Source organism: Triticum aestivum, chromosome 6D, assembly GCF_018294505.1.
Source record: "Triticum aestivum cultivar Chinese Spring chromosome 6D, IWGSC CS RefSeq v2.1, whole genome shotgun sequence".
NCBI lineage: Eukaryota > Viridiplantae > Streptophyta > Magnoliopsida > Poales > Poaceae > Triticum > Triticum aestivum.
This window is the reverse complement of record NC_057811.1, coordinates 305,069,082-305,141,170: the sequence shown is the minus strand read 5'-3', so window position 1 is coordinate 305,141,170 and position 72,089 is coordinate 305,069,082.

Sequence of the window (72,089 nt, the reverse complement as noted above, 5' to 3'; positions counted from 1 at the left end):
GGCCGAGGAAGGCCTTGGCTGAAGGCAGAAACATCAAGTGGCTTAGTGATGTAGATGAGGCCAGAACGACGCGGGCCGGCCTGAGGCCGTGATGGATCAGGTAAACAGCGAGCCATCAGGCGAGGCGACTTTCGGCACCGGCGCGTCCGAAGAGGCGGTGGTTTAAGCGGACGGCTCGGAGGAGGAGGCTCGAGGCTGAAGTGGCCGTTCGGCGCGAGGCCGCTTGGCGACCGCACGCAGTGGCAGCTCGGAGGCAGACCACGGAGGCGTCTCGGAAGCCGGCGACTCGGAAGAGCGGGCGAGGCGCGGCTCGAAGGTAGCCACTCCAAAGGCAGGCGCCACGGCAGCTCGGTGTGCCGGCGAATCTGATGCAGCTGTGGTGGAGGTGGATGGCGATGTGGAGCAAGGCCCGAGGCGGTTCGCAGGGCTCGCCGGCTCAAAGCAGACGGCGGTTTTAACGCGAGATGGAAGCTCTCTGGCGGCAGCTAGGAGTAACCCAAGACGGATTTTGAAGCGAGGCCCGGCGGCTCAGAGTTGCAGGTGTCTTCAATGGGGCGGCTCAGGGAGGCCGATCTAAGACGGCTTAGCGCGACAGGCGATTCAGCAGTGGCAAAACTCAGCAGCGGTGGAGGAATCAGGCTCGCAGTAGCGGGCGACTTACAGCACCGGGCAGCTCAATCGGGTGCCTCAAGTGGCGGCGAGGGAGGCCGACCACGGGTGGAACAACACGAGGCCTAGGCGGAGCGCGTCAGGGCAGCTTGAGGCGGCGATACCAGTGAGTCGGCGAAGCAGTTTGTTGCAGAAGCGTGCCGGCGGTTGCAGAGGTGACAGCAAGAACCGGCGGCGGGTTGGAAGAATGCCAGCATGGCGGCGCTGTGGCCGAGCAGCTGGAGTAAGGGCGCGGGTGACTCGGGGCCAAAAGGCAGAGCTCATGCCCATGTTTATCGTTTCTTCTCCGGGTCGTAATTGCTTTGACCGATTTTTTGGATTCTTTCCCTCTCACGTGGTGTGTGGATCCCAGATTGCTTGATACCCAAACGTGGTCGCAAAACTTTCTCCGGATTCCCATCTGACTCGGTGACCCGTACGCAACGGAGACTTTAACCATGCCGGTTTCAACGAGTTACGTATCCGAAATTAAGGCGCCGGTGAAACAGGCCGCAGCGGAAAACAACGTTCTCGACGACTTGTGGTTTGACTGCTCGCTCAGACCAACGGTGGTGACTTATCTTAACTCAAATATTGTACTGCTAGACCCAAAGCTGACCAGCAAATTTCATGAACTGGGTTGCGGCTCTGCCCGAGATTTTTCTGAGCCGGATTATCCCTCATGACTGTTCCATGCCAGTTCTTCTTCGTCCGGAGCATGACGAACTCCTCAATCCCTTAAGAGAGATCCCTCCAAGAACTCAACACCACCGTGCGCGAGCCCCATGGTGGGCACCAACTATCGTGGATTTGTCACGGCAGATGTCCTACTGAAAGGACTTAGTCATGAGGCCAACGCATCTATGTGGTAGCTTGAGAGGGGTTGATCGAATCGAGAGACACAACACAAGACAAGGGTTTAGGCAGCTTCGGGCCCCGAGAAACATCATCCGGTAACAACCCAACATGCTGTTTGTGGCTAGGTCTCATTATGCTCATGAGGGAGTCGCCGTATCTCCGGCTCTCCTAGTTGTGTCTAGACTTAACGATTATTCAACTCGTCCCTCTTGGGGTGCCCTGCCCCTCCTTATATAAGTTGAAGGGGCGGGTTACATGTAGAGTCCAACTCGGATTAAGACTTAAACTATTCTGACTTCTCATCACAGGCTTCTCTGGATGGGCTTCTTAACATCTTGGGCTTCTTACAATCCGGCTTACAATCTGGCTTACAGTTTGGCTTACGATCTGGCTTATGATCTGGCTTACAATCTGACTTACCATCTGGCTTAACATCTGCCGACTTAACATCTTTAAACATCTGCCGGCTTAAACATCTTAAATATCTGGCTTACAATCTGCCGGCTTACCAATGAAATACCAAGTCCTAGCCGGGTCATATCTCCGGCCGGGTCGTATCGTGGGGTATATCCCCGACAACTTCCATGACGACAAATCGCGCGTCATAGAAGTGCTTTCGTCAAGGGTGACCGACACGTGGCATCCACCGTAACGGGTCGCCGTTAAGCTATCGGGTCCGGTTTTGGATCCGATAACCCGTTAACAGCCCGGACCAATGGCGATTTTCCATGTGTAAAATTCTCTTTGGCCGAAGGAAACACGTGTTAGTTCGTCATTGGGTCAGATAGGCGCCTATGATATGTCGACACGTGCGACGGCCCACCACTGGCCCATTTAGCTTACAAAGGCCGACCCGTTTGACTTGGTCAAAAGTTAGCGCGCCGGCCCATGAAAAGCCTGTTAACGGTCTTTTCGCAAATTGCCCATTTTATGGCCCGATAACTCACGGCCCGTTAGGGCCTTCCCAAAATCGGCCCAACAACGTCATGTGGGCCGTTGAATATAACACAACCCGTTTCACTTTCGGCCCATGTATGGCCCACGACGTCTTTCGGCCCATATGAGGCCTTTCGTATCTTTAGGCCCTTTAGTGGCCCACGGTGACTCTAGCCCATAATGAACAGTAAATTTCTTTGTACCCATTAACGACCCATGATTCACATGGGCTGTTTCCAGCCCGTGTTAGCTTTCGGCCTACTGACGGCCCATACGTTCTTGGGCTCCTTTCCGGCCATCGATTACTTCCGGCCCGTTACTGGCCTGTTCCCCTAATGGGCCAAATTCGACCCGTGGCTAGAATCGGCCCGTTTGTGGCCTGTTAACCCGTTGCGCCGTTTCCAGCCTGTCCTATATTCTGGCCCATTAACGACCTGTTATGCCTATGACAGAATTAAGCCTTTGCTGTCTTCTGGCCTGTTAATGGCCCGTTACCGTACTGGCCCGATACCAATTACGCCCGTTTACGGCCCATGTGGACCCATTTATCTAACGGCCCGAGGCCCACCGATTATACGGCCCGTAGGAGGCCCATTTATCCGACGGCCCGTAGGAGGCCCATGGATCCTACGGCCTATAGCAGGGTCAAGGTTACCACAGTCCGTATGGCCCACTGGTTGTTGCGGCCACTAACAAACCAGGGAAAAAGAAGACTAGGAAATAAATAAGCCCGAAACTAACGCTAGGCTATTAAGGCGATTGCAAAGATTACATCCGTTGGGCATCAAAGTTCGCCACAAGTGCAAATATAGGGAACACCCTACACTATACAAAAATGGCTTGCTGTTTTCTTCAGCCGGTGGCTGCACGTTAAGAACAAATTTTGTATCGCAACAAAACAAATTACAACCATAAAACAAAAGGAAGGTTGGCATCAAAGTTAACAGTCTGGCAGATAAATGCACCACTAGAAGTTCAAAAGCTCAGTTCATTTGACCTGACTGTTACGTTTTCATGCTGTACTGTCCGATGGAGCACCATAACCTTCGCCTTCATATCTCCTAGGCTCCTGAACAACATAGCAAATGTCTGATAGTCTGGTTTCAAAACCATGCATATCTTGACAACATCGAACAATGGCTGTCCTTGTTTCACAAAGGGTCTCTGTTAGGGAATGGACTTGTGTCTGGAGCGCAGATATAACATTATTTTGAGCTTGCATATTTTGATTATGAGGCAGTTTGGATGAGATTGCCTTAACAACCAACCCAGTATTATGCAGGAACGTGCTTTTCGCACTGTTAGTGGACAGGTACTAACCCACTGCAGCAAGAGGTGGCATTGCGGTTATAGTTGCCTCGTCACCTTCATAAGGTGGTGGTTCCACCATTTTTTCAATAGCTTGCTGAAAAGTTGAGTTTTTTTACATTAGTAGTACCAGAACAGAAGATATTAAGGAGGCAGCAAAACCAAACAAAATAGCTTTGGTCTATATACAGAACTTATTCTGGTGAACCTGTGTAAAATATTAGTTGTATTTTACTGCAAAGTACATAATAAAACCAGGTTCCAAACATATGACCATGTACCATGGCTAAAGTTTTTGAGAAATCATTTCCTAAGGGCTTGCCAGTTTCTAGGGTCACGTCCTACAGTCAACATGTGCTCTGATACCATCTTGTAGCGACCCGACCCAAATGGATCAAGTCTCTGTGCTTAAGTGTCATCCCTGGATCAGTATGCTGACACACATAGTACTCTAGGATTTATAACAGAGGTAAATCACATGTATAAAGTAACATAAATACTATTACCTCAATCCATATAGCGAAAGTAACAACAAAGTTGTGGAGTCCCAACAACACCAAAGGCAAAGTTGAGGATAGACATCGTAACCCTAACGTATCACTTACTCGTTGTAAGATTCCTGCAACAGGAGACGTTGTAGCCATGTAGGTCAGTACATTGAATGTACTGGCAATTTCACACCATAGAATAATAAGGAGAATGTCTACCTCTACATGCATATTTGGCTGGTGGAGGCTCTAAGTTTAATTTTGCATAAAGCTAATTTTACCCTACAACAAAGGAATACATTTTTATTTACTACTAATTTAAATTACACATATTGAGAAGGTAACCCCAACTCAATCCCAAAAATCACCAAATCATTAATAACCCAACAATTTCATTAAATAGACTGATGAGATCAACCAATAATTCAAATACAAGATACTCAAAATGTCCATAACCGGGGACACAGCTAATCATGATTAGTTTGTACACTGTGCAGAGGTTTGCGCACTTTTCCCCACAAGACTCGATCTCCTCCGTTGAATTTCTCGCACTGCCTGATGTTTGAGAACCGGATGATCGAGACACAGTCTTTCTGAAGAGGTCCCCTTAACCGATAGATAGGCCGGTACACCTACAACTCCCCTACATCTGCTAGCCCATCATGGAATGGTTTCCCACAACTTACTTAACTATGCCAGAGCCCATAATGGCTTGTGGCTGTACACGGAAGTTTCCGAGCATGAATAATCTTATGACCCCTTTGAGCCTGGGTGGCATTCCATAGGATGATCACACGGGTACCCCGGGATCTGATAGGACAACACTGGATTCCCCAGGTTCTCACAACCAATCCACCCAGATGTGTATTAAAGTAGCCACCTTAAGTTTCCCTTAGTTATTATCTCTCACAACTTACATGATTCTCACATACCAATCCCCGTCTACGAGCATGGCTAAGCAATATGAGCATAACGTATATTCCCGGGGTGATCAAAGATAATAGGTTCCTACCTCATGAACTACATAGCAACAACCACATGTTCCCAATCCTACTCATACAATATTTGAGGGTGAACTAATGCAAGTAAAACTGGGTATAGGAAGAGTATGAAAGTGTGAACTTGCCTTGTACTGTTGATGAAGATTCTTCGCACTCATAATTTCTAATAGTTCTACTCGTTACACTCCGATCAATCTATCGTAAGCAATCAATTATAACTACACATAAGCAATCACTCAAAGATCCAAAAGAAAAGGCAAAGAAATATTGTAAAAACTCTAAAAGAACCAAATCAAATTATTTTGCAAGATCAATTGAAAAAGTGTGGTGATGGCTCAAGATGTTAGATTACGCCTAGGGATTCAATTTGAAAAAGGAATCAATTGAAAAAGCGCTACAGTTTACAAGCTATGATCAAGTGAAGCTTCGAGTTCAAATTTGAATCGTTCAAATTTTAAAAGATCAAAAGTTGAAACTAATGATGCTACTGGATGTAGGAAGTCAATATGAATATGTAGGAAAAAGAATTACTAGATTGGAAATAACGGATCAAAAGATACCAGTAATTCAACATAACATTGAATCTGCTTAGAATGTTGTGTGATAACTCTTTGTGGACTAGCAGAGTAATCTGACTATGATCAAAATTATATGTTGGAAAGATGACACTAATTGTGCGAACGGAAAGATTATTTCAATACAAATCCAACGCAATTGGATTCATCGCAAACGGAGTTACGGATAAAAAGATATGATCAAAAGAAGTTTGAATATGAATCTGAACAAATTTCGAAATTTGAAAGTTGCAAAAAGTTTATTTAATAGATTCACTACTATATAGGCGGAATCAAGACGAAAATGTAGGCGTTGGTTTTATCTAATTTGGATGAACGAGTAAAAAGTTATGCCTATTTAAAAAATCAGGGTCAAGCTGGTTTACCAAAAAAAATAGTTACGACTAAAAGAATTCTAGATCTAATGTATAAATACAGAGACTAGTTGATAATCTAATTATTCTACCGTTCACTAGTCTAAAATAATAAGCTATGGAACTATAAAAAATACGAAGAAAGATACCTTTATAAGATAGAGAAAAGACGACTTCGAGAGGAGAGAACTTCCAGAAATCCCGCCGGAGAGAAGAAATATATTTTTCTTTACTGAATCTAGTCAAACCAAAATATTGATTTAACCCGAATCGGTTGATTTTTGGAGGCTCTATGAGTCTATATTTATAGGTGAAAAAGAAGCTTAGGTGTTAAAGGCTAAGCAATGTGGGATTAAATATATACATACACAGATGAAATTGAAAAAGATCATGCGCATGGGCTAAGAGTTCGGCCCGGCCGCGCGCGTACACTGCGCGGCAGTTTTTTTTAAATATTTTTCTTTTCTGAAATTTTACTTTTCGTAAAAAATAAATAAAAAAATAAAATAAAATTCTAAACCTTAACGAAAATAAAAAGAGAAAAAAATACGGGCCGACCTGTCTACTATGCTGCGCATGTGGGCGACAAATAATTATGAGCCGCACATATATTTTTTAAATAGAACAGAAAGGAAAACTGAATAAAGAAAATAAAACAAAATTATATATAGGCATATTGTATATCAGAATTTTCAGAAAAATATTTCCTAAAACATGAACATATTTTGAGCGGCAAATAAGTTCCACAAAAAAATAAATAAAGCAAATAGTGATACCATTTCATTTAAAAACCAAATAAAAATATTTTAAAATACCAAAATTATTTCAAACTAATTTTTCTCCACTTTTCTACTGTAGGGAATCATTTTACCCTATTTTTCATATATTTTATTTTTGGAGAAAAATAATTTGAATAAAAACCAAATAACTCCAAATTGAACATGGTTTTCAATACCTTAAAAGGGACTTTAAATTTGATTCTTTTAAACTTTCAACTCATATTTCATATAGTTAGAAGAATTGATTTTATCTTCTCTTATGAAAATCATTGAGTTGCATAAAGTTTATGAATTTGAAATATTTCCAAATGGAACTCAAATCTTTTCGAAACCCTTTTTATTTATTTAAGTGGAAGAAATCATATCATCTTCACTCTATGGTTTTGTGATGAAATGAATTTTAATTCATGGAGATCATAAATGCAAGGTGAAAGTTTGGGAAAGTCATTTCATTCCCTCTCATTCAACTTTCACTCAATTTCACACAAGCAACCACACCACAATCAAACAAACAATCAAAACTATTTATTTAATATAACATTCCAAAATTTAGAATTTTGGGATGTTATAACAGTGTCTCGTCATAATTGGCATTTAAACAAATGTGAAGCAGTACAAGAAATAAATCATATGCAAGATGCAAACAACATCACACTACAAAGTCAAAGGTCTCTCGTCATTTGTGCCATTGCATATTCACAGCTTATGATTTGTAAACTAAGTAGAAGACATTTCAACAAATTAGAAGCAATGAAAACTAGACACCATATGAAAGATGCAACGAATATCACCCTACCAAGTTAAAATTGTCTCATCATAAGTGCCATTTCAACAAATTAGAAGTAGAACAAGCTAGAAAAGAATGCGAGATGTAAGGCAAACACATGATCCCAGGATGGAATATGTATGAAAAACAGGACGGCATGTCATAGTTACAACTATTTGTGTAAACTAAGCAGAAGCCATTTCAACAAATAAGAAGCAATGCAAGCTAGACACCGTATGCAACATGCAAGACAATATCACACTGCCAAGCTTGAGAAAGCACCTGGGATGCCGGTTTCGCCGGAAGACCGCCATCATTCCCTGCCTTATTTTTTCCTTCCTCTTTCTTAGTTGTATTGCCTTGTCAAGTCAAACCCACAAGAAAAATGAATAAAAATTCACTTTTCAGAACTCATTGATGCAGGATGCTGACGAGCACTACTTTAATGTAAGGCGACCGCATGAGAGGACAATTGAATGTGTAAGAAAAAGGACATCATTGCATATTCACAGCTATGATGTGTAAACTAAGCAGAAGGCATTTCAACAAATTAGAAGCAATGAAAGCTAGACACCATATGAAAGATGCAACGAATATCATTCTACCAAGTTAAAACTGTCTTGTCATAAGTGCCATTTCAACAAATTAGAAGTAGTACAAGCTAGAAAAGAATGCGAGATGTAACCTATATCACACTCCCAAGTCAAACGTGTCTTATGATAAGTGATTGTTGCAAGTTATACAACAATAGTACTTTGATGTAAAAACATGGTGTGATAGACAGATATTGTATGTTCTAGAAACAGGAACACATGTCTTATTCACAAGTATAATGTGTAAAGGAAGCAGATGGAATTCAAAAAATTAGAAGCAATACAAGCTAGACATCATACATAATATACAACCACATATAACAGTGGCAAGTTATAGGGAGCACCTGTGATGGTGCACTAGGGGAGACGTGCTCATCATCAACACAGCTATGTTGAGTGTCTATGCATGTGTTGTCTTGCAAATCATCTTGGGGGGGGGGGAGGAGTAGAATCTGTAGAGGCCCTCCGTTTGGAAGGAGCACCTTTATCCGCTGCCTTGCTAATTTTCTTCCGTTTTTATTGATTTTGAATTGTCAAGTAAAACCGATAAGAAAAGCAATAAAATTCACTCTTCAGAACTCATTCGTGCATGATACTGACTGTCACTACTTTGATGTAAGGCGAACACATGATACCAGGATGGAATATGTACAAAAAACAGGACGGCATGGCATATTCACAACTATTTGCGTAAACTAAGCCGAAGCCATTTCAACAAATCAGAAGCAATGCAAGCTAGACACCAGATGAAAGATGCAACCAATATGACTCTGCCAAGTTAAAAGTGTCCCATCATAAATGGCGTTTCAACAAATTAGAAGCAGCGCATGCTATAAATCATATGAAAGATACAACTAATATCGCACTGCATATACTAAAGGTGTCTTGTCATATTGATTGATGCGGGATACAAAAAAAAACAATAGTTTTATGTAAGGACATGCTTAATAGACAGATGTACTATGTACTAAAAACAGGAAGGCATGTCACATTAACAGGTATAATGTATAAACTAAGCAGAATAGCGCACGCAATTTAACCAGATTGGAAGAATTACAATCTAGACACCATATGCAACATGCAACCACATATCACGCTGCCAAGTTAGAGTAAGCACCTGCGATGCTGCTGTAGGGGAAATGCGGTAATCAACTACAGAGCTACGTTCACTACCTTCATCTAGCCTTGTTGTTTCTTGAGAATCATGTGGGGAGGCTGACGCTGCATTCTTTAAATGAGGATTTTTTCTCACAGTAGTCAACTGGCCTGACTGCCTCATCATAAGTGATTGATGAGGGATACACAAGAACATAAGTTTGATGTAAGAATATGGTTAGTAGACAGATGTACTAGTATGTACCAAAAACAGGAAGGCATGTCATATTCAAAGGTATAATGTGTAAGCTAAGCAGATGCAATTTAACCAAATTGGAAGCTATAGAAGCTAGACATCCGGCTGGAGTGGTGAGGATGATCATCTAGGACCTGAGAGACTGGTGGGAGGCGGGCTGCTTCGCCACCATCATGGCTTTTTAGTTGTCTTCCAGGTGATGCCTGTCTGTGCTGGGCTTGTCACTGGCTCGGCCAGTGCCCTGACTAGCCATTCGTCTTCTGGTGCTCCCGGGATGGTGGTTCATGTAAAAAATATCTTTCCTTATCTTAATAAAGACCAACTTTGGCCTTTCGAATATAAGATAGACACCATATGCAACATGCAACCACATATGACACCACGAAGTTAAAGCAAGCACTTGGGATGGTGGTTCATGGCGAGCGAGATCATCAACTCCAGAGCTACGTTTACTGTCTCCATCTGTTGACACTGCACCCTTTATAGCGCTGATACGTATCTTGCCTAAGCCCGAAGAAAGCTGGAGCTGCTTCTCTCTTTTATTTCGTGCTTCTATCAACCGGTTGGCAGAGTCTGAAATACCCATGCATAAAAAACAATAGTGAGAGTATATATGGGTGAAGTGTGTGCAGAACTAGTGCGCTGTAAAAGTAGCAGATAGCAGGTGGCTGAAAAATAAATGATAGGAGACATATGATAGCTCTACAACATAGCATGGCAAACAAAATTAGATTCTACTCCGTATGATTTTGTAATATATGAGCACAGGGATGGCTGGGAAATGCAGGTACTCCTCCAGCACACCGCCACATGTGGTCCTATCAAAATAACAGTCGACTGAAAATAAAAAGGTTAGTCGATTTTTTTATGAACCGTCCGATCTATAAGGAATGGGTAGATGGCGTTCGTCTACCTCCCGCCAGTCACTGTTGACGATCTTTCTCGAACTGCCAGCGACCACCGGCCCAGACCCCTGCCTCCGCTACCCCGCCCTCCCCTCGACCTCACACCACCGCCGTGCTTGGCAGCGCCCCCCGACCATCCCTTTAATCCCGGTCGGCCTCTAGATCGAGCGCCATCAGCTCCCAGGCCCCACACACCCCTAAGATAAACATCGAGGCGCTGCTTCCCCGACGTAATAGGTGGACTAGTGCCTGTTACGCTGGGGAGTGCTTCCTTTAATTGGGAATCAACTGACCAAGAATTGAAATCCAGGGGGGGCGACAGACCTCTAGCTAAGGTGAAATCGTATATGAGGAGAAACCTTGTGCATCGCGAGTTACTAGGAACATCTAGTATCAAGAAGAAGCGGTCAACTAGTGTCTTTTGTGGGATGAATACCGTGCAAGCAGACACGTAAGATTTGCATGAATAAGGGAAGAGGAGTACCATTTCCGGTTGCCAGTGCTGGGTCCTCCGGATGTCGCGGCGATTTTCTTGGTTTTACCTAGGGAACCGATATTTTGGAGGAGGGTCGAGCCTTGGACGAACCCATGGCCAAATTGTTGACTGTGTTGCGGTGGCCGTCTGTTGGCAGAGGGGAAGCAGATCCGAGGGGCGAAGGACGGTGTAGCGGGAACAACTCTGGTGCGGTGGACGGTGGCGAAGTTGGAGCAGCAGCGGTGAGGCGCAGGACGGCGTGGTTAAACTAGCTCGGGTACGGACAGCTCGGCCTCGGATTCAACTACTAGCCGTGGATGGCGTTGCAGTGGACGACGACGTCGGGGTATCGGCTCCCGCGTGATGGAGGAGGGCGGCGGTTGATGGGTGGGATGGGGTGGCGGACGGAGGACACCGAGGTTTCGCGGCTGGTGGAGAGGTAGTTTTGGCGCCCACGGAGTACTAATGGGGAATCAGATGGGGGGGGGGAAGCTAAGGGAGAACCATGTTTCGGTCCGAGACGCACTTGTTTTTGGTTTTTTTAACAGATGGTACGCACTTGTTTGAAATTTGGGGAAAGTACAAACTTTGCCCACCTCTTTAATTTCGGACCTACTGCGGGTCGGCGGTAGGATGGTAATCCCAGGTGTCCCAAATAGTGGGCGGGAGTGATTTCGGCCGCGCGCATGTGTGCTTAGGTGACCATTGTGTATGAATGTTTTTCAAAGGCGGTTGCATGGCGTCTAGATGAAGCTACAAACCTCCCCGGTTTAGACCTTTGGACGTCGGGCCGGTAGGTTTCACGGGTCGGAGTTAGAAAAGTAATTTGCTTCTACCAAACATTTGTCTCACGCGGTTTTGGGCGAATAGAGGCTCTTTTGGCGCTTTGTTCGAAATTTTGAAACAGGAGCATTCACGTTTAGAGTACTCTTGAACTTTGAGGATTGACCTAAATAGACAATGTTAAATTTGACCTTGTATGTTTGAAAACCTCATTAAATTATGCGCTTCTTTTTGAAATTTTGACGATTGAAAATCCTATAACTACGATTATTTTGGAATGGATGAGGTAAATTTGAATCGATTTTGTACACGACTATATATGCTATCATGTACAAAAGCAGAGCAAAGATTGGTGCCCCCATAATTTAGGTATGATTTAAAAATGCCATGATATCAAATTCAAATAATTGAATGGACTTCATGTTTGATTCAAATTTTTTAAACCACCTTATGTTGAATTCAAATGTATGCTAGTTCATAGCTAGCTATTTATAATGTTCATTGTGTAACTTTCATATGTATAATGTGCTTTACACACACAACATGAGCTATACTCACGTTTATATTCGATTGCTAAAGCGATGCATTGTCTGGAGTTCAAAATACTAACTATGTGGATCAATTATGTCGAATAATAACATAGACATGCTCAAATTCGATAGAATATAGATGTCTAATGGATCAATGACTGTTCCTTACGCGTATTGCAAATATCATGACCCCATCCTAATATTTGGATACAATTTATATTTTTAATCAATGTGTACATCAGTCTTTTACGTGTAGTTTCACTCTCCATCGGTGGTCTCTCACACATGCTCACACACTCTCTCCCGAGGTGTCTTTCTCGCAGACATGCTCTCGATATAACCCTCCCTCCCTCTCGTAACCATTTACCACTGTTTTCACTAACCTTTATCACAAGCACTCTTCCTCCCACAAGCACACACACGCACAATCCCCATCGACCCTTTCTATATACATAGACTTGCCTACGTGTCTGCCGTACGCACATTATCTTTAGGCCCGTCTCTCACGCTTTGTCTCCACCTCTCTTCCTAATCGACGAGTATGATTCTAGCAGAGCATTCTGTAGGATGCCCCTTAAAGTTAGGTTGGATGAATAGTAATATCAGAGATAAGGGGTTACCTTTGTCCGAGGACCTAGGGTTACAAATCCTAGCCGGCTTGTCAGTGGACACAGAGTCCTTCACGACTCTGCTATCTTTGTCTTGTACGACTAGTCCTCCATGGGTCTCCCTAAATGCGTCACGGGCCGACCAAATGTGGCGCAGGATGGAACCAAACCAAGGGCCTCACCTCGGCCCACCGGACCTCACGCGGTGACACACCCTCTGCCCCCAGGTCTCGTTATCTTCTCACACCCACACATACCAACACATACACGACACAAAAAAATTCTCCTCGTGCCTCTATCCCCTCCCCCTTGCATATACACACTCAAGGGCATCTCTCGCCGTGACATCATATTCGTCTCTCTCTCTCTCTAGACCTCTCTCATTTATCGTGCTATCTCTCCCACGTCCCCCCGCCCCGCCGGCCCCTCTATCGATGCCTCTCTCGAATATGTAATACTCACACATACCTCTCTAGGCCCTGCCAAATACATCAAGTACACATTCACACATGTTACATCACATAACCCATTGATCTAAAAAGCCCCCTCTTCACGTTTATTTCGCATACAACATTCCTTTTGAATAAAGTGTGGCCAAAAAATTATTTTAGAATTTCTACATATATACAACATTACAAAGTTATATGGAGGAGTATGAACGTTAATTTGCATTGCATAGTGCCACAATGATATATATTTTTATTCCGCACTGTGAATTTTTATATCTTTATACTATATATAAAGTTAGTCATAATAAAGAGAAACGAATAGCATCTCTCTCTATCGCATACACCCCCTCTACGCCCCTTTCACGTACGCACACAAACTATCTCCAGGTCCTCTAAAAGTACGCCCCCAGCACATTCACGCATGTTTCATCTTTCTCTCGTGATATGTACAGTGACGATCATTGTATTTGAAGCGAAAGCATGATACATACATTGGACTTCAGAATCCACTCATTACGGCCACCATTTATGTTCTGTGGTTATTATACAGTCACGGGCTCATCGTACAGCTCTCTATTTGCTCAAGACACGACTAGTTGACCAGTTAAACGCTCCATGTGGCACCTCTACTGTTGCATCACATTATCTCACTACCATTGGGCCCACCTATCGGCGTGTATCTACTCTATACTCTTATCAAAAACAGAGTTGGTGATGATGGTGTGCCTACCATCCTACAATATAGGCCGTCCGATTTATATCTGACGGATAGGAAGGAAACCATGGCATTTTGCAAAAAGGTACCCACACACCTCTCCACATTTGCAAATAAGGCCTTCCCTCGTTCATCCTTTTCTCTCACAAGATAAACTAGTCATACAAATGCATCTTGATGTTACGTGCAACGCACGGGCATCTTGCTAGTAAGAATGAAAACAAACGATAAAAAAATATTGCACGGTGGTTCGAAGTCATGACCGCGGGCACAGCGGACAAGGTGGCCTCGTATTGGAATGCCGAGCCGTCTGTTTTAACACACAAGAGCTGGTGTGGTGATTATACACACACGCGATGACCCACAAGTATAGGGGATCTATCGTAGTCCTTTCGATAAGTAAGACTGTCGAACCCAATGAGGAGCAGAAGGAAATGACAAGCGGTTTTCAGTAAGGTATTCTCTGCAAGCACTGAAATTATCGGTAACAGATAGTTTTGTGATAAGGTAATTTGTAACGGGTAACAAGTAATAAAAGTAAATAAGGTGCAGCAAGGTGGCCCAATTCTTTTTGTAGCAAAGGACAAGCCTGGCAAACTCTTATATAAAGGAAAGCGCTCCCGATGATACATGGGAATTATCGTCAAGCTAGTTTTCATCATGCTCATATGATTCACGTTCGTTACTTTGATAATTTGCTATGTGGGTGGACCGGTGCTTGGGTACTGCCCTTCCTTGGACAAGCATCCCACTTATGATTAACCCCTATTGCAAGAATCCGAAACTACAAAATAAGTATTAAGGTAAACCTAACCATAGCATGAAACATATGGATCCAAATCAACCCTTACGAAGCAACGCATAAACTAGGGTTTAAGCTTCTATCACTCTAGCAACCCATCATCTACTTATTACTTCCCAATGCCTTCCTCTAGGCCCAAACAATGGTGAAGTGTCATGTAGTCGACGTTCACATAACACCACTAGAGGAAAGACAACATACATCTCATCAAAATATCGAACGAATACCAAATTCACATTACTACTTATAGCAAGACTTCTTCCATGTCCTCAGGAAAAACGTAACTACTCACAAATCATATTCATGTTCATAATCAGAGGGGTATTAATATGCATAAGGATCTGAACATATGATCTTCCACCAAATAAACCAACTAGCATCAACTACAAGGAGTAACAACACTACTGGCAACCCACAGGTACCAATCTAAGGTTTTGAGACAAAGATTGGATACAAGAGATGAACTAGGGTTTGAGAGGAGATGGTGCTGGTGAAGATGTTGATGGAGATTGACCCCCTCCCGATGAGAGGATCGATGGTGATGATTTCCCCCTCCCGGAGGGATGTTTCCCCGGCAGAACAGCTCCGCCGGAGCCCTAGATTGGTTCCGCCAAGGTTCCACCTCGAGACAGCGGCGCTTCGTCTCGAAAGCTTCCTTCTGATTTTTTCCAGGGCGAAAGACTTCATATAGCCAAAGATGGGCACCGGAAGCCTGCCAGGGGCCCACGAGGCAGGGGGACGCGCCCAGGGGGGTAGGGCGCGCCCCACCCTCGTGGATGGTGGATGGTCCCCCTCTGGTGCTTTCTCCGCCCAATATTTTTAATATATTCCAAAACTGACTTCTGTGAAATTTCAGGACTTCTGGAGTTGTGCAGAATAGGTTTCTAATATTTGCTCCTTTTCCAGCCCAGAATTCCAGCTGTCGGCATTCTCCCTCTTCATGTAAACCTTGTAAATAAAGAGAGAATATGCATAAGTATTATGACATAATGTGTAATAATAGCCCATAATTCAATAAATATCGATATAAAAGCATGATGCAAAATGGACGTATCAACTCCCCCAAGCTTAGACCTCGCTTGTCCTCAAGCGGAAGCCGATAACGAAAAATATGTCCACATGTTTAGAGATAGAGGTGTCGATAAAATAAAATACAGACATGAGGGCATCATGATCATTCTTATAACAGCAACATATACATAGATATTGTCATATGATTTCTTATGCTAAAGTACAATCTATTCACAATGTCAAGTATGAATCATAAACTTCATTGAAAACTAACAAACTATAATCTCGGTCATTGAAGCAATTGCAATTTATCGTAACATCGGAAAGAGTCAATATAAGAGCTTTTCAGCAAGTCCACATACTCAGCTATCATTTAGTCTTTCACAATTGCTAACACTCACGCAATACTTATGGGTATGGAGTTTTAATCGGACACAGAGAAAGATAGGGGCTTATAGTGTTGCCTCCCAACCTTTTACCTCAAGGGTAATGTCAACAATAATAGTTCATGATAACTTACATCCAATTGGATATATATATCAGGATCTTTCCAACACAATGTGCTTGCCAAAGGATAAAATGTAAAAAGGAAAGGTGAAGATCACCATGACTCTTGTATAAGGTATAAGACAAGAATAAAAGATAGGCCCTTCGCAGAGGGAAGCAGAGGTTGTCGTGTGCTTTTATGGTTGGATGCACGAAATCTTAATGCAAAAGAACGTCACTTTATATTGCCACTTGTGATATGGACCTTTATTATGCAGTCCGTCGCTTTTATTGCTTCCATATCACAAGATCGTATAAAGCTTATTTTCTCCGCACTAATAGATCATACATATTTAGAGAGCAATTTTTATTGCATGCAACAATGACAACTTACTTGAAGGATCTTACTCAATCCATAGGTAGATATGGTGGACTCTCATGGCAAGACCGGGTTTAAGGATATTTGGAAGCACAAGTAGTATCTCTACTTGGTGCAAAGAATTTGGCTAGCATGAGGGGGAAAGGCAAGCTCAACATGTTGGATGATCCATGACAATATACTTTATTTCGGATATAAGAAAACATAACCCATTACGTTGTCTTCCTTGTCCAACATCAACTTTTTAACATGTCATATTTTAATGAGTGCGCACAGTCATAAAAGATGTCCAAGATAGTATATTTATATGTGAAAACCTCTCTTTCTTTATTACTTCCTATTAATTGCAACGATGATCAAAACTATGTTTGTCAACTCTCAACAACTTTTATTCATCATACTCTTTATATGTGAAGTCATTACTCTCCATAAGATCAACATGATCTCTTTAATTCTTTTTATTCTTTCTCTTCTCTTTTATTTTTATTCCCTCAAGATCGTAGCAAGATAATCAAGCCCTTAACTCAAAACTAATCTTTATTATATATAGCTCACGGACTCGATTACATAGAAGGATCATAAAGCAAAACTCAAAACTAGATCATACTAAAACTTTATTCTACTAGATCAAGATATTACCAAAAGGATCGAACTGAGAAAAACGGTAAAGATAGGAGTGTGATGGTGATACGATACCGGGGCACCTCCCCCAAGCTTGGCAGTTGCCAAGGGGAGTGCCCATACCCATGTGTTTATGTCTCCTTCTTCGGAGGTGGTGTTGTGATATTCTTGATGATGATGCCCCTCAGGATACAATTCTTTTCCTCGAGCTTATTGACTTGCTGCTTGAGGTCCATTATTTCCTTATGGAGCTTGCCCGTGATGGCTAAAGCTCCTTTCACCCATGGATGTTGCATAGCTGCGGGAGAACAAGTAACACTCTTTTTCATATTTTCATAAGAAAGAAATCTAACATTGGAAGGGATGACTGAGTTTGGAATAGCTGAGCTCTATAGTTCCCCCATCGTGAATCCGGCTCGGAAATGAGAAGTGACTTCTTGATCCTCTTCCATGGCATCTATCCTTTTCAAGTTGGCCTCCATCTCTTCCTCCGTTGATGGACCAAAGTGGTCAGCATCTCTGTTTGCTCCTGGTCCCGGTGTCGGATGAGACACCCGACTCTCCCCGACTGACTCTTGAGAAGACATCTTGCTCTAACCTGCGGTAGAAACAACTCGAAACAAAAATAGAGGATATTTGCGTGGTACGATGGTCAAAATCTTCGGGAGATTATATAATGAATTTTTACCGACCAAAAGAAGTATCGTGCAAGAAAACGGAGTCCGGAGGGCACACGAGATGCCCACGAGGCAGGCGGGCGCGCCCAGGGGGGTAGGGCGCGTGATACGTCTCCAACGTATCTATAATTTTTGATTGCTCCATGCTATATTATCTACTGTTTTGGACAATATTGGGCTTTATTTTCTACTTTTATATTATTTTTGGGACTAACCTATTAACCGGAGGCCCAGCCCAGAATTGCTGTTTTTTTGCCTATTTCAGAGTTTCGAAGAAACGGAATATCAAACGGAGTCCAAACGGAATGAAACCTTCGGGAACGTGATTTTCTCACCGAATATGATCTAGGAGACTTGGACCCTACGTCAAGAAAGAAAGGAGGTGGGCACGAGGTAGGGGGGCGCGCCCTCCACCCTCGTGGGCCCCACCTTGCTCCACCGACGTACTTCTTCCTCCTATATATACCTACGTACCCCCAAACGATCAGATACGGAGCCAAAAACCTAATTCCACCACCGCAACCTTCTGTACCCACGAGATCCCATCTTGGGGCCTGTTCCAGAGCTCCGCCGGAGGGGGCATCCATCACGGAGGGCTTCTACATCATCACCATAGCCTCTCCGATGAAGTGTGAGTAGTTTACCTCAGACCTTCGGGTCCATAGTTAGTAGCTAGATGGCTTCTTCTCTCTTTTTGGATCTCAATACAATGTTCTCCCCCTCTCTCGTGGAGATCTATTCGATGTAATCTTCTTTTTGCGGTGTGTTTGTTGAGACCGATGAATTGTGGGTTTATGATCAAGATTATCTATGAACAATATTTGAATCTTCTCTGAATTCTTTTATGTATGATTGGTTATCTTTGCAAGTCTCTTCGAATTATCAGTTTGGTTTGGCCTACTAGATTGATCTTTCTTGCAATGGGAGAAGTGCTTAGTTTTGGGTTCAATCTTGCGGTGTCCTTTCCCAGTGACAGCAGGGGCAGCAAGGCACGTATTGTATTGTTGCCATCGAGGATAACAAGATGGGGTTTTTATCATATTGCATGAATTTATCCCTCTACATCATGTCATCTTGCTTAAAGCGTTACTCTGTTTTTGAACTTAATACTCTAGATGCATGCTGGATAGCGGTCGATGAGTGGAGTAATAGTAGTAGATGCAGGCAGGAGTCGGTCTACTTGTCTCGGACATGATGCCTATATAGATGATCATACCTAGATATTCTCATAACTATGCTCAATTCTGTCAATTGCTCAACAGCAATTTGTTCACCCATCGTAGAATACTTATGCTCTTGAGAGAAGCCACTAGTGAAACCTATGGCCCCCGGGTCTATCTCATCATATTAATCTTCCATCACTTTATTTATTGCTTTGCTTTTTACTTTGCCTTTTACTTTTCACTTTGCATCTTTATCATAAAATACCAAAAATATTATCTATCATCTCTATCAGATCTCACTCTCGTAAGTGATCGTGAAGGGATTGACAACCCCTATCACGTTGGTTGCGTGGAGCTATTGCTTTTGTGTAGGTACGAGGGACTTGCGTGTATCCTCCTACTGGATTGATACCTTGGTTCTCAAAAACTGAAGGGAAATACTTACGCTACTTTGCTGCATCATCCTTTCCTCTTCAAGGAAATCCAACGCAGTGCTCAAGAGGTAGCAAGAAGAATTTCTAGCGCCGTTGCCGGGGAGTCTACGCAAAAGTCAACATACCAAGTACCCATCACAATCCCTTATCTCTCGCATTACATTATTTGCCATTTGCCTCTCGTTTTCCTCTCCCCCACTTCACCCTTACCGTTTTATTCGCCCTTTTTCCGTTCGTCTTTTCGTTTGCCTTGATGTATTACTTGGCTCGTTTGCTCGTTTGGTTGAAATAGTTGAGTATTTATTCCTAAACAGAGAAGCTAATATCTATGGATCCTCATCCGCTTGCCAATCTTTTTAAGAGATCCAATTATGATAAACCAATTCCTGGTGATTTGGATGCACTAGATTATCTTTATAAGGTTTTGCCTAAAATCCGTGAATCTAAAAATTGTGATGAAGTGCTTTATAAAGTGATTCACGATAGATCTTTGAATAAAAAGCATGATTGCAATGACTTTAAGATAAATTCTATTGATGTCAATTGTGCTAATAATATGCAAAACCCTAAGCTTGGGGATGCTAGTTTTGCTATGTCCACTATGTCATGATCATGATTGGGGTAGATTCTTCTTATGATCTTGAAAATTTATTTAAACCCCATGATGAATATAAGATTGCTAATAGTGTTTGCAATAATATTGAAAGTGGGTTTGGAAGAGTGTCAACTTTAGATCCCACGTATTTGGATAATATTCAATCTTATGAAATTTTTGATAAAAGTGGGCTTGGAGAAATCATGACTTTAGTCAATGATAATCCCACTATTTTGGAAGAGTGTCAACTTTGCATGCATGTGGATCGTGTTGAGAATATGTTATGTGATAGCTATTTTGTTGATTTTTCTTATGATCCTACATGTAATTATTATGAGAGAGGAAAATATGGTTATAGAAATTTTCATGTTACTAAATTACCTCTCGTTATGTTGAGATTGCTATTGTTCCTTTCTGCTTCCTTACATATGCTAGTTTTTGTTTGCTACGATAATTTGTTTGCCTATAATATGCCTATGCATAGGAAGTATGTTAGACTTAAGTGTGTTTGTCACATGTTTTATGATGCTCTCTTTATGCTTCAATTCTTGTCTTTCACGTGAGCATCATTGAAATCTTAATGCCTAGCTAAAAAGGCTTTAAAGAAAAGCGCTTGTTGGGAGACAACCAAATATTTTTCCTTGCTGCTTAGTAATAAATCTTTGTTATAGCCTCTGGTTAGATGTGATTTTATGTTTTAATTAGTGTTTGTGCCAAGTTAAACCTATAGGATCTTCTTGGATGATAGTTATTTGATCTTGCTGTAATTTCCAGAAACTTTCTATTCACGAAAACAATTGTTCAAAATCACCATAACGTGATAAAATAGTGATTCCAATTGCTGCTGATCAATAAACAAATTGCCCAGGTCGTCCTATTTTGGCTGATATTTTGGAGTTCCAGAAGTTTGTGTTAGTTACAGATTACTACAGACTGTTCTGTTTTTGACAGATTCTGTTTTTCGTGTGTTGTTTGCTTATTTTGATGAATCTATGGCTAGTAAAATAGTTTATAAACCATAGAGAAGTTGGAATACAGTAGGTTTAACACCAATATAAATAAATAATGAGTTCATTACAGTACCTTGAAGTGGTCTTTTGTTTTCTTTCGCTAACGGAGCTCACGAGATTTTCTGTTAAGTTTTGTGTTGTGAAGTTTTCAAGTTTTGGGTGAAAGATTTTTGATGGATTATGGAACAAGGAGTGGCAAGAGCCTAAGCTGGGGATGCCCATGGCACCCCCAAGATAATCTAAGGACACCAAAAAGTCAAAGCTTGGGGATGCCCCGGAAGGCATCCCCTCTTTCGTCTACTTCCATCGGTAACTTTACTTGGAGCTATTTTTTATTCACCACATGATATGTGATTTGCTTGGAGCGTCTTGTATGATTTGAGTCTTTGCTTTTTAGTTCACCACAATCATCCTTGCTGTACACACCTTTTGAGAGAGCCATACATGATTTGGAATTTGTTAGAATACTCTATGTGCTTCACTTATATCTTTTGACTTATATAGTTTTGCTCTAGTGCTTCACTTATATCTTTTAGAGCACGGTGGTGGATTTGTTTTAAAGAAATTATTGATCTCTCATGCTTCACTTAGATTATTTTGAGAGTCTTAAATAGCATGGTAATTTTCTTAAATAATCCTAATATGCTAGGTATACAAAAATAGTAAAAACTTTCTTTTGAGTGTGTTGAATACTAAGAGAAGTTTGATGCTTGATAATTGTTTTGAGATATGAAGATGGTGATATTAGAGCCATGCTAGTTGATTAGTTGTGAATTTGAGGAATACTTGTGTTAAAGTTTTTGATTCCCGTAGCATGCACGTATGGTGAACCGTTATGTGATGAAGTCAGAGCATGATTTATTTATTGATTGTCTTCCTTATGAGTGGCGGTCGGGGACGAGCGATGGTCTTTTCCTACCAATCTATCTCCCTAGGAGCATGGGCGTAATACTTTGCTTTGATAACTTGTAGATTTTTGCAATAAGTATACGGGTTCTTCATGACTAATGTTGAGTCCATGGATTATACGCACTCTCACCTTTCCACCATTGCTAGCCTCTCTAATACTGCGCACTTTTCGCCAGTATCATACACCCACCAAATACCTTCCTCAAAACAGCCACCATACCTACCTATCATGGCATTTCCATAGCCATTCCGAGATATATTGCCATGCAACTTTGCACCGTTCCGTTTATTATGACACGCTCCATCATTGTCATATTGCTTAGCATGATCATGTAGTTGACATCGTATTTGTGGCAAAGCCACCATTCATAATTCTTCCATACATGTCACTCTTGATTCATTGCATATCCCGGTACACCGCCGGAGGCATTCATATAGAGTCATATTTTGTTCTAAGTATCGAGTTGTAATTGTTGAGTTGTAAGAAAATAAAAGTGTGATGATCATCATTTTTAGATCATTGTCCCAAGTAAGGAAAAAGATGATGGAGACTATGATTCCCCCACAAGTCGGGATGAGACTCCGGACAGAAAATAAATAAAGGGGAAACGAGGCCATAAAAAAAAGAGAAAAGAAAAGGCCCAAAAAAATGAGAGAAAAAGAGAGAAGGTACAATGTTACTATCCTTTTACCACACTTGTGCTTCAAAGTAGCACCATGATCTTCATGATAGAGAGTCTCTCATTTTGTCACTTTCATATACTAGTGGGAATTTTTCATTATGGAACTTGGCTTGTATATTCCAATGATGGGCTTCCTCAAAATGCCCTAGGTCTTCGTGAGCAAGCGAGTTGGATGCACACCCACTTAGTTTCTTTTGTTGAGCTTTCATATATTTATAGCTCTAGTGCATCCGTTGCATGGCAATCCCTACTCACTCACATTGATATCTATTGATGGGAATCTCCATAGCCCGTTGATACGCCTAGTTGATGTGAGACTATCTTCTTCCTTTTTATCTTCTCCACAACCACCATTCTATTCCACATATAGTGCTATATCCATGGCTCACGCTCATGTATTGCGTGAAGATTGAAAAAGTTTTGAAAATGTCAAAAGTATGAAACAATTGCTTGGCTTGTCATCGGGATTGTGCATGATTTAAATACTTTGTGTGGTGAAGATAGAGCATAGCCAGACTATATGATTTTGTAGGGATAACTTTCTTTGGCCATGTTATTTTGAGAAGACATAATTGCTTAGTTAGTATACTTGAAGTATTATTATTTTTATGTCAATATGAACTTTTGTCTTGAATCTTTCGGATCTGAATATTCATTTCACAATTAAGAAGAATTACATTGAAATTATGCCAAGTAGCACTCCGCATCAAAAATTCTGTTTTTATCATTTACCTACTCGAGGACGAGCAGGAATTAAGCTTGGGGATGCCTGATACGTCTCCAACGTATCTATAATTTTTGATTGCTCCATGCTATATTATCTACTGTTTTGGACAATATTGGGCTTTATTTTCCACTTTTATATTATTTTTTGCCTATTTCAGAGTTTCGAAGAAATGGAATATCAAACGGAGTCCAAACGGAATGAAACCTTCGGGAACGTGATTTTCTCACCGAATATGATCTAGGAGACCTGGACCCTACGTCAAGAAAGAAAGGAGGTGGGCACGAGGTAGGGGGGCGCGCCCACCCCCCAGGCCGCGCCCTCCACCCTCGTGGGCCCCACCTTGCGCCACCGACGTACTTCTTCCTCCTATATATACCTACGTACCCCAAACGATCAGATACGGAGCCAAAAACCTAATTCCACTGCCGCGACCTTCTGTGCCCACGAGATCCCATCTTGGGGCCTGTTCCGGAGCTCCGGCGGAGGGGGCATCCATCACGGAGGGCTTCTACATCATCACCATAGCCTCTCCGATGAAGTGTGAGTAGTTTACCTCAGAACTTCGGGGTCCATAGTTAGTAGCTAGATGACTTCTTCTCTCTTTTTGGATCTCAATACAATGTTCTCCCCCTCTCTCGTGGAGATCTATTTGATGTAATCTTCTTTTTGCGGTGTGTTTGTTGAGACCGATGAATTGTGGGTTTATGATCAAGATTATATATGAACAATATTTGAATCTTCTCTGAATTCTTTTATGTATGATTGGTTATCTTTGCAAGTCTCTTCGAATTATCAGTTTGGTTTGGCCTACTAGATTGATCTTTCTTGCAATGGGAGAAGTGCTTAGCTTTGGGTTCAATCTTGCGGTGTCCTTTCCCAGTGACAGCAGGGGCAGCAAGGCACGTATTGTATTGTTGCCATCGAGGATAACAAGATGTTTTTTTATCATATTGCATGAATTTATCCCTCTACATCATGTCATCTTGCTTAAGGCGTTACTCTATTTTCTTGAACTTAATTCTCTAGATGCATGCTGGATAGCGGTCGATGAGTGGAGTAATAGTAGTAGATGCAGGCAGGAATCGGTCTACTTGTCTCGGACGTGATGCCTATATACATGATCATACCTAGATATTCTCATAACTATGCTCAATTATGTCAATTGCTCAACAGTAATTCATTCACCCACCGCAGAATACTTATGCTCTTGAGAGAAGCCACTAGTGAAACCTATGGCCCCCGGGTCTATCTCCATCATATTAATCTTCCATCACTTTATTTATTGCCTTTGCTTTTATTTTACTTTGCATATTTATCATAAAAATACCAAAAATATTATCTATCATCTCTATCAGATCTCACTCTCGTAAGTGACCGTGAAGGGATTGACAACCCTTTATCGCGTTGGTTGCGAGGAGTTAATTTCTTTGTGCAGGTACGAGGGACTCGTGTGTAGCCTCCTACTAGATTGATACCTTGGTTCTCAAAAACTGAGGGAAATACTTACGCTACTTTGCTGCATCATCCTTTCCTCTTCAAGGAAATCCAACGCAGTGCTCAAGAGGTAGCAGCGCGCCCTCCACCCTCGTGGATGCCTCGTATCCTCTTCGGACTACTTCTTATTTTCCTATTTTCCCAAATATTCCAAAACGGAGAAAAATTGTCATTATAACTGTTTTGGAGTCGGTTTACTTACCGTACCACATACCTATTCCTTTTCAGAGTCTGAAACGTTCTGGAAAGTATCCCTTATGTATTCCTCCAGGGTTGCGGTCTCAATAACATTAGTTTCAACATTTATGGGATTACCTGAGATATAATGTTTGATTCTTTGACCGTTCACCACCTTCGGATTTGTGCCTTCGAAGTTGTTAATTTTTGTGGCACCGGAACGATAGACCTCCTCGATAACGTAAGGGCCATCCCATTTAGAGAGGAGTTTTCCTGCAAAAAATCTTAAACGAGAGTTGTATAACAGAACATAATCACCTACATTAAACTCATGCTTTTGTATCCTTTTGTCATGCCATCTTTTAACCTTTTCTTTGAACAGTTTGGCATTCTCATGGGCCTGGGTTCTCCATTCATCAAGTGAGCTAATGTCAAATAGCCTCTTCTCACTGGCAAGTTTGAAATCATAATTGAGCTCTTTAATGGCCAACTATGCCTTATGTTCTAGTTCGAGAGGTAAGTGACATGCTTTTCCATAAACCATTTTATACGGAGACATACCCATAGGATTTTTATATGCAGTTCTATAGGCCCATAATGCATCATCAAGTTTCTTGGACCAATTTTTTCTAGATCTATTAACAGTCTTTTGCAAAATTAATTTAATCTCCCTATTACTTAGTTCTACTTGACCACTAGATTGTGGATGGTATGGAGATGCAATTCTATGATTAACGTCATACTTAGCAAGCATTTTACAAAAAGCACCATGAATACAATGTGAACCACCATCAGTCATTAAATATCTAGGGACTCCAAACCTCGGGAAAATAACTTCTTTAAGCATCTTAATAGAGGTGTTATTATCAGCACTACTAGTTGGAATAGCTTCTACCCACTTAGGAGCCCCCTCTAGGCCCAAACAATGGTGAAGTGTCATGTAGTCGATGTTCACATAACACCACTAGAGGAAAGACAACACACATCTCATCGAAATATCGAACGAATACCAAATTCACATGACTACTTATAGCAAGACTTCTCCCATGTCCTCAGGAACAAACGTAAGTACTCACAAATCATATTCATGTTCATAATCAGAGGGGTATTAATATGCATAAGGATCTAAACATAAGATCTTCCACCAAATAAACCAACTAGCATCAACTACAAGGAGTAATCAACACTACTAGCAACCCACAGGTACCAATCTGAGGTTCTGAGACAAAGATTGGATACAAGAGATGAACTAGTGGTTTTAGAGGAGATGGTGCTGGTGAAGATGTTGATGGATATTGACCCCCTCCTGATGAGAGGATCGATGGTGATGACGATGGTGATGATTTCCCCCTCCCGGAGGGATGTTTCCCCGGCAGAACAGCTCCGTCGGAGCCCTAGATTGGTTCCGCCAAAGTTCCGCCTCGAGACGGTGGCGTTTCGTCCCGAAATCTTCCTTCTGATTTATTCCAGGGCGAAAGACTTCATATAGACAAAGATGGGCACCGGAAGCCTGCCAGGGGGCCCAAGAGGCAGGGGGCGTGCCCAGGGGGTAGGGCGCGCCCCCACCCTCGTGGATGGTGGGTGGCCCCCCTCTGGTGCTTTCTTCTCCGAATATTTTTAATATATTCCAAAACTGACTTCCGTGAAATTCCAGGACTTTTGGAGTTGTGCAGAATAGGTTTCTAATATTTGCTCCTTTTTCAGCCCAGAATTCCAGCTGCCGACATTCTCCCTCTTCATGTAAACCTTGTAAAATAAGAGAGAATAGGCATAAGTATTATGACATAATGTGTAATAATAGCACATAATGCAATAAATATCGATATAAAAGCATGATGCAAAATGGATGTATGAACACACACGCATGCACACGAACTGCATGCATGCAACACTCACACGAACACATGTAGCCACTACAAAAAAAGACATCCGTGACATTTTGGGCCGAACGAAATTTTTTCTGTCATACTTATGACACTTCTATGACGATAATTGTGACAAAACCCGGTATCATCATAGATGTGGTGGGCTCCTACTTCTATGACAAAAAATCATGATAGAAAATGGGCTTTTCATCCTGGGCGGGCCGGAGACGCAACTGCATGACATTCTTTGGGCCGTCCATGATGGAAAAAACCGTGGTAGAAGCGAGGGCGAGGAAAATATCGGGGGAGTTCCCGGTTACGGTGGGTGGTCGGGGGCCGAGTGATGCGCGTTTCTCTCTTATGTACGCGCGTGTGTGCGAGGCGTTGTGCTCTAACTGAACCCGAGCGAGGCGTTGGGCTCTAACTGAACCCGAGCGATTGCACTAGCTACGTTACTGAACCCGAGCGATCGATCACTTGCTGTTAATTGAACTGGAGTGATTCCTTCGCTACTGCTGCTAACTGAAGCCGATCAATGCTGCCTCTTGATGAACAGTGAGCGTTGTTGGGGGTTTGGATGAACAGTTCCCGGTGGGGGGTTGGATGATGTAACGTCCCGGATGTAACATTCCATAACTGTAACTCCAACTCTTGCCATTTCCGGCTATGTCATGTGTTATATCCTCCGTGGTTGGGTTTTTGTCCTTGTTTTGCATTTTGTTCATGTCATGCATTTTATCTCATGTCATCATGTGCATCTCATTTGCATTCGTGTTCATCTCATGCATTCGATCATTTTCCCCGTTGTCCGTTTTGGAGTCCGACACTCACAAATGCACCCGTTGCACCTCTCAGATCTCGTTTCGTGAGCGGGAGAAAAACGTTCTCGGATTGGGCCAAGATTTGTCGAGTGGCTTTGGTACATCACCGGTAGGCCGCCTGTCAAATTTCGTTGCATTTGGAGGTCGTTTGATGCCCCAATGGTTAACCGTGCAACCGCCGAAACCCCTCCCTCTTTGCAGCCCACCACCCCTTCATAACAGCCCACTAGCCCATCTAAACACCCTCCATGCTCTCCTTCGTTGGATCACGATCGTGTGGGCGAAAACCGCACCTTATCTGGACTCTCCTAGCTCCCTCTACCTATAAATAGACCCTCCCCCCCCCAAATTTGCGGACGAAACCCTAGATCCACCGCTTTTTGGTGAGTGGAACAAGCTTGCAAATTTGCTATCATGAATCTGTTTCTGCCATGCCATGTTTTTCTGCCAAGTCTGAATCGGTTCATATCACTTGCCATGTTTGCATTGATGCTACCATATTTTTTGTGCATTTTTTGCTCAAGTTCATTAAGGGAGTTTTGTTCATTGCTTTTCGTACTAGCATGCCATGCCTTTTTTTGCCATAATATCTTCATGTAGCATGTAGTTTACTAGCTCTAAACATTGCTACCTGATGCTGTTTCTGTCAAGATCAGTGAAAAACTGCCTAGTCTGTAAACTGTTTGTCATTTGCATTTTTGCCATGCTGTTTTAGGCTTGTTGTAGTGAGTTCTAGCAAGATCTCATTATTCATGATTTGTATAACTTCACCTTTATTTCACTGCCATGTGATTTTTTTATGTTGGAGTGTTGTAGCATATTTTCTTGATGCATCCTAAGTGCTGTGATGCTGTTAAGTGCAGTTTTGCCTTGTTCGTGTTTTGCTCGTCATTTGCAAACCGTGCATCCGTTTCCGGTGATCTTTATATCGATATTGATTTCGACCGAAACCTCCTAACCTTTCCACTGGCATGCTTGGTTTGCCAACTTGATGCCATGATCATATTTTTCCTTCTGGAGTACCCATATGCATTGCACATCATATCTTGCATCCCATGCCATGTCTTGCTTCATGTTGCTTGTGCATTCCACCATGATTGATTGTTGTTCTGTTGCTTGTGTTCTTGCTTTGGGTAGAGCTGGGAGAAGAGTTTGTGAATGAGGATCCTGTTGAGTATGTTTACGAGGAGCAAGCTTTCGACAACCCTGAGAACTTTGCAGGCAAGATGATCATTACCCCCGATATCACTTCTATATTTGCTTGCTAGTTGTTCGTTCTATCGCTATGTCGCGCTACCTACCACTTTTTTATCATGCCTCCCATATTGCCATGTCAAGCCTCTAACCCATCTTCCTAGCAAACCGTTGTTTGGCTATGTTACCGCTTTTGCTCAGCCCCTCTTATAGCGTTGCTAGTTGCAGGTGCCTTGCAGGTTGTTCCATGTTGGAACATGGATATGTTGGGATATCACAATATCTCTTATTTAATTAATGCATCTATATACTTGGTAAAGGGTGGAAGGCTTAGCCTTTTGCTTGGTGTTTTGTTCCACTCTTGCCGCCCTAGTTTCCGTCATACCGGTGTTATGTTCCTTGATTTTGCGTCCCTAACACGGTGAGGGTTTATGGGCCCCTATTGATAGTTCGATTTGAATAAAACTCCTCCAACAAGGCCCAACATCGGTTTTACCATTTGCCTAATAACAACTAAAACTTGCATAGGGACTTTCCGGACCCCGTGGACTTAATCAACCCCCCCCCCCCCCCGGGGGGCCAATGCTCCTCATGAGTGTTGGTCCAAACCTGTCAACCGCCGGTAGCCGCCAGGGGCAACTTTGGATTGGCCTACCGGAAGTTTGGACAATCCGATCGTGGCCTGAGACGAGATACACGCGGCTACTATCAGGGTGTCGGCATGTTGTGAGGTCTTGCTGGACTAGTTTTACCATTGTCGAAATATCTTGTGCACCGGGATTCCTAGTCTGATCGGAGGGTCCCGCGATGGAGGATTGTCTCCGCGGATCGTGAGCTTGTCATGGGCTAAGTTGGGACGCCCCTGCAGGGTTAAAACTTTCGAGAGCCGTGCCCGTGGTTATGTGGCAGATGGGAATTTGTTAATATCCGGTTGTAGAGAACTTGACACTTGACTTGATTAAAATACACCAATCGCGTGTGTAACCGTGATGGTCTCTTTTCGACGAGGTTCGGGAATAGAACACGGTGGGGTTATGTTTGAATGTAAGTAGTTCAGGATCACTTCTTGATCACTTCTAATTTACAACCATTGCTAGCTTTCATCTTACTCTTATGCTCGTATGTTAGCTACCATATTTGCTTAGTGCTTGCTGCAACTCCACCTTATACCCACATCCTACCTATAAGCTTAAATAGTCTTGATCTCGCGGGTTTTGAGATTGCTGAGTCCTCGTGACTCACAAATACTACCAAAACAGTTGTAGGTGCCGATGATACCGATGCAGGTGATGCAACCGAGCTCAAGTGGGAGTTCGACGAAGACCTTGGCCGTTACTATGTTTCCTTTCCGGATGATCAGTAGCGGTGCCCAGTAGGGACGTGATCGGGATTTAGCATTTGGGTTGTCTTCTTTTCATTTGGATCCGTCCGTAGTCGGACCTTGTGTGTACTTTGTTTAATGTATGAATTATTTGATCATTATGTGACGTGGCGATTGTAAGCCAACTATTTACTTCCTTGTTCTTGTACATGGGATTGTGTGAAGATGACCCTTCTTGCGACAATACCAAAATGCGGTTATGACTCTAAGTCGTGCCTCAACACGTGGGAGATATAGCCACATCTTGGGCGTTACAAGTTGGTAATCAGAGCCCCCTGCTTGATCGAACCGCTGACGTTGTTGAGTCTAGAACAAAACTGTTTTGAGTCTTAGGATTATATATATCGGAGAGTAGGATTCTTTTTACTCCTCAGCCCCCTTCGTCGCTCTGGTCAGGTCTCCTGACGTAGATGTTTTGACTTTCCTCTCCTCATTTTCACTAATTTTTTTAGGATCACGCGGGTATCTTGGGATCGTTCCGATATTCTTGTGTCGAGAACATTGTTCCTGGTGCCTCCTGACATTTAGGGGTTGTGGCAGTGTCCTGGGGAGTTGAGCTTCGAGGTGTTGTCGTCACAATTTTATCATTGCAGTTCAGGAATACCTGAGTTCGCCGACATCGAAAATCTCTTTTATGCAGTTAGTGGTGAGATAACCTCAACACCACCCAGTACTAGGGAGGGAGTTCGGGAGTATTTCCGTAGCTTGTATAACGGATGCTTTTCGAAGGTTGAGGTACACGATTTCCGGAGTTTTCTTGGTTATGTGTTGACGGATGGATACAGTTGGAGCGTAGGGCTTGTTAGTTGTGTGATATATATTGTGCCTCCCTGTATCCCCAACACCAGATTGCATAACCAGAGAGTTTCGGGAGTTGATAGGTGGGAATTCAAGTAGCTCTTAGTTATTCTTCCGACAGATAATTGGTATGGGATTGGGCGATCCTAACCATTTATTTGTTCCAGTCGTACCTTGTTGTTTCATTCATCAATCTCTTTTTACGTGGCTTCTCACCTTAATGGTCGTGTAATGTTAACTTTGGAATTCATTCATTCAATCTTTGTTCGAATGTTTGTTGTGAAGACTGTATGTTGCACATTTCTATCCGTTGATTCAGCTTGTCTATCTGTCTATCATATTCTAACGGATGTCACCCTCTTTAGGATAGCTCCTCCAACACGTCTGAATCCGCAACGTACTCACGGAGAGCAGTCCAACCCTCCGCCACCTCCTCCGCCTCTGGAGGCGTGGCAAGCTGTGATGGCAGCCACCAACGCCAATACCCAGATGCTTTTGCAACTCTTTCAAGAGCGCAACCAAGGTCAAGGCAACCAAGGAAATCAAGGTCAAGGGCAATTCAACAATCAGCCTCGGTTTGCTACCCTCAACTAGTTTCTTGCAAATCAGCCAAAGTCTTTCAGCGCTTGTGCCGAGGCCATGGACGCCGATGATTGGCTCATGGACATCAGCAAGCATTTTGAATGCAGCAATGTCAGGCCCGAGGACTACGTCAAGTTCGCTTCTTTTCAGCTCAAGGACCAAGCAGCTGATTGGTATCAGCAATACAAAGATTCCAAAGGGGCTCGAGCTATTACCTGGACTGACTTCTGCCAAGACTTTCGAGCTCATCACATTCCAACAAGTGTTGTCGAGAGCAAGCGTGAGGAATTCCGCAATCTCAAGCAAGGAAGCATGTCCGTGTATCAATACAACATCTAGTTTCAGAAGCTTGCTCGCTTCGCAAGGCAAGACGTTCCCGATGAAAAGAGCATGATCTATCACTTCAGGGGTGGCCTCAGAGAAGATCTGCAGTTAGCTCTTGTTCTTGTTGAGACTACTCAGTTTGATTAGTTCTATAACATGGCCCTCAAGCAAGAAGCTTCTCAGCTCAAGTGTGAGGCTTCAAAGAAGAGAATCAGGGATGCAGTTCACTCGTCTTCTTCCTCTCAAGTGGCAGCTAAGCAACAGAAGTTCTGGCTTCCTCCACCTCCTCCGTTTCGTCAGCCCTAGCAGCAGAAGAACTCATGTGGCCGTGGATCCTCCCACCCACCCAACCCAGGCTATTAGAACAAGTCTCAGACTCAAGCTCAGAGGACAGGTGGTCCTCCTCCTCCTTATCATCGTCCGCTCTCAGAGGTCACTTGTCACAGGTGTGGTTTGAAAGGGCATTACTCAAACAAGTGCACCCAGAAGCGCCTTCCGCCTCCTCCTCCGGCCAGATCAGCAAGCAATGCAGTTGTCAAGCACAATCCCAAGTTTGCAAAGGTGAACATGTTGAATGCAGCTCAAGCAGAGGATTCTTTAGATGTGATCATGGGTAACCTCATAGTTTACTCTATCCCTGCTAAAGTGTTGTTTGATTCTGGTGCTTCGCGTTCTTTCATTTCAAGACCTTTTGCATCGAAGCATGAGTTTGTTTTTCAAGATTTGGCTAGGCCATTGTTTGTTGTTTCTCCGGGTAAAGTTTTGAACTCAAGCAGCTTTATTCCGAATGTCGGTATCAAGATGGGCAATTATAAATTCCTGGCTTCCCCAATTGTTCTCGGCAATTCCGATATTGATCTCATTCTCGGAATGGATTGGCTTTCTCAGCACAAGGCCTTTCTTGATTGTGCTGCCAGGGAGATTAAATTGACGCACCCTCCTGAGGATGTGATCATCTACGCCACCTGTGATGAAACCATTCAGTTGTTCTCTCTCAATGAGAAGGGCGAGTTAGACGCTATTTCTCATATTCCAGTTGTATGTGAGTATCAAGATGTTTTTCTAGAAGAGCTTCCGGGTATGCCTCCTCACCGGCCAGTCGAGTTCGTTATCGATCTTGAGCCCGGTACTGAACCCGTTTGCAAGCGCCCCTACAAGCTTGGGCCAAAAGAGCTGAAGGAATTGAAGAAACAGCTCGATGAACAAGAGCGTCTGGGTCTGATCAGATCAAGTTCATCTCCGTGGGGTTGTGGTGTTCTTTTTGTCCAGAAGAAGATGGCACGGACCGACTTTGCGTCGATTACCGCCCATTGAACAAGAAGACAATCAAGAATAAGTACCCACTTCCCAACATCAATGAGCTATTCGAGCAACTCAAAGGTGCAAAGGTGTTCTCCAAGCTTGACCTCCGTATGGGTTATCATCAGATTCACATTCATGAAGAAGATATCCCCAAGACAGCATTCAGAACAAGCTTTGGTTCTTATGAATATACTGTCATGTCTTTCGGGCTTGTCAATGCCCCTCCAACATTCTCTCGCATGATGAATTTCATCTTCAACCCCTATACAAATGAATTCGTCCTGGTGTATCTCGATGATATCTTGGTGTTCTCCAAGAATAAGAAGGATCATGCCAAACGTTTGCGATTGGTGCTCGACAAGCTCAGAGAGTATCAATTATATGCAAAATTCTCCAAATGTGAGTTTTGGCTTGATGAAGTTCTTTACCTTGGCCACATTATCTCCGCATTGCGGTTAATCCGGAAAAGGTTTCTGCAATTGTCAACTGGGAACCTCCTTAGATTGTCAAGCAGCTCCGCAGTTTCCTTGGGCTTGCAAGCTATTGCCGAAGATTTCTTGAGAATTTCTCAAAGATTGCTAAACCTCTTTCCAACCTCCTCCATAAGCATGTCAAGTATTCCTAGACTCCTGAGTGTGACGTTGCTTTCAACACTCTCAAAGAGAAACTCGTCACAGCTCCTGTCCTAACTCCTCCTGATGAGTCCAGGCCATACGAAGTTTTCTGTGATGCCTCGTTGCAAGGTCTCGGTGCCGTGTTAATGCAAGAGAAGAAAGTTTTGGCCTATACTTCTCGTCAGTTGAAGCCAAATGAAAGGAACTAACCCACTCACAATCTTGAGTTGGCGGTAGTTGTCCATGCATTAATAACATGGAGACATCTTTTGTTGGGAAGGCAAGTGGACATTTTCACCGATCACAAGAGCCTCAAATATATCTTCACTCAACCCAACCTCAACCTCCGGCAAACTCGTTGGGTCGAAATGATTCAAGAGTACAATCCAAGTATTGAATACACTCCAGGCAAGGCAAATGTGATTGCAGATGCTTTGAGAAGAAAGGCTTATTGCAACAGCTTAATTCTCAAGCCATTCCAACCAGATCTTTGTGAAGCTTTTCGCAAGCTCAACCTCCAAGTTCTTCCTCAAGGTTTTCTTGCCAACCTTCAAGTCACTCCAACTTTGGAAGACCAAATTCGTGAGGCACAACTCCTTGATACTATGGTGAAGAAGGTGAAACATGGTATTGCCAAGGGCTTATCCAAATACAAGTGCTATCACATTGATGACAAGAACACCTTATTCTTCGAGGACCGGATTGTGGTTCCTAAAGGTGATCTAAGGAAGGTCATAATGAACAAAGCGCACAATTCTCTTCTTTCCATTCATCCAGGCAGTTCGAAGATGTACAATGACCTCAAGCAGTCGTATTGGTGGACTGAAATGAAGCAAGAGATTGCTCAATTTGTGAATGAATGTGATGTTTGCCGAAGGGTGAAAGCAGAACATCAACGACCAGCTAGTCTTCTCCAACCTCTTGCTATTCCAGAATGGAAGTTTGATCATATCGAAATGGACTTTGTCACTGGCTTTCCCAAGTCCAAGCGTGGGAATGATGCTATCTTCGTTGTCATCGACAAGCTTAAAAAAGTGGCTCATTTCCTTCCAATCAAAGAATCTATCACGACAGCTCAGTTGGCAGAGCTATACACCTCCAGAATTGTCTCATTGTACGGAATTTCGCAATTGATCTCTTCAGACCGAGGAATCATTTTCTGTCATGTTCTGGGACTCCTTCCAAAAGGCCATGGGCACCAACATTTGCTTCAGCACGGCTTTCCATCCTCAAACAAGTGGCCAAGTCAAGAGAGTCAATCAAATCCTCGAAGACATGCTCAGAGCTTGTGTTATCTCTTTCGGTATGAAGTGGGAAGATTGCCTCCCATATGCCGAGTTCTCCTACAACAACGGCTTCCAAGCAAGTTTGGGCAAGGCCCCATTCAAAATTCTTTATGGCAGAAAGTGTCGTAGTCCTCTCAATTGGTCCGAGACTGGTGAACGCCAACTTCTTGGCAATGACTTGATCACAGAAGATGAAGAAATGTGTAAAGTCATCCGTGAAAATCTCAAAGCCGCGCAATCACGCCAGAAGAGTTACTATGATAGCAAGTACAGTGACTTGGCTTTCGAGATCGGAGACCATGTCTACCTCCGCGTCTCTCCAATAAAAGGCACTCAACACTTCGGTATCAAAGGGAAACTTTGAAGGAAATATGCCCTAGAGGCAATAATAAAGTTATTATTTATATTTCCTTATATCATGATAAATGTTTATTATTCATGCTAGAATTGTATTAACCGGAAACTTAGTACATGTGTGAATACATATACAAACAGAGTGTCACTAGTATGCCTCTACTTGACTAGCTCGTTAATCAAAGATGGTTAAGTTTCCTAGCCATGGACAAAGAGTTGTCATTTGATAAGCGTGATCACATCATTAGGGTATGATGTGAATTGACTTGACCCATCCGTTAGCTTAGCACGATGATTGTTACAGTTCATTGCTACTGCTTTCTTCATGACTTATACATGTTCCTCAGACTATGAGATTATGCAACTCCCGAATACCTGAGGAACACCTTGTGTGCTACCAAACGTCACAACGTAACTGGGTGATTATAAAGGTGCTCTACAGGTTTCTCCGATGGTACTTGTTGAGTTGGCATAGATCGACATTAGGATTTGTCACTCCGATTGTCGGAGAGGTATCTCTGGGCCCTCTCGGTAATGCACATCACTAGCCTTGCAAGAAATGTGACTAATGAGTTAGTTGCGGGATGATGCATTACGGAACGAGTAAAGAGACTTGCCGATAATGAGATTGAACTAGGTATTGAGATACCGACGATCGAATCTCGGGCAAGTAACATACCAATGACAAAGGGAACAACGTATGTTGTTATGCAGTCTGACCGATAAAGATCTTCGTAGAATATGCAGGAACCAATAGGAGCATCCACGTTCCTCTATTGGTTATTGACCGGAGACGTGTCTCGGTCATGTCTACATAGTTCTCGAAGTCATAGGGTCCGCACGCTTAACGTTCGGTGACGATCGATATTATGAGTTTAGGTGTTTTGATGTACCGAAGGTAGTTCGGAGTCCCGGATATGATCACGGACATGATGAGGAGTCTCGAAATGGTCGATACATAAAGATTGATATATTGGACAACTACATTCGGACACCAGAAGTGTTCTGGGTGGTTTCGGAGAAAACTGGAGTGCCGGAGGGTTACCGGAACCCCCCCGGGGAAAGATGGGCCTACATGGGCCATAGGGAAGAGGGGAGGCAGCCCACAAGGGGCAGCCGCGCCCCCTCCCTATAGGGAGTCCGAATTGGACTAGGGAGGGCCCCCTCCTTTCCTTCTCCTCTTCCTCTCCCTTCCTTCTTTCCCCTTCTCCTCCTAGTTGGACTAGGAAAGGGGGAGTCCTACTCCTACTAGGAGGAGGACTCCTCCCCTCCTTGGCGCGCCCAAGGGCCGGCCGGCCTCCCCCTTGCTCCTTTATATACGGGGGCAGGGGGCACCCTAGAACAGAACAATACAAGTTGATCATTGATCTCTTAGCCGTGTGCGGTGCCCCCCTCCACCATAATCCACCTCGGTCATATCGTTGCAGTGCTTAGGCGAAGCCCTGCGCCGGTAGCTTCATCATCACCGTCATCACGCCGTCATGCTGATGAAGCTCTCCCTCGACACTCTGCTGGATCGTGAGTTCGTGGGACGTCACCGAGCCGAACGTGTGCAGATCGCGAAGGTGCCGTACTTTCGGTGCTAGGATCGGTCAATCGTGAAGACGTACGACTACATCAACCGCATTGTCATAACGCTTTTGCTTACGGTCTACGAGGGTACGTGGACTACACTCTCCTCTCTCGTTGCTATGCATCACCATTATCTTGCGTGTGCGTAGGAATTTTTTTGAAATTACTACGTTCCCCAACAGTGGCATCCGAGCCAGGTTTATGCGTAGATGTTATATGCACGAGTAGAACAGAAGTGAGTTGTGGGCGATAATAGTCATACTGCTTACCAGCATGTCATACTTTGATTCAGCGGTATTGTTGGATGAAGCGGCCCGGACCGACATTACGCGTACGCTTACACGAGACTGGTTCTACCGATGTGCTTCGCACACAGGTGGCTGGCGGGTGTCAGTTTCTCCAACTTTAGTTGAATCGAGTGTGGCTACGCCCGGTCCTTGTTGAAGGTTAAAACATCACAGAGTTGATGAAAAATCGTTGTGGTTTTGATGCGTAGGTAAGAATGGTTCTTGCTCAGCCCGTAGCAGCCACGTAAAACTTGCAACAACAAAGTAGAGGACGTCTAACTTATTTTTGCAGGGCATGTTGTGATGTGATATGGTCAAGACATGATGCTAAATTTAATTGTATGAGATGATCATGTTTTGTAACGGAGTTATCGGCAACTGGCAGGAGCCATATGGTTGTCGCTTTATTGTATGAAATGAAATCGCCATGTAATTTCTTTACTTTATCACTAAGCGGTAGCGATAGTCGTAGAAGCAATAGTTGGCGAGACGACAACAATGCTATGACAGAGATCAAGGCGTCGCGCCGGTGACGATGGTGATCATGACGGTGCTTTGGAGATGGAGATCAAAGGCACAAGATGATGATGGCCATATCATATCACTTATATTGATTGCATGTGATGTTTATCCTTGATGCATCTTATTTTGCTTAGTTCGACGATAGCATTATAAGATGATCTCTCACTAAATTTCAAGGTACAAGTGTTCTCCTTGAGTATGCACCGTTGCGAAAGTTCGTCGTGCCGGGACACCACGTGATGATCGGGTGTGATATGCTCTACGTTCACATACAACGGGTGCAAGCCAGTTTTGCACACGCAGAATACTCGGGTTAAACTTGACGAGTCTAGCATATGTAGATATGGCCTCGGAACATTGAGACCAAAAGGTCGAGCGTGAATCATATAGTAGATATGATCAACATAGTGATGTTCACCATTGAAAACTACTCCATCTCACGTGATGATCGGACATGGTTTAGTTGATTTGGATCACGTGATCACTTAGATGATTAGAGGGATGTCTATCTAAGTGGGAGTTCTTAAGTAATATGATTAATTAAACTTTAATTTATCATGAACTTAGTCCTGATAGTATTTGCATAACTATGTTGTAGATCAATAGCTCGCGATGTAGCTCCCCGTTTATTTTTTGATATGTTCCTAGAGAAAAACTATGTTGAAAGATGATAGTAGCAATGATGCGGACTAGGTCCATGATCTGAGGATTATCCTTGTTGCTGCACAGAAGAATTATGTCCTTGATGCACCGCTAGGTGACGGACCTATTGCAGGAGCAGATGCGGACGTTATGAACGTTTGACAAAGCTCGTTATAATGACTACTTGATAGTTTAGTGCACCATGCTTTACGACTTAGAACCGGGACTTCAAAAATGTTTTGAACGCCACGGAGCATATAAGATGTTCCAGGAGTTGAAGTTGGTATTTTAGACTCATGCCCGAGTCAAGAGGTATGAGATATCTGACAAGTACTTTGCCTACAAGATGGAGGAGAATAGCTCAACCAGTGAGCATGTGCTCAGATTGTCTGAGTACTACAATCGCTTTAATCAAGTGGGAGTTAATCTTCTAGATAAAATAGTGATTGACAGAGTTCTCTAGTCACTATCACCAAGTTACTGGAACTTCGTGATGAACTATAATATGCAAGGGATGACGAAAACGATTCCCGAGCTCTTCGTGATGCTGAAGTTGACGAAGGTAGAAATCAAGAAAAGCATCAAATGTTGATGGTTGACAAGACCACTAGTTTCAAGTAAAAGGGCAAGGGAAAGAAAGGGAAACTTCAAAAGAATGGCAAGCAAGTTGCTACTCCCATGAAGAATCCCAAAGATAGACCCAAGCCTGAAACTGAGTGCTTCTACTGCAAAAAGAAATGGTCACTGGAAGTGGAACTACCCTAGATACTTGGCGGATAAGAAGGATGGCAAAGTGAACAAAGGTATATTTGATATACATGTTATTGATGTGTACTTTACTAGTGTTTATAGCAACCCCTCGGTATTTGATACTGGTTCAGTTGCTAAGAGTAGTAACTCAAAACGGGAGTTGCAAAATAAACAGATACTAGTTAAGGGCGAGGTGATGTGTAACACCCCGCATGTAACTTTCCATATTTGTAACTCCGACTCTTGCCATTTTCGGCTATGTGTTATGATTTTCCCTTCGTGGTCGGGTTTTGTCTTTTGTTTTGCATTTTGTTCATGTCATGCATTTCATATCATGTCATCATGTGCATTGCATTTGCATACGTGTTGGTCTCTTGCATCCGAGCATTTTCCCCGTTGTCCGTTTTGCAATCCGACGCTCCTATCTCCTCCGGTGCACCCCTCTTGTTTTCTTTCGTGTGCGGGTGTCAAACGTTCTCGGAATGGACCGAGGCTTGTCAAGTGGCCTTAGTATACCACCCGGAGACCACGGGTCAAGTTTCGTTCCATTTGGAGGTCGTTTGGTACTCCAACGGTTAACCGGGCATCCGCAAAGTCCATTTGTGTGTTGCAGCAAAACCCCCTCAAAAACCAGCTCAAAACCCACCAAACTCTCTTCCATGTTGTAGGTCGTTCGATCACGATCGTGTGGGCGAAAACCGCACCTCATTTGGACCCTCCTAGCTCCCTCTACCTATTTATATGTGAGTACCCCGAAATTACATTCGCAGTCCCCGAAACCCTAACTTCCCCCGCCGCCACCGGACGTGTCCGGCGCCCGCCGGACATCTCCGCCGCCGCGTCCAGTGAATCGGGCGCCGCCACGTCACCCTCCGGCCTCCCACCGCCGCCGGCCCGGCGAGCCCGAGGAGGGCCCGCCCGAGCCCAGCCGCCGCCACTCCTCCCGGCCCACGCGCCCGCCGTCGCCTGCCCCGTGCGCCCGCCGTCGCCTGCCCCGCGCGCCGCCGGCCGGCGCCGCCCCGCCGCGGTCGCCTGCCGTCTTGTCTCCGCCGCCGCCGGCCATCGCCGTCGCCGGCCCGAGGCCCGCCGCCTCCTCCCTCCGCCGGGGCCCGCGCCGCCGTTCCCCCGCGCGCCGGCGCCGCCGTCTCCTTCCTCCGTCGCCGGCCGCCATCGCCGGCCACGGGAGCGACGAGCCCGAGCTCCATCGGGCCAGATCTGGATCGCCCGTACCTGTGCGTTGACTTCCTCACCCCCCCCCCCCCCCCCCCCCGAAAATTCATGTCTGTGAGTTTTCTCAATATGTGTCCATGTTCAACAGTGCATAACTCCTTGCATGTAGCTCCGTTTTGCGCGTGTAATATGTCAGATTGTTCGTCTCATGATGCTCTATATTTTGTTCAATTGCACCATGTTCATTAGAGGCCATCTTGATGCCCAAATCTCTGTTGCAAGAGGGCTAGTTGCTGTTATCTGCTGGTTCTTAACAGAACTTGGAAATTTGTCATTTTTGTATCATTTAATCTGTGCATCTTATGGGCATGAGCTCTACATGTGTTTTATTGTATGCCATGCCATCTTTCCAGTGGTGTAGTCCATGTATTTTTGTGATCTCTGTGGTGACTAGAACAAGCATGCAAACTAGGCTCCGTAATGTTTCTGATTTCAGGGACTTGGTGATTTCTCCAAGTCCTTGTCTGCTGTTATTTTGTTGCCATGTAAACTTGATGCTACAGAGAGATCCATGCATATTTTGGAGATGTTCAGTAAGGATGTTTTCTAGATATTGTGTTTATTTGATCCATTCCTGTCCTTTTTTGCAATTATGGAGTGCCATAGCATGACTCAATCTTGCTCTACTTTTGCTATAAAATATTTCTGGCAGATTCTTAACATGATATGCAATTTTGCCAAGTTTATTGTAGTTGATCCATACATGCTATGCTCTTGTTCTTGCCCTGAATAGCTTCATAAACATGCCATCATGCTGTAGGTATGCTTTTTTTGTCATGCATTGCTTTGTGGTGAGTGCATCAAGATCACCAAGATGCCTTCATATTATTGTTTCTGCCATGCTCTGTTTTCTGCTAAGTCTGAAACCTGATAACGAAACTTGCTATGTTTACCTGCTTGCCATTATATCTTCTGGTCCTTTTTGGCTTATGATCAGTAAGGGACTTTTGTCATATGAATTTAGTAGAACACTGCCATACCTTGTTTTGCTATGTTAAGTTCCTGTAGCATGTTGATTTCGTGCTCTGAACATTGCTACCTGATGCTGTTTCAGTCATGTCCAGTAATTTCACTAAGTCTGTGAACCTGTTATCTTTTGCACTTTTGCCATGCTTGTTTGAGCTTGTTATGTTGTGATCTAGCCGTAGCTCAGTGTTCATCTTTTGTCAAGCATCTCCTGTAGATTACTTTCATATGCTTTTTTGCTATGTTGGAGTGCTGTAGAATTGTTTCTTGTTGCCTTTTAAGTGCTATCTTGCTGTTATTCGCAGATTCGTGTCATTCTTGTTTTGCTTGCCATTTGCAAACCGTGCGTCCGTTTCCGGTGATCTTTATATCGATTTCGACCGAAATCATCTCATCTTTCCAGTGGCATGCTTGGTTTGCCAAGTTACTTCCTTGTTCATCATTTTTCTTCCGGAGCACACATATGCATCACATATCATATCTTGCATATCATACATGTTTTGCATCATGTTGCTTGTGCATTTCTCGTGGTTGATTGTGGTTCCGTTTGTTTGTGTTCTTGTCTTGGGTAGAGCCAGGATACGAGTTCGTGAACGAGGAACCTGTTGAGTACGCTTACGAGGATCAAGCTTTCGACAACTCTGAGAACCTTGCAGGCAAGATGACCACCCCTCGAAATCACTTCTATATTTGCTTTGCTAGTTGTTCGCTCTATCGCCATGCTGCGCTACCTATCACTTGCTATATCATGCCTCCCATATTGCCATGTCAGCCCCTAACCATCCTTTCCTAGCAAACCGTTGTTTGGCTAAGCTACCGCTTTTGCTCAGCCCTTCTTATAGCGTTGTTAGTTGCAGGTGAAGTTGAAGTTTGTTCCATGTCGGAACATGGATATGTTGGGATATCACAATATCTCTTATTTAAATTAATGCATCTATATATTTGGTAAAGGGTGGAAGGCTCGGCCTTATGCCTGGTGTTTTGTTCCACTCTTGCCGCCCTAGTTTCTGTTATACCGGTATTATGTTCCTTGAGTTTGCGTTCCTTACGCGGTCGGGTGATTTATGGGACCCCCTTGACAGTTCGCCTTGAATAAAACTCCTCCAGCAAGGCCCAACCTTGGTTTTACCATTTGCCACCTAAGCCTTTTCCCCCGGGTTTTCGCGAGCCCGAGGGTCATCTTTATTTTAACCCCCCTGGGCCAGTGCTCCTTCGAGTGTTGGTCCGAACCGAGCAGCCTGCGGGGCCACCTCGGGGAAACTCGAGGTCTGGTTTTACTCGTAGCTTGACTTATCCGGTGTGCCCTGAGAACGAGATATGTGCAGCTCCTATCGGGATTTGTCGGCACATTCGGGCGGCTTTGCTGGTCTTGTTTTACCATTGTCGAAATGTCTTGTAAACCGGGATTCTGAGACTGATCGGGTCTTTCCGGGAGAAGGTTTATCCTTCGTTGACCGTGAGAGCTTATGATGGGCTAAGTTGGGACACCCCTGCAGGGTATTATCTTTCGAAAGCCGTGCCCGCGGTTATGAGGCAGATGGGAATTTGTTAATGTCCGGTTGTAGAGAAATCGTCACTTGACCCAATTGAAATACATCAACTGTGTGTGTAGCCGTGATGGTCTCTTCTCGGCGGAGTCCGGGAAGTGAACACGGTTTGAGTTATGAATGACGTAAGCAGGAGTTCAGGATCACTTCTTGGTCATTGCTAGATGACGACCGTTCCGTTGCTTCTCTTCTCACTCTCTTTTGCGTATGTTAGCCACCATATATGCTTAGTGCCTGCTGCAGCTCCACCTCATTACACCATCCTTTCCTATAAGCTTAAATAGTCTTGATCTCGCGGGTGTGAGATTGCTGAGTCCCCGTGACTCACAGATTCTACCAAAACAGTTGCAGGTGCCGACGATGCCAGTGCAGATGACGGGGTCGATCTCAAGTGGGAGTTCGACGAGGAACGTGGTCGTTACTATGTGTCTTTTCCTGATGATCAGTAGTGGAGCCCAGTTGGGACGATCGGGGATCTAGAATTTGGGGTTATCTTATTTTCATCTGGATCTTGACCGTAGTCGGTCTCTATGTGTGTATTTTGGATGATGTATGAATTATATTCATGTATTGTGTGAAGTGGTGATTGTAATCCAACTCTTTATCCCATTCTTGTTTATTACATGGGATTGTGTGAAGATGACCCTTCTTGCGACAAAACCACCATGCGGTTATGCCTCTAAGTCGTGCCTCGACACGTGGGAGATATAGCCGCATCGTGGGCGTTACATGATGATGTGTGTTGGAAGTGATTCCAAGGTTGATAAGATCACCATCGCACACTCCTTTTTCCTTCGGGATTAGTATTGGAACTAAATAAATGTTATTTGGTATTTGCGTTAAGCATAAATATGATTGGATCATGTTTATTGCAATACGCTTATTCATTCAAATTAAAGTATAATTGTTGTTCTGTTTACATGAATAAAACCTTCTATGGTCTTACATCCAATGTAAATGGTTTACTAAATCTCGACCATAGTGATACACATAATATTGATGCCAAAAGATGCAAATTGGACTAGGGAGGCGCCCCCCTTTCCTTCTCCTCTTCCTCTCCCTTCCTTCTTTCCCCTTCTCCTCCTAGTTGGACTAGGAAAGGGGGAGTCCTACTCCTACTAGGAGGAGGACTCCTTCCCTCCTTGGCGCGCCCAAGGGCCGGCCGGCCTCCCCCCTTGCTCCTTTATATACGGGGGCAGGGGGCACCCTAGAACAGAACAATACAAGTTGATCATTGATCTCTTAGCCGTGTGCGGTGCCCCCCTCCAACATAATCCACCTCGGTCATATCGTTGTAGTGCTTAGGCGAAGCCCTACGCCGGTAGCTTCATCATCACCGTCATCACGCCGTCGTGCTGATGAAGCTCTCCCTCGACACTCTGCTGGATCGTGAGTTCGTGGGACGTCATCGAGCCGAACGTGTGCAGATCGCGAAGGTGCCATACTTTCGGTGCTTGGATCGGTCGATCGTGAATACGTACGACTACATCAACCGCGTTGTCATAACGCTTTCGCTTACTGTCTACGAGGGTACCTGGACTACACTCTCCCCTCTCGTTGCTATGCATCACCATGATCTTACGTGTGCGTAGGATTTTTTTTGAAATTACTATGTTCCTCAACAAACTTGCCCCGAGATGTGTGGGTCCTTTCAAGATCATTGGCAAAAGAGGCGACCTCGCCTATCAACTTGAACTTCCGCCCAACTTCTCAAATGTGCACGATGTGTTTCACATGTCACAACTGCGCAAGTGCTTCAAGACGCCCGAGCGTACTATCAACTTCGAAGAGATTGACCTCCAAGAAGATTTGTCTTATCATGAGCATCCCGTTGCCATTCTTGAAGAAACCGAGCGCAAAACTCGCAACAAGTCGATCAAATTCCTGAAAGTTAAGTGGTCTCACCATTCCGACCGAGAAGCTACATGGGAGCGCGAGGATCACCTCCGTTCCGAGTATCCGGAGTTCTTTCAGTCCTAGATCTCGGGTCGAGATCCTCTTGTAGTGGTGGAGAGTTGTAACGTCCCGGATGTAACATTCCATAATTGTAACTCCAACTCTTGCCATTTCCGGCTATGTCATGTGTTATATCCTCCGTGGTTGGTTTTTTTCCTCGTTTTGCATTTTGTTCATGTGTTATGGTGCTGCTAGAAGGAGGGCGCGAGAGGGCCGGCCCGAGGCCTTTTTGCCCACGGCCGGGCAAGAGGGAGGGGATTTCATTCTTAATTCTTGCTTGATTAGATTGACACATCTCCTCTCTTTATATAGAGAGGTTTACTTGATTCCCAAGCAAGGCTTACTTGACCCCTAAGCAAGCGACCCTTATCTCTAATTAACCCTAAGACTAACGGGCTATACCGCCAGCGCAGGCCCATTAGGCCTATTACGTACTCTAACACTACACCCCACCTGGACATGCAGCTTGTCCTTGAGCTGTAGCCTAACCAACTTATAACCCTGACTCGACGCAACACAAACCTAACACCTAAAAACAAGCCTTTTACTTCTCGGCTTGTTTTATTACTCTCAACCTGAAATGGACTGGGATGCTTTATTTTGGACCGCTGAACATAAAGTGGACACCATCCGCATGTCACGACGTGCACGTGTACAGCCACCTAGATCCTATGGACACCATCTGGACAAAAGGAGTGCATGTGTATGGCCACCTAGAAGTGGTCGCAAGAGCGACCAACAGAGGTGCCCTCGCGGCGGCCTGCGGCGGAATGGAGTGGTGCTACGTGGTGCGCTCCTGTCGGTGACACCATGCCTTCTCCCCGCGGACGGCTGTTAGTCGGCACCGCACAGAGAAGAGTGGAGGGCTGTCGATGGAGAATGGTGAGGAGGGGTGCGCCCCCCAACCGTCGATGACACAGACTTTGAGGTCGCTGCCAGCAGGGAAAATAGCATGCCCAAGATCCCCGACGCAGCGGACGAGATCGAGGTCCTTTGTGCAGCGAAGCGCAGCTGGGAGGAGCGGCAGCTGCAGACCATGCATCTCCTGCACATGCCGACGCGCTAGGAGACCGCGCGCAACAGCCTGCAGCCTCACCGCCGCCGACACGTGGCGGGTAGTGATCAAAGCTGGAAGCGGTGACGGCGACGGTGGGGACTTGATCTGCTGGAGGGGGACGCCCTGGGGAAGCGGTAATGGCGACAGCAGGAACTTGATCTGGTGGATCGGGACTCCCGCCGGGGCGGTCGATGCGGGGCCGGAGCTGACCGACGGTGGCTGCTGCAGCGGAGCGCAGGGCGCGGCGGAGGCCACCAGGAGCGGCGGCTGCCACTATAACCAGGGCGGGGCGGTGGTGGTGGTGGCGGTGGATGGTAGCTGCAGTGGCCCGACGAGCGCGGCGGGGACGCCCTGGGGCAGCGGCTGCTGCAGCAGAGCGCCGGGCGCGGCGGACGCTGCCAGGAGCGGCGGCTGCCACTGTAGCCAGGGCGAGGCGGTGGATGGCAGCGGCAGCGGCTGCTGCAGCGGCCCGGCGAGCGCGGAAGAGGCCGCTTGGTGCAGCGGCTGCCACGGCAACCACGGCGGCGCGGCCGGCTGCGGCCCGTAGGACCCGGCCAAGAACAGGCGGATCTCCTGGACCGCCTGGGTTAGTTCCCGCAGTGCCCCGGACACCTCCTTCAGGGTGAGGACGGCGGGGGCGGGCGTGACAGAGGATCCCAGCAACAGAAGAGACGGGTTGGGCGGCGGTGAAGACATGATCGAACCGAAGCTAGCCGATACCAAATTGTTATGGTGCTGCTAGAAGGAGGGCGCGAGAGGGCCGGTCGGGGGCCTTTTTGCCCACGGCCGGGCAAGAGGGAAGGGATTTCCTTCTTAATTCTTGCTTGATTAGATTGACACATCTCCTATCTTTATATAGAGAGGTTTACTTGACTCCCAAGCAAGGCTTACTTGACCCCTAAGCAAGCGACCCTTATCTCTAATTAACCCTAAGACTAACGGGCTATACCGCCAGCGCAGGCCCATTAGGCCATTACGTACTCTAACACTACACCCCACCTGGACATGTAGCTTGTCCTCGAGCTGTAGCCTGACCAACTTATAACCCTGACTCGATGCAACACAAACCTAACACCTAAAAACAAGCCTTTTACTTCTCGGCTTGTTTTATTACTCTCAACCTGAAATGGACTGGGACGCTTTATTTTGGACCGTTGAACATAAAGTGGACACCATCCGCATGTCACGACGTGCACGTGTACAACCACCTAGATCCCATGGACACCATCTGGACAAAAGGAGTGCATGTGTATGGCCACCTAGAAGTGGTCGCAAGAGCGACCAACAGAGGCGCCCTCACGGCGGCCGGCGGCGGAATGGAGTGGTGCTACGTGGTGCGCTCCTGTCGGTGACACCATGCCTTCTCCCCGCGGACGGCTGTTAGTCGGCACCGCACAGAGAAGAGTGGAGGGCTGTCGATGGAGAATGGTGAGGAGGGGTGGGGCCCCCAACCACCGATGATGCAGACTTTGAGGTCGCTGCCCGCAGGGAAAACAGCATGCCCAAGATCTCTGACGCAGTGGACGAGATCGAGGTCCTTTGTGCAGCGAAGCGCAGCTGGGAGGAACGGCAGCTGCAGACCACGCATCTCGTGCACACGCCGACGCGCTAGGAGACCGCGCGCAACAGCCTGCAGCCTCACTGCCGCCGACACGTGGCGGGTAGTGATCAAAGCTGGAAGCGGTGACGGCGACAGTGAGAACTTGATCTGCTGGATGGGGACGCCCTGGGGAAGCGGTAATGGCGATGGTGGGAACTTGATCTGGTGGATCGGGACTCCCGCCGGGGCGGTCGATGCGGGGCCGGAGCTGACCGACGGTGGCTGCTGCAGCGGAGTGCAGGGCGCGGCGGTTGCCACTGTAGCCAGGGCGGTGGTGGCGGTGGATGGTAGCTGTAATGGCCCGACGAGCGCAGCGGGGACGCCCTGGGGCAGCGGCTGCTGCAGCGGAGCGCCGGGCGCGCCGGAGGCTGCCAGGAGCGGCGGCTGCCACTGCAGCCAGTGCGGGGCGGTGGATGGCAGCGGCTGCTGCAGCGGGGCGGAGGCCGCTTGGTGCAGCGGCTCCCATGGCAACCACGGCGGCGCGGCCGGGTGCGGCCCGTAGGACCCGGCCAAGAATAGGCAGATCTCCTGGACCGCCCGGGTTAGTTCCCGTTGTGCCCCGGACACCTCCTTCGGGGTGAGGACGGCGGGGGCGGGCACGACAGAGGATCCCAGCAGCAGAAGAGACGGGTTGGGCGGCGGTGAAGACATGATCGGACCGAAGCTAGCCGATACCAAATTGTTATGGTGCTGCTAGAAGGAGGGCATGAGAGGGCCGGCCGGGGGCCTTTTTGCCCACGGCCGGGCAAGAAGGAAGGGATTTCCTTATTAATCTTGCTTTATTAGATTGATACATCTCCTCTCTTTATATAGAGAGGTTTACTTGACTCCCAAGCAAGGCTTACTTGACCCCTAAGCAAGCGACCCTTATATCTAATTAACATTAAGACTAACGGGCTATACCGCCAGCCCAGGCCCATTAGGCCTATTACGTACTCCGACATCATGTCATGCATCTCATCTCATGTCATCATGTGCATCTCATTTGCATTCGTGTTCTTCTCATGCATCCGATCATTTTCCCCGTTGTCCGTTTCGGAGTCCGACACTCACACATGCATCCGTTGCACCTCTCAGATCTCGTTTCGTGAGCGGGAGAAAAACATTCTCGGAATGGGCCAAGATTTGTCGAGTGGCTTTGGTACATCATCGGTAGGCCGCCTGTCAAATTTTGTTCCATTTGGAGGTCGTTTGATGCCCCAACGGTTAACCGTGCAACCGCCGAAACCCTTCTCTCTTTGCAGCCCAACACCCTTTCATAACAGCCCACTAGCCCATCTAAACCCCATCCATGCTCTCCATCGTTGGATCAGGATCGTGTGGGCGAAAACCGCACCTCATTTGTACTCTCCTAGCTCCTTCTACCTATAAATAGACCCTCTCCCACGAAATTCGCGGACGAAACCCTATATCCACCGCCTCCTCCGCGCGCCGGACACGTCCGCCGTCGCCCCCTGATGAACCGGCTGCCGCCACGTGGCACTCCGCCTCCGCCTTCCACCGCGGCCCGCGAGGGCCCGAGCCAGGCCCTCCCGGCCCAGCCGTCGCCGCTGCCGCCTACCGCCCGCACCCGCGCTGCCCCGCCACCCGACGCCGCCCCGCCGCCTTGCTCGCCGGCGCCGCCACCTCGCCCCGACACCGGATGCCGCGCGTCGCGGCCGCCTCGCCTCCGCGCCCGTTGCCGCCGACCTGGCTCGTCGCCGTCGTCGCCTCCCGTCGCCAGCCCCCTTCTCCTCCGGCCGGATCCACCGCCATTGGTCGCCGACGACCTTCCCCGCGCTCCTCGTCTCCCGCGAGCTCGGCCGACGGCTCGGTTCACGTGCCGAGGAGCCCTAGATCTGAGGAGGTTGACTTTTTCTTCTAAGTCCCCGAAATATCCATTTCCATTCTGTGCATCTTGTGATATCCATATCTCCATGCTCGTAGCTCCGTTTTGCATGCATGATATACCGAAATGTTCATCTCATGATGCTCTACATGCTAGTGTCATTTGGGTGCATGTTACTGTACATATTGATGCTCTAATCTTTGTTGCAAAAGTGCTAACTGATGTTATCTGCTGGAAACTATCATAACTTGCTGATTTGTCTTTTTCATAGATTTTTTTGTGTTTGTACTTTGAGCATCATGTTTACATGTTTTAGGAGCATATTCATGCCATATTACAGTGGTGCAAGACTTGTATTTTTATGTTCCTTGTGGTGACTAGCACAAGCATGCCAAGTCTTTTCCTCTTACATTAGGTTGCTATGTTGACTTGTTGCCACAAGTACACCCATGCACATTTTGATGAACTTCACTAAGGGTGTTTTGAAGACATGGTTGTGTTGTATCCATTCATGCCTTTGGTTGTAATTATGGGGTACTGTAGCTTGACATTACCGTGCTCTCCTTTTGCTAAATATTGTTACTGTCAGTCTGTTAACAGGAAGTGCATTTTTGCCATGTGTTTTGCTAGTGATCCATGCACCCCATGACTATGATATTTCCATGTTTAGCTTCATAAATCTGTCTTCTTACTGTTACTTGCTTTGTTATACCATGAAATGCTTTTTGGTGAGTGGAACAAGTTTGCAAATTTGCTATCATGAATCTGTTTCTGCCATGCCATGTTTTTCTGCCAAGTCTGAATCGGTTCATATCACTTGCCATGTTTGCATTGATGCTACCATCTTTTCTGTGCATTTCTGGCTCAAGTTCAGTAAGGGAGATTTGTTCATTGCTTTTAGTACTAGCATGCCATGCGTTCGTTAGCCATAATATGTTCCTGTAGAATGTAGTTTACCAGCTCTAAACATTGCTACGTGATGCTGTTTCTGTCAAGATCAGTGAAAAACTGCCTAGTCTGTAAACTGTTTGTCATTTGCATTTTTGCCATGCTGTTTTAGGCCTGTTCTAGTGAGTTCTAGCAGGAGCTTAGTGTTCATGATTTGTAGAGCTTCACCTGTACTTCATGCCATGTGAGTTTTATGTTGGTGTGTTGTAGCATATTTTCTTGATGCATCCTAAGTGCTATGATGCTGTTAAGCGCAATTTTGCCTTGTTCGTTTTGCTCGTCATTTGCAAACCGTGCATCCGTTTCTGGTGATCTTTATATCGATTTCGACCGAAACCTCCTAACCTTTCTAGCGGCATGCTTGGTTTGCCAAGTTGATGCCATGATCATCTTTTTCCTTCTGGAGTACCCATATGCATTGCACATCATATCTTGCATCCCATGCCATGTCTTGCTTCATGTTGCTTGTGCATTGCACCATGATTGATTGTTGTTCCGTTGCTTGTGTTCTTGCTTTGGGTAGAGCCGGGAGACGAGTTTGTGAACGAGGATCCTGTTCAGTACGTTTACGAGGAGCAAGCTTTCGACAACCCTGAGAACTTTGCAGGCAAGATGATCATTACCCCCGATATCACTTCTATCTTTGCTTGCTAGTTGTTTGTTCTATCGCTATGTCGTGCTACCTACCACTTGTTTATCATGCCTCCCATATTGCCATGTCAAGCCTCTAACCCATCTTCCTAGCAAACCGTTGTTTGGCTATGTTACCGCTTTTGCTCAGCCCCTCTTATAGCGTTGCTAGTTGCAGGTGCCTTGCAGGTTGTTCCATGTTGGAACATGGATATGTTGGGATATCACAATATCTCTTATTTAATTAATGCATCTGTATACTTGGTAAAGGGTGGAAGGCTTAGCCTTTTGCTTGGTGTTTTGTTCCACTCTTGCCGCCCTAGTTTCCGTCATACCGGTGTTATGTTCCTTGATTTTGCGTCCCTAACATGGTGAGGGTTTATGGGCCCCTCTTGATAGTTCGCTTTGAATAAAACTCCTCCAGCAAGGCCCAACATTGGTTTTACCATTTGCCTAATAACAACTAAAACTTGCATAGGGACTTTCCGGACCCCGTGGACTTAATCAACCCCCCCCCCCCCGGGCCAGTGCTCCTCATGAGTGTTGGTCCAAACCTGTCAACCGCCGGTAGCCGCCAGGGGCAACTTTGGATTGGCCTACCGGAAGTTTGGACAATCCGATCGTGGCCTGAGACGAGATACGCGCGGCTACTATCGGGGTATCGGCACGTCGGGAGGTCTTGCTGGACTAGTTTTACCATTGTCGAAATATCTTGTGCACTGGGATTCCGAGTCTGATCGGAGGGTCCCGCGATGGAGGACTATCTCCGCGGATCATGAGCTTGTCATGGGCTAAGTTGGGACACCCCTGCAGGGTTTAAACTTTCGAGAGCCGTCCCCGTCTACGAGCAGATGGGAATTTGTTAATATCTGGTTGTAGAGAACTTGACAATTGACTTGATTAAAATACACCAACCGCATGTGTAACTGTGATGGTCTCTTTTCAACGAGATTCGGGAAGAGAACACGGTGGAGTTATGTTTGAACGTAAGTAGTTCAGGATCACTTCTTGACCACTTCTAGTTTACGACTGTTGCGTAGCTTCTCATCTTACTCTTGTACTCGTATGTTAGCCACCATATTTTCTTAGTGCTTGCTGCAACTCCACCTTATACCCACATCCTACCTATAAGCTTAAATAGTCTTGATCTCGTGGGTTTTGAGATTGCTGAGTCCTCGTGACTCACAGATACTACCAAAATAGTTGCAGGTGCCGATGATACCGATGCAGGTGATGCAACCGACCTCAAGTGGGAGTTTGACGAAGACCTTGGCTGTTACTATGTTTCCTTTCTGGATGATCAGTAGCGGTGCCCAGTAGGGACGCGATCGGGATTTAGCATTTGGGTTGTCTTCTTTTCATTTGGATCCGTCCGTGGTTGGACCTTGTGTGTACTCTGTTTAATGTATGAATTATTTGATCATTGTGTGACGTGGTGATTGTAAGCCAACTATCTACTTCCTTGTTCTTGTACATGGGATTATGTGAAGATGACCCTTCTTGCGATAATACCAAAATGCGGTTATGCCTCTAAGCCATGCCTCGACACGTGGGAGATATAGCCGCATCTTGGGCGTTACAGATGAACAGGACCCCGTGGTGTTGCCGCTGGATGAACAGTACCCCGATCGATTGAGCCGGTGGATGAACAGGACCCCGTGGAGGGGTGGATGAACAGGACCCCGTGGAGGGCTGGATGAACAGGACGATCCCGTGGAGGGCTGGTTGAACAGTAGCCGGTGGAGGGTTGGATGAACAGTAGCCCATGGAGGGGTGGTTGAACAGGACCCCGTGGAGAGGGGTGGTTGAACAGTAGCCGGTGGAGGAGCGCGCGGTGGAGGCTGGATGAACAGGAGCCCCGTGGATGAACAGTTGCAGGTGGACGCTGGAGGAGGTCGACGGTGGATGAACAGTAGCCCGTGGAGGCTGGAGGAGGTCGGCGGTGGAGATGAACAGTATCCCGTGGAGTCCTGTTTTGTGGTACGCCACACCCCTCGCGATGAACAGGACCCCGTTTCGACCGTAGCGCTCCAACACAAGTCCGTTTCCTTCGTTTTGCAGTACGCCACACCCCTCCCGATCAACAGGACCCCGTTTCGACCAAGAGAAGTCTGTTTCCTCCGTTTTGCGGTACGCTAGACCCCTCCCGATGAACAGGATCCCGTTTCGACCGTGGCCGGTCGAACACAAGGCCGTTTCCTCCATTCTGTGGTATGCCAGGCCTCGTTTCCATCGGCTGTTCCGTCCAAGCCGGTTGGCTCCCGATGAAGAACACGTGTTCCGTTGCCTCCCGATGAACATGACGCATTCCGTTGCCTCCCCATGAAAACGACGACGACACAGTTTCTCTGTTCCGACCCAGCCATGCACACGAGCCCTGGCCGTACGTATGCGCGAGTAGGCGTTCGAGACCCCGCCTGTATGTACGTACGTGGCCATATTTACTTTCTTGCAGCCTAGCTGCTGTACATACGTGTACATGCTACGTGCGCGCCTCTACTACAACACGCGTGCCTCTACTACGACACTTGCGCGCCTCTATATCAACCGGTATGTATGTACACGTTCGCGACCAGAATGACAACGCTACGTACGCTTCGACCAGGTGGGTCCCGACTGTCAGGCACTTCCTTGGGTGCGAAGATGTAGCTGGTGGGTCCCAGCAGTCAGGGGGGAAATGTTTTTTCGCGAAATACTGTGGCCCGTCCGGTGGGTCCCTGCTGTCAGATGGAAGAAACATTATTTTACGCGTAATAAGGAGGCACTTCTTTGCTGCTGCCATGGACCCAGCTGTCAGCCTCTCCACGTATAGTACTCTTCCGATGGAAGTCGTTCCTTGACCACGTTGACCACGCCACGCCGAGAGCATCAGGGCCATGGACGACGGCGAGGCCTAGGAAGGGGACGACGTGGAGCCGGGGAAGACGTGGCAGTGGAAGCCCACGCGGGGAGGAGTATGAGGGTTCACTGGTTCGGCTGCGGTGTGAGGCTGCCATCGCCGCAGAATAACAGGGGGTGTGGGTGAGTGGATGGCCAGGCCAGCGGTGGGAGTAGTAGGGGCGGTGAGGCCTCCACGGCATCACAACCGGCCACGAGAGGCAGGAGCAGGCGGCACAACCGGCGCTGCTTTGGGCGGCTGGAGCAAGAAGACCAGAGGTTGAAGAAGCACTATGACCGTTGGATGGACATCGTACGGTCACTGGAGCTAGAATCGTTAATATTGACTAAGTTGACAAAGCCCTCCGTCCACGCCAACTTAGTAGGCCCACAAGTCAGCCTCCCCTTCACATTTTGGAGTAGGTCAATTCAAAGCTACAATAATCTTGCTAGGATCAGTAGAGGTTCCCATCATGACTGATGATACGACCCAAATATGCAATTTCCTATTTGACAAAGTCACGCTTGCTCAGTTTAACCTTCCATTGCTTCTAGAGTAATATTTTCAAACCCTTTTCACATGCATTAGATATCTTCAAAGATCTTACTATAGACGAGTATGTCATTAAAAATACTAGTGCAATGTTCCTTAGGACGGAACCAGATCGTTATTCATAGCACCTTGGAATGTGCCTGGTGCCTGTTAGCCCAAATGGCATAACTGTAAACTCATAATAACCAATGTGAGCTTGAAATGTTGTCTTGAACTCCTCTCAAGGAGCTTGATCTGATGACATATGGTGGGTCCCATCTAGCAGGGGGAGTATTCATTTTTTTGTGCATAATAAGGAAGCACTTCCTTGCGTGCGAAGATATAGCTGGTGGGCCCGAGGTGTCGGTGGCGGGAATGTTTTTTGTGAAATACAGATGCCCTTCCGGTGGGTCCCAGATGTCAGGTGGAGGAATCATTATTTTGCGCGTAATAAGGAGGCATTTCCTTGTGTGCGGCCGTGGAACCAGCTGTCAGCCTCTCCACGTACAGTCCACTTCCGATGGATGTCGTTCACTCACCATGTTGACCACGCCGCGCCGAGAGCACCAGGGCTGTGGACGACGACGAGGCCTACGAAGGGAACAACACGGAGCTGGGGAAGACACGACAGTGGCTGCCCACGCAGTAGGGAGTACGAGGGTTGACTGGTTCGGCTGCCATCGCCGAAAAATAACAGGAGGCGTGGGTGAGTAGAGGGATAGACAGGCCAGGGATGCGAGTATGGTGGGGCCATGAGGCCTGTCCGGCAGCACAAGTAGCCACGGGAGGCGGGAGCAGGCGGTTCCGCCAGCGCTGGTTTGGGCGGCTGGAGCAGGAAGATCAGAGACTGAAGAAGCACGATTGCCGTTAGATTGACATCTAACTGTTCGACGCTCGTAGAGTCGATTGCTGACTAAGTTTCTTTTTTTTGAGAAACCTTGTGTACGCATGAACTTAGTAGGCCCACAAGTCAGGCTCAAAATCTGTGGCAGACAACATAGAGCCCATTTGCTATTTTTTTAATAATTTGCAGACTATTTGCTAATTCTTAAGTAATTTATTACAACCCATTTTCTACCCAGGACCACGGTCAAAAAGTTCAACCTTATTTTGCTTATTTCGGTGGAGTCCGAACTATTGTAATCCCGAAATGATAAACATTTTTTAAGAACTTATTAATTTGCCAAAAAAATTGTTTTGCAAATAAGACGTGGGACAATTGAGTTGGTTTAAGGGAGAACCAGTGGTAAAAAAATCAGCGCTGGGAGGAAAAACAACAACAAAAATAAGGATGTAAATATGAAAAGGGAACTTTATGTATTTTCAATATAATGATACGTGTATATGAACTAGTAAAACTATAGGTAGAGATTAGAAAACGGAAGTAGGACATGACGTTTCAAGAGGAAAATAGATCTAGGCTGTGTGTTTGATTCAGTAAAAAAACTGCCTGCGGATGTTGTAAGACAAAATATAACTAACGTTGGCGGGCCAGAGGCCAGTAGATACCTGCTGGATCTTTGTGCCCCGTTGTCGTCATGGGCTGGGCCTGTTAAGTACAAAACCAAGCCTGGGCAGTCTACAGCCCAAATGAAACTTGCTCGACCTGAAAAAACAATATACCTGCTCAATAAACGAGAGAATTCTGCAAGTACAGACTGATAACTGGGATGCAACAGGTATACAGTTTTTTCATCGTGATAATAAGTGCATGCACTTGTTTCAAAAAAATTGGAGAACTGGGAATTCGAACGGCAGGTGCTTATGCTACCCATCAAATAAAAATCAGGTGCCTGAAAATTCGTTCAAAACAAATGATTCAGCTTTATATCCACGTCGACCCTCGGCATGATGGTTGGAAGCAAATGCCAAGTTCATACCGAAAGATCGTTAACAACAATACCAACTTGCAGACGACAAGGTTGGACAACACTGGATTCCCCAGGTGCCCACAACAAATCCACCCAGATGTGTATTAAAGTAGCCACCTTAAGTTTCCCTTAGTTATTATCTCTCACAACTTGCATGATTCTCACATACCAATCCCCGTCTACGAGCATGGCTAAGAAATATGAGCATAACGTATATTCCCGGGGTGATCAAAGGTAATAGGTTCCTACCTCATGAACTACATAGCAACAACCACATGTTCCCAATCCTACTCATGCAATATTTGAGGGTGAACTAATGCAAGTAAAACTGGGTATAGGAAGAGTATGATCAAAGTGTGAACTTGCCTTGTACTATTGATGAAGATTCTTCGCACTCATAATTTCTGATAGTTCTACTCGTTACACTCCGATCAAAACTCTAAAAGATCCAATTATAAAAATCAATCAATTATAACCACACATTAGCAATCACTCAAAGATCCCAAAGAAAAGGCAAAGAAACATTGCAAAAACACTAAAAGAACCAAATCAAATTATTTTGCATAATCAATTGAAAAAGTGTGGTGATGGCTCAGGATGTTAGATTACGCCTAGGGATTCAATTTGAAAAAGAAATCAATTGAAAAAGCGCTACAGTTTACAAGATATGATCAAGTGAAGCTTCGAGTTCAAATTTGAATCGTTCAAATTTGAAAAGATCAAAAGTTGAAACTAATGATTCTACTGGATGTAGGAAGTCAATATGAATATGTAGGAAAAAGAATTACTAGATTGGAAATAACGGATCAAAAGATACGAGTAATTCAACATAGCATTGAATCTGCTTAGAATGTTGTGTGATAACTCTTTGTGGACTAGCAGAGTAATCTGACTATGATCAAAATTATATGTTGGAAAGATGACACTAATTGTGCGAACGGAAAGATTATTTCAATACAAATCCAGTGCAATTGGATTCATCGCAAACGGAGTTACGGATAAAAAGATATGATCAAAAGAAGTTTGAATATGAATCTAAACAAATTTCGAAATTTGAAAGTTGCAAAAAGTTTATTTGATAGATTCACTAGATAGGCGGAATCAAGGCGAAAATGTAGGCGTTGGTTTTATCTAATTTGGATGAACGAGTAAAAAGTTATGCCTATTTCAAAAATGAGGGCCAAGCTGTTTTACGGAAAAATAATAGTTACAACTAAAAGAATTCTAGATCTAATGTATAAATATAGAGACTAATTGATAATCTAATTATTCTACCGTTCACACTAGTCTAAAATAATAAGCTATGGAACTATAAAAAAATAAGAAGAAAGATATGTTTATAAGTCAGAGAAAAGACGACTTCGAAGAGAGGAGACAACTTCCAGAAGTTCCGTCGGAGAGAAGAAATATATTTTTCTTTAGTGAATCTAGTGAAACCAAAATATTGTTTTAACCCGAATAGGATAATTTTGAAGGCTCTATGAGTCTATATTTATAGATGAAAAAGAGGCTTAGGGGTCAAAGGCTAAGCAATATGGGACTAAATATATATACATACACAGATGAAATTGAAAAAGATCACGCGCATGGGCTAAGAGTTCGGCCCGGCCGCGCGCGTACACTGCGCGGCAGTTTTTTTAAATATTTTTCTTTTCTGAAGTTTTATTTTTCGGAAAAAATAAATAAATAAATAAAATAAAATTGTAAACCTTAACGAAAATAAAAAGAGAAAAAAATACGGGCCGGCCTGTCTACTATGCTGCGCATGTGAGCCGCATGTACATTTTTTTAAATAGAAACAAAAAGGAAAACTGAATAACAAAAATAAAACAAAATTATATATAGGCATATTATATATCAAAATTTTCAGAAAAAGATTAAATAAAGAAAAAAAATTAGAAAAATATTAAATAATGAACATATTTTCAGGGGCAAATAAATTCCACAAAAAATTAAATAAAGCAAATAGTGATATCGGTTCATTTAAAAACCAAATAAAAATATTTTAAAATACCAAAATTATTTCAAACTAATTTTTCTCCACTTTTCTACTGTAGGGAATCATTTTACCCTATTTTCCATATATTTTAATTTTTGGAGAAAAATAATTTGAATAAAAACCAAATAACTCCAAATTGAACATGGTTTTCAAAATACCTTCAAAGGGACTTTAAATTTGATTCTTTTAAACTTCCAACTCATATTTCATATAATTTGAAGAAGTCATTTTATCTTCTCTCATGAAAATCATTGAGTTGCATAAAGTTTCTGATTTTGAACTATTTACAAATGGAACTCAAATCTTTTCAAACCCTTTTCATTTATTTAAATGGAAGAAGTCATATCATCTTCACTCTAGGGTTTTGTGATTAAATGAATTTTAATTCATGGAGATCATAAATGCAAGGTGAAAGTTTGGGGAAGTCATTTCATTCCCTCTCATTCAACTTTCAAAAAGTTTCAAATTTCACTCAATTTCACACAAGCAACCACACCACAATCAAACAAACAATCAAAACTATTTATTTAATATAACATTCCAAAATTTAGAATTTTGGGATGTTACAACAGTGTCTCGTCATAACTGGCATTTAAACAAATGTGAAGCAATACAAGAAATAAATCATATGCAAGATGCAAACAACATCACACTACCAAGTCAAAGGTCTCTCGTCATTTGTGACATTCCATGTTCATAGCTTTGCATATTCACAGCTTATAAGAATTCGTTTATTTTCCAATGAATCCAGGTCAGCAAGTGTGGTATTAGAGTTAGCTATGGCAGTAGCAAGTTTAGAAATCTGTTTACTCCATCGTTTGAGCTCATATCTGAGTGTTTTGAATTTCCTGGAGATAATTGTGGCATAGTTATCTGAGGGTACTCTTTTGTTCCAAGAAGAAGCGACCAAATCCATAAAACCAGGATGTTGAATCCAGTAGGACTCAAACCTAAAAAGATCACTTCTAGGGATGTCTGTTTCTATGGATATCACACAAGGTATGTGGTCTGAGACTGGTTTAGAGAGTGGTTTTAGAATGGTGTTGGGGTATGATGTAGTCCAGTTGGTTGAAGTGAAGAACCAGTCTAACTGTTCAAGTAGGGGATCATCCTGCATGTTACTCCAAGTAAAAGATCTTCCTTTTAGAGGAAGTTCAATCAGGCCCTGTGTACGGATGAAATCATTGAAAGTGATCATATCATTATTCCACCAGGTTTATTTCGATTGGTAGGGCTGCGGATGTAGTTGAAATCCCCCACTATGAGCCAATCTTCATTGTTAGGTATATTAAGGTTGAGTAACCAGTTTGTGTAATCAATTCTGGAGTCACCTTGACAGGGGCCATATATATTAACTAGGGTCCACATTTGGGCAGATTGGGTAGATTTAAAGTTGATTACTAGGGCAAATTCTTCCTCAATCAGCACTATGCCAGTAAAAATAGCACTATTCCATATGGTTACAATACCACCTGAAGCACCCCTCGAAGGAATGAAAGCAAATTTGTCAAAATGTTTGGGGCAACAGGATTTAATATAGGAGTTATCAAAAGCAGACTTCTTCGTTTCCTATAAACAAACGACTGAACAGCCACTAGTAGCAATAGCATTCGATAAAGCCAAAAGTTTAGGGTCTGAGTTCATGCCCCGGATATTCCAACACAAAACATTCCAGTTCGATAGAATGGCCATAAAAGCTAAGAAATAAAGTTAAATTAAGATGATGAAGAAGAAGGACCAGCCCCCTTGTCTGCCATGAGCATTTCTTCAGTTACTTCTTCCGGTGGGACATCACATTTCTGCACAGCAATGCTTTGGATTTGATCAACGGTCATGGGAGGTGGGATTTCACCCTCTTCAATATGTTCCTTAGTAATCTCAGTAATGACCACAGCAGACACAACATTTGGGATGACTCGGGGCTTCACCTTGGAGGTTTTGGTCCTGCTGTCAGTTAGGGCAGGCACCTTGAAACCATCATACTTATTGGAGCGAGAGCTTCTACGCACACTGGCAACAGAAACCGGAGCTTTATTCTTGCTGCGTTTGCTTTGGGCCCCCACCCTTGAAGAGCCAGCCTGAACTTCAGTTATGGCCCCAGATACAGTTTCCTGAACTTCAGAAACTTCAGAGAAATCCACAGCCAGAGCATCTGCAGGGAGCACCACAGCCAGAGCATCTGCAGGGAGCACCACTGCCTGGTTATCATCAGAAAGAGCCTGCACATCCTCTCTGTCAAGTGACCAGAACTGGACAGTCGAAGTAACTGATCCATCAGCTTCTCCCTGAGAAATGCAAGAAGTAACCTGAGAGTAACTTCAGAAGAATTCTCAAAAATCATTTACTCAGACTATTAGATTACCAAAAACAATACTGGAGGAAAAGATGCACCATAAGATGGGCTAAGTTTGGTGATGAGGACCCAAAAATTTTCAAGGCAATGGCATCTGAGAGGTATCGAAGGAATAATATTCCCTCTCTTCAGTTGGACAATGGCACCACAATAGAAGATCACCTTGGAAAAGAAGCTTTAATTTGCCAAAGTTTCAAACAGAGATTGGGAACCTCAAGAGAATTTCAAATGAAATTCAACCGAGCAAATATAATCAAAAAAAGGAATGACCTCGACCAACTAACAATTCCATTCTCCAGGGAGGAAATTGGTAATGTCATTAAAGAAATGCCTGCAGACCGAGCTCCAGGCCTAGATGGTTTCACAGGAATATTTCTTAAGAACTGCTGGCACATCATTAAGGAGGATTTCTACAAACTATGTGATCAATTCCATGCTGGTACCTTAAACCTGGAAAGCATCAATGAAGGATATATCACCTTGATCCCTAAAATTTCCTCCCCGGCTACAGTAAATGATTTCAGACCTATTACACTCCTTAACTGTTGTCTCAAAGTGATTACAAAGCTACTTGCCAATCGTCTGCAAAAGCTTATTCTGAAGATTATACACAGGAATCAATATGGTTTCATTAAGGGCAGAGCAATCCAAGATTGCCTCGCTTGGGCCTTTGAATATATACACCAATGCCAGAATTCCAAGAATAAGATTGTGCTCCTTAAGTTAGACTTTGCCAAAGCATTTGACACCATTGAACATGATGCAATGTTGGAAATAATGAAACACATGGGATTCAATGATAAATGGCTTTTATGGATCAAATCTTTATTTTCTACTGGCAAATCTTCTGTTCTCCTGAATGGTGTGCCGGGCAGACAATTCATTTGCAAAAGTGGTGTTCGACAGGGTGATCCACTCTCTCCTCTCATTTTTGTTCTTGCTGCTGATCCCTTACAAGCGGCTATTAATGATGCTTTCAGACATGGATTGCTACAACTACCTTTCCCCAGACAAAATCAAATTGATTACCCTGTCATTCAATACGTTGATGACACTATTATCATTATGCCTGCATGCCCTGACCAAGCACAAACAATGAAGAACATTCTCACTAACTATGCCACTTCAATTGGCCTCAAGATCAACTTTCATAAATCAACATTGATACCTATAAACTGTGATGAGGTATTAAGTAAAGATATAGCTCAAATCTTTGGTTGTACACTTGGAAAGATGCCATTCACATACCTTGGACTACCACTTGGGACATCCAAACCATCGGTCCAGGACCTAATGCCTATTGTTTGTAATATGGAAAGAAGGTTCACATCTACATTATCCTTGATATGTTATGGCTCCAAACTTTCCTTACTAAACACGGTCATCACATCACTTACAATTTTTGCACTTTGCACTCTGAGATTCCCACCAAAAATCCTTGAGCTGCTGGATAAATTAAGAAGGAGATGCCTCTGGACAAAGAAGACAGAACAAGGTGAAAAATGCAACTCTCTAGCTGCTTGGGATAGAGTTTGCAGGCCCAAGAAGAGTGGGGGGCTTGGAATAATAAATCTTAGGATACAAAGTGATGCTCTCCTACTAAAATACTTACACAAGTTTTACAACCGTCATGAACTTCCTTGGGTGGACTTGCTTTGGACCACCTACTATACCAATAAAATTCCACATGCCTCTAACCCATGTGGATCATTCTGGTGGAGGGACATCCTCAAGCTAACTCCCATTTTTAGAGAAATTTCAAAAGTGGACATGAGATGTGGTGACAATGTACTAATGTGGAAAGACCTATGGTTGGAAGAAATTCTATCTGGCACACATCCTAGAGCATTTTCCTATGTGAGAAATGAAGACTGCTCAGTCAAAGATTTCTTGACCATAAACTCACTGGATGAAGCATTCTTTCTACCACTTTCTACACAAGCCCTGGAGGACCTGTAAGATATGCAAAACTTGGTGACACACATTACATTGGACAACAACCAAAATGCAAAAGATATCTGGACATACCCTTGGAGAGGAAGAGAATTTTCAGCCAGCAAATACTACAAATTCTGCTTTAGGGATATGAAGGCCCATAAGACTTACCACTGGCTATGGAAATCAAAGGTCACTGCTAAACTCAAGGTCTTTGGTTGGCTCATGCTGTCTGATAGATTGAACACAAGAAACATGTTGAAGAGAAGGCACTATAACATTGGTACTAACCTCAACTGCCTGCTGTGTGGCCAAAAAGAAGAAGATATTGATCCCATGATCCTCACATGCCCATTTAGTCGAAATTGTTGGTCAACCTTTGGGTTAGACCCTGGAGATCAAGCCACTCGGCTGTCCTGGCTAGAACAAGCTAAAATTAATTGGGGCAGGCCTTTGTTCATGGAGGTCATCCTTCAAGCATCCTGGAGCATTTGGAAAGAGAGGAACAACAAACTTTTCAGGAATATAAACCCCTCCTACCACTCTTGGCTGGCCAGATTCAAGGAGGATTTTAGTCTCCTTCAATATAGGGTTAAAGACAACAAGAAAGAGTTTATCTTCTTACTTTTAGATTCCCTACCCTCTGATTAATTGTACCCTTTAGTCAGATTCTACCCCCACTACAAAGGTAGATGGGGTGAGACTTGTACATGATGTAACTAACCCTTGTAATTGTGTTTTAATATATAATATATAAGACAGTGGGAGCCTCTCCCACTGTCCCAGTTCCTCCAAAAAATAAATTCACAGCTTATGATGTGTAAACTAAGTAGAAGGCATTTCAACAAATTAGAAGCAATGAAAGCTAGACACCATAGAAAGATGCAACGAATATCACTCTACCAAGTTAAAACTGTCTCATAATAAGTGCCATTTCAACAAATTAGAAGTAGAACAAGCTAGAAAAGAATGCGTGATGTAAGGCAAACACATGATACCATGATGGAATATGTATGAAAAATAGGACGGCATGGCATATTCACAACTGTTTGTGTAAACTAAGCAGAAGTCATTTCAACAAATAAGAAGCAATGCAAGCTAGACATTGTATGCAACATGCAAGACAATATCACACTGCCAAGCTAGAGAAAGCACATGGGATGCCGGTTTCGCCGGAAGACCGCCATCAGTCCCTGCCTTATTTTTTTTCCTTCCTCTTTCTTAGTTGTATTGCCTTGTCAAGTCAAACCCACAAGAAAAATGAATAAAAATTCACTTTTGAGAACTCATTGATGCAGGATGCTGACGAGCACTACTTTAATATAAGGCGACCGCATGAGAGGATGATTGAATGTGTAAGAAAAATGGACATCATTGCATATTCACAGCTATGATGTGTAAACTAAGCAGAAGGCATTTCAAAAAATTAGAAGCAATGAAAGCTAGACACCATATGAAAGATGCAATGAATATCATTCTACCAAGTTAAAACTGTCTCGTCATAAGTGCCATTTCAATAAATTAGAAGTAGTACAAGCTAGAAAAGAATGTGAGATGTAACCTTTATCACACTCCCAAGTCAAACGTGTCTTATGATAAGTGATTGTTGCAGGTTATACAACAATAGTACTTTGATGTAAAAACATGGTGTGATAGACAGATATTGTATGTTCTAGAAATAGGAACACGTGTCTTATTCACAAGTATAATGTGTAAAGGAAGCAGATGGAATTCAACAAAATTAGAAGCAATACAAGCTAGACATCATACATAACATGCAACCACATATAACAGTGCCAAGTTAGAGGGAGCACCTGTGATGGTGCACTAGGGGAGACGTGCTCATCATCAACACAGCTACGTTGAGTGTCTATGATGTGTTGTCTTACAAATCATCTTGGGCAGGGGGGGTTGGAGGAGTAGAATCTGTAGAGGCCCTCCGTTTGGAAGGAGCACGTTTATCTGCTGCCTTGCTAATTTTCTTCTGCTTTATTGATTTTGAATTGTCAAGTAAAACCGACAAGAAAAAGCAATAAAATTAACTCTTCAGAACTCATTCATGCATGATACTGACAATCACTACTTTGATGTAAGGCAAACACATGATACCAGGATGGAATATGTATAAAAAACAGGATGACATGGCATATTCACAACTGTTTGCGTAAACTAAGCCGAAGCCATTTCAACAAATCAGAAGCAATGCAAGCTAGACACCACATGAAAGATGCAACCAATATGACTCTGCCGAGTTAAAAGTGTCCCATAATAAATGGCGTTTCAACTAATTAGAAGCAGCGCATGCTATAAATCATATGAAAGATGCAACTAATATCGCACTGCATATACTAAAGGTGTCTCGTCATATTGATTGATGCGGGATACAAAAAAACAATAGTTTTATGTAAGGACATGCTTAATAGACAGATGTACTATGTACTAAAAACAGGAAGGCATGTCACATTAATAGGTATAATGTATAACTAAGAAGAATAGCGCATGCAATTTAACCAGATTGGAAGAATTACAATCTAGACACCATACGCAACATGCAACCACATATCACGCTACCAAGTTAGAGTAAGCACCTGCGATGCTCGTGTAGGGGAAATGCGGTAATCAACTACAGAGCTACGTTCACTATCTTCATCTAGCCTTGTTTTTTCTTGAGAATCATGTGGGGAGGCTGCGCTGCATTCTTTAAATGAGGATCTTTTCTCATAGTAGTCCACTGGCCTGACTGCCTCATCATAAGTGATTGATGAGGGATACACAAGAACATTACTTTGATGTAAGAATATGGTTAATAGACAGATGTACTAGTATGTACCAAAAATAGGAAGGCATGTCATATTCAAAGGTATAATGTGTAAGCTAAGCAGATGCAATTTAACCAAATTGGAAGCAATAGAAGCTAGACATCCGGCTGGAGTGGTGAGCATGATCATCTAGGACCTGAGAGCCTGGTGGGAGGCGGGCTACTTCGCCACCATCATGGCTTTTTAGTTGGCTTCTAGGTGATGCATGTCTGTGCTGGGCTTGTCACTGGCTCGGCCAGTGCCCTGACTAGCAATTCATCTTCTGGTGCTCCCGGGATGGTGGTTCATGTAAAAAATATCTTTCCTTATCTTAATAAAGACCGACTTCGGCCTTTCGAATACAAGATAGACACCATATGCAACATGCAACCACATATGACACCACGAAGTTAAAGTAAGCACTTGGGATGGTGGTTCATGGCGAGTGAGATCATCAACTCCAGAGCTACGTTTACCATCTCCATCTGCTGACACTGCACCCTTTATAGCGCTGAAACGTGCCTTGCCTAAGCCTGAAGAAAGCTGGAGCTCCTTCTCTCTTTTATTTCATGCTTCTATCAACCGGTTGGCAGAGTCTGAAATACCCATGCATAAAAATCAATAGTGAGAGTATATATGGGTGAAGTGTGTGCACAACTAGTGCACTCTAAAAGTAGCAGATAGCAGGTGGCTGAAAAATAAAAGATAGGAGACATATGATAGCTCTACAACATAGTGCTACCTCTTGAGCACTGCGTTGGTTTTCCCTTGAAGAGGAAAGGGTGATGCAGCAAAGTAGCGTAAGTATTTCCCTCAGTTTTTGAGAACCAAGGTATCAATCCAGTAGGAGGCTACGCGCGAGTCCCTCGCACCTACACAAAACAAATAAATCCTCGCAACCAACGCGATAAGGGGTTGTTAATCCCTACACGGTCACTTACGAGAGTGAGATCTGATAGATATGATAGGATAATATTTTTGGTATTTTTATGATAAAGATGCAAAGTAAAATAAAAGCAACGGAAATAACTAAGTGTTGGAAGATTAATATGATGAAGATAGACCCGGGGGCCATAGGTTTCACTAGTGGCTTCTCTCAAGAGCATAAGTATTTTACGGTGGGTGAACAAATTACTGTTGAGCAATTGACAGAATTGAGCATAGTTATGAAAATATCTAGGTATGATCATGTATATAGGCATCACGTCCGAAACAAGTAGACCGACTCCTGCCTGCATACATAAAAGAATTCAGAAGATTCAAATATTGTTCATAGATAAACTTGATCATAAACCCACAATTCATCGGTCTCAACAAACACACCGCAAAAGAAGATTACATCGAATAGATCTCCACGAGAGAGGGGGAGAACATTGTATTGAGATCCAAAAAGAGAGAAGAAGCCATCTAGCTAATAACTATGGACTCGAAGGTCTGAGATAAACTACTCACACTTCATCGGAGAGGCTATGGTGTTGATGTAGAAGCCCTCCATGATGGATGCCCCCTCCGGCGAAGCTCCGGAACAGGCCCCAAGATGGGATCTCGTGGGTACAGAAGGTTGCGGCGGTGGAATTAGGTTTTTGGCTCCGTATCTGATCGTTTGGGGGTACGTAGGTATATATAGGAGGAAGGAGTACGTCGGTGGAGCAACATGGGGCCCACGAGGGTGGAGGGCGCGCCTGGGGGGGCATAGGCGCGCCCCCCTACCTCGTGGCTTCCTGGAAGCTTCCTTGACTTAGGGTCCAAGTCTCCTGGATCATGTTCGTTCTGAAAATCACGTTCCCGAAGGTTTCATTCCATTTGGACTCCGTTTGATATTCTTTTTCTGCGAAACTCTGAAATAGGCAACAAACAACAATTCTGGGTTGGGCCTCCGGTTAATAGGTTAGTCCCAAAAATAATATAAAAGTGAATAATAAAGCCCAATAATGTCCAAAACAGAAGATAATATAGCATGGAGCAATCAAAAATTATAGATACGTTGGAGACGTATCAAGCATCCCCAAGCTTAATTCCTGCTCGTCCTCGAGTAGGTAAATGATAAAAACAGATTTTTTGTGTGGAATGCTACTAGGCATAATTTCAATGTAATTCTTTTTAATTGTGGTATGAATATTCAGATCCGAAAGATTCAAGATAAAAGTTTAATATTGACATAAAAATAATAATACTTCAAGCATACTAACTAAGCAATTATGTCTTCTCAAAATAACATGGCCAAAGAAAGTTATCCCTACAAAATCATATAGTCTGGCTATGCTCTATCTTCACCACACAAATTATTTAAATCATGCACAACCCCGATGACAAGCCAAGCAATTGTTTCATACTTTTGGTGTTCTCAAACTTTTTCCAATCTTCACGCAATACATGAGCGTGAGCCATGGACATAGCACCATATGTGGAATAGAATGGTGGTTGTGGAGAAGACAAAAAGGAGAAGATAGTCTCACATCAACTAGGCGCATCAACGGGCTATGGAGATGCCCATCAATAGATATCAATGTGAGTGAGTAGGGATTGCCATGCAACAGATGCACTAGAGCTATAAGTATATGAAAGCTCAACAAAAGAAACTAAGTGGGTGTGCATCCAACTCGCTTGCTCACGAAGACCTAGGGCATTTTGAGGAAGCCCATCATTGGAATATACAAGCCAAGTTCTATAATGAAAAATTCCCACTAGTATATGAAAGTGATATCATAGGAGACTCTCTATCATGAAGATCATGGTGCTACTTTGAAGCACAAGTGTGGTAAAAGGATAGTAGCATTGTCCCTTCTCTCTTTTTCTCTCATAAACTTTTTTATTTGGGCCCTTTTTTATGGCCTCTTCTTTTTTTTCATCCGGAGTCTCATCCCGACTTGTGGGGGAATCATAGTCTCCATCATCCTTTCCTCACTTGGGACAATGCTCTAAAAATGGTGATCATCACACTTTTATTTACTTACAACTTCAGCAATTACAACTCAATACTTCAGAACAAAATATGACTCTATGTGAATGCCTCCGGCGGTGTACCGGGATATGCAATGAATCAAGAGTGACATGTATGAAAGAATTATGAACGGTGGCTTTGCCACAAATACAATGTCAACTACATGATCATGCGAAGAAATATGACAATGATGGAGCGTGTCATAATAATCGGAACGGTGGTAAGTTGCACGACAATATATCTCGGAATGGCTATGGAAATGCCATGATAGGTAGGTATGGTGGCTGTTTTGAGGAAGGTATATGGTGGGTGTATGATACCAGCGAAAAGTGCGCGGTATTAGAGAGGCTAGCAATGGTGGGAGGAAGAAAGGCGCGTATAATCCATGGACTCAACATTAGTCATAAAGAACTCATATACTTATTGCAAAAATCTACAAGTTATCAAAGCAAAGTATTACGCGCATGCTCCTAGGGGGATAGATTGGTAGGAAAAGACCATCGCTCGTCCCCGACCGCCACTCATAAGGAAGACAATCAATAAATAAATTATGCTCCAACTTCATCACATAACGGTTCACCATACGTGCATGCTATGGGAATCACAAACTTTAACACAATTATCTCTCAAATTCACAACTACTCAACTAGCATGACTCTAATATCACCATCTTTATATCTCAAAACAATTATCAAGCATCAAACTTTTCTTAGTATTCAACACACTCATAAGAAAGTTTTTACTAATCTTGAATACCTAGCATATTAGGATTATTGAAGCAAATTACCATGCTATTTAAAACTCTCAAAATAATCTAAGTGAAGCATGAGAGATCAATAGTTTCTATAAAACAAATCCACCACCGTGCTCTAAAATATATAAGTGAAGTACTATAGCAAAACTATATAACTCAAAAGATATAAGTGAAGCACATAGAGTATTCTAATAATTTCCGAATCATGTGTGTCTCTCTCAAAAGGTGTGTACAGCAAAGATGATTGTGGTAAACTAAAAAGCAAAGACTCAAATCATACAAGACGCTCCAAGCAAAACACATATCATGTGGTGAATAAAAATATAGCTCCAAGTAAAGTTACCGATGGAAGTAGACGAAAGAGGGGATGCCTTCCGGGGCATCCCCAAGCTTGGGCTTTTCGGTGTCCTTAGATTATCTTGGGGGTGCCATGGGAATCCCCAAGCTTAGGCTCTTGCCACTCCTTGTTCCATAATCCATCAAATCTTTCACCCAAAACTTGAAAACTTCACAACACAAAACTTAACAGAAAATCTCGTGAGCTCCGTTAGCGAAAGAAAACAAAAGACCACTTTAAGGTAATGTAATGAACTCATTCTTTATTTATATTGGTCTTAAACCTACTGTATTCCAACTTCTCTATGATTTATAAACTATTTTACTAGCCATAGATTCATCAAAATAAGCAAACAACACACGAAAAACAGAATCTGTCAAAAACAGAACAGTCTGTAGTAATCTATAACTAAAGCAAACTTCTGGAACTCCAAAAATTCATCCAAAATAGGAAGACCTATAAAATTTGTTTATTGATCATCATCAATTGGAATCAATATTTTATCACGTTCTGGTGATTTTTAACAATTATTTTCGTGAACAAAGAGTTTCTGGAAATTTCTGCAAGATCAAATAACTATCATCCAAGAAGATCCTATAGGTTTAACTTGGCACAAATACTAATTAAAACATAAAAACACATCTAACCAGAGGCTAGATCAAATATTTATTCCTAAACAGAAGCAAAAAGAAAAAAACTAAAAATAAATTTGGGTTGCCTCCCAACAAGCGCTATCGTTTAACGCCCCTAGCTAGGCATAAAAGCAAGGATAGATCTAGGTATTGCCATCTTTGGTGGGCAATCCGTAAGTAGCTCTCATAATAGATTCATATGGTAGTTTTATTTTCTTCCTAGGGAAGTGTTCCATGCCTTTATTTAATGGAAATTGTAATCTAATATTGCCTTCCTTCATATCAATAATTGCACCAATCGTTCTAAGGAAAGGTCTACCAAGAATAATAGGACATGAAGGATTGCAATCTATATCAAGAACGATAAAATCTACGGGCACATAGTTCCTATTTGCAACAATAAGAACATCATTAATTCTTCCCATAGGTTTCTTAATGGTGGAATCCGCAAGGTGCAAGTTTAGAGAGCAATCATCAAAATCACGGAAACCTAGCAAATCACATAAAGTCTTTGGAATCGTAGAAACACTAGCACCCAAATCACACAAAGCATAGCATTCATGATCTTTAATTTTAATTTTAATAGTAGGTTCCCACTCATCATAAAGTTTCCTAGGGGTAGAAACTTCCAACTCAAGCTTTTCTTCATAAGATTGCATCAAGGCATCAACGATATGTTTGGTAAAAGCTTTATTTTGGCCATAAGCATGAGGAGAATTTAGCACGGATTGCAACAAGGAAATACAATCTATCAAAGAGCAATTATCATAATTAAATTCCTTGAAATCCAAAATAGTGGGTTTATTAACATCTAGTGTTTTAATTTCTTCAATCCCACTTTTATCAATTTTAGCATCAAGATCTAAAAACTCCAAATTTTTGGAACGCCTTCTAGGTAAAGGTGGATCATATTCAGTCCCATCATTATCAGGATTTAATAGGGGACACATCAATAACTTTTAGATCTTCATCTTTATTTTCATAGAAATTTGAAGAACACGCTTTCATAAAGCAATCTTTCTTAGCACGCATCCTAGCAGTTCTTTCTTTGCACTCATCAATGGAAATTCTCATGGCTTTGAGAGACTCATTGATATCATGCTTAGGAGGAATAGATCTCAGTTTCAAAGAATCAACATCAAGAGAAATTCTATCAACGTTCCTAGCCAATTCATCAACTTTAAGCAATTTCTCTTCAAGCAAAGCATTGAAATTCTTTTGCGAATTCATAAACTCTTTAACACTAGTCTCAAATTCAGAGGGCATCTTATTAAAATTTCCATAAGAGTTGTTGTAGGAATTACCATAATTATTAGAGGAATTGCTAGGATAAGGCTAGGATTAAAGTTTCCTCTATACGCGTTGTTACCAAAATTATTCCTACCAACAAAATTCACATCCATAGATTCATTATTATTCTCAATCAAAGTAGACAAAGGCATATCATTAGGATCAGAAGAAACACTTTTACTAGCAAATAATTTCATAAGTTCATCCTTCTTTCCACTCAAAACATTAATTTCTTCTATTGCATGCACTTTTTTACTAGTAGATCTTTCAGTGTGCCATTGAGAATAATTAACCATAATATTATCTGGGAGTTTAGTGGCTTCTCCTAAAGTGATTTCCATAAAAGTTTCTCCCGCGGCCGAATCTAAAAGATTTCTAGAAGCAAAATTCAATCCGGAATAAAAAATTTGTATAATCATCCACAA